General features: G+C 40.4%; 1 protein-coding gene across 1 annotated transcript; it reads left to right on the top strand.

The window, feature by feature from the left end:
• The first annotated feature begins 3,133 nt into the window (after positions 1-3,133).
• Positions 3,134-42,201, top strand: CDC42EP3 (CDC42 effector protein 3). The gene is made up of 2 exons (XM_036748119.1): positions 3,134-3,833; positions 40,120-42,201. The coding sequence occupies exon 2, from the start codon at positions 40,380-40,382 to the stop codon at positions 41,145-41,147; it is 768 nt and encodes a 255-aa protein (XP_036604014.1). The 5' UTR covers positions 3,134-3,833; positions 40,120-40,379; the 3' UTR covers positions 41,148-42,201.
• Positions 42,202-72,089: the final 29,888 nt, after the last annotated feature.

The raw sequence follows: 72,089 nt of genomic DNA on the forward strand, positions 1-72,089 counted from the left end.
AAAACTAGAAAAAGCATAGCAGAAACTAGGCATAGACCAACATCTCACACCATATATCAAGATAAAGTCAAAATGGGTATATGATTTAGACATAAAGGGTGATACCATAAGCAAATTAGGAGAGCAAGAAATAGTCAGATCTATGGAGAAAGAAAGAATTTATGACCAAACAAGGGATGGAGGACATTAAGAAATGCAAAATGGATGGTTTTGATTACATTAAATTAAAAAGGTTTTGCACAAATAAAGCCAATGCAACCAAGGTTAGAAGTAAAGCAGAAAGATGGAAAACAATTTTTACAGCAAGTATTTCTGATAAAGGCCTCATTTCTCAAATATATAGAGAACTGAGTCAAATTTACATGAATACCAGTCATTCCCCAATAGATAAATGGTCAAAGGAAGTGAACAGGCAGTTTTCAGATAAAGAAATTAAAGCTATCTATGGTCATATGAAAAAATGCTCTAAATCATCATTGATTAGAGAAATGAAAATTAAAACAACTCTGAGGTACCACCTCATACCTATCAAACTGGCTAATATAACAGAAAAGGAAAATGCTAAATGTTGAAGATGTGGGAAAGTTGGAACACGAAGATATTGTTGGTAGAGTTGTGAACTGATCCAAGCATTTTGGATAGCAATTTGGAACTATGCCCAAAAAGCAATCAAACTGTGTATACCCTTTGATCCAGCAATACCACTACTAGGTATGTATCCCAAAGAGAAAATGACCTACATGTACAAAAATATTTATAGCAGCTCTTTTTGTGGTGACAAAGAATTGGAGATTGAAGGGATGCACATCAATTGGGGGATGGCTGAACAAGTTGTGGTATTATGAATGTAATGGAATATTATTGTGGTGTAAGAAATGATGATCAGGCAGATTTCAGAAAAACCTAGAAAGACTTACATGAACTGATGCTGAATGAAATGAGCAGAACCAGGAGAACATTGTGCACAGTAACAGCAACATTGTGAGATGATTTACTATGATTGACTTAGCTCTTCTCAGCAATACAGTGATCCAAGACAATTCCAAAAGACTTGTGATGGAAAATGTTATCCACATCAGAGAAAGAACTATGGAGTCTGAATACAAATCAAAGAATACTATTTTCATTTTTTTTCATGGTTTTTGCTTTTTGTTCTCCTTTCACAACATGACTAATGTGGCAATATGTTTATATGACTGCACATGTATAACCTATGTGCTTGCTGTCTTGGGGAGGGGGAATTAGAGGGAGAAAAATTTAGAACTCCAAATTTTATAAAAAATGAATGTTAAAAACTATCTTTACATGTAACTGGAAAAAATAAAATACTATTTCCAAGAAAAAAAAGCAAAGAAAAAAGAAAAATCAATGTGGAGCAAACCTGTCAGGAGCCTGGTGTTAAATTCAGGTATCTGTCAAAGGAAACTTTGAAGCAGTTGTCATTTACAGAGGGGAAACACCACTGGAGTCTTATCTTCATTAGCTGTTTTCCTTGCAAAATTTCTAGCATGAACTCAGCATAGTTTCTCACTTGACTTTCAACCTCATGGCCCTTTGCCTTGCCAACTATTATTTTCTTTGAGGCCTTTCACACTCCACCCACAAAAAAATTTTTTTTTCAGAACAGTTTACTCATGCTGCTTCTCATCACTTTTAGTTTGCAACTCTGGTGTTTTATTTTTAAAGGTCAATAGGCTTCAGAAGTACCTAGAAGACTACAGTGAGGTTTCAGTAATAGGAAGCTAACCAGGCTGCTGCTGCCCAGATTCCCCTGTGGATGTTTTCCCATACAATCTTCTAGGACAGGATGTCAGTCCAGTCTTAATGTTGAGGGCAGGAATTACCTTTTGCATCTTTTTGTATCCCCATTGCTTAGTACAGTGCCTGGTACAATGCTAGGCATTTACTAAATGTTTGATTGAATGTCCCAGGGCTCAAAGGTTACACTATACCAACTCCCTTCTCTGCTCTCGCTTGCTCCCAAGTGCAGCCCCCAAAGAATCACTACTCATCACAATCTAATTTGGCAGACACAGATAAGGACTGAAAACCTTTCCCTTTCTTCTCTATTCCTTGTCAGATAAGGAAAGGAGAAAGTCAGCTAAGAGGACTGCTGTTCACGCACCGAGAACGATTATTTCCTCTAGAGGCGGGGATGGGACTGGGGGAAAAAGCAGCAGTTCCCAAGTGATAGGAGAACACAGGTGTTTCTGCCGCAATCGCTCCTCAGACCCATAAAACCACCCACTTCAGACCAGCTGCAAAGCTTCTCCTTCCGGAGTAATCGTTCTCCATCAGCAAGCCCTCTCCCCCACCTTTCCAGCCTAGTGTGCAGGCGAGAGGGAGACTCTTCACGCCTGAGGGTGCTACCTTACTGTGAAGAGAACCTATCGATCGCAGGAGAGCAAATGCTTCCTCTTTGAAACCCACAAACCAAGCAGGACAGAACGTGCTCTTTTCTACCGCCCAGGCTCCACCAGCCCTAACGGTGAGGAATCCATCTCTCCAGGTTTTCGTGGCCTCTCGGAGGGAAAGGCTGGAGAAACTGACAGAACTGGGCTTTTACGCGGGAACTAAACCGGGAAAGGGATGGGGGAGTGTACGGAAGGGAGGGAGGGAAGAAGGATAGGCGCGAAGCCAACGTGGGGCGATGGCTTGGGTCTCCCTGGTCACGCCGTATCCTAGCTGTCCAGCACGCAATTTTCCCTGCTAGGTTCACCCACCTTACTGGGAACCCACATGAAACTAACCGGCAGATTTGGTTTGTTGCGAGACGGGCAACCCGGGACGCTCTAAGAGGTGGCTTTTGTACACAAATGATAGTTTAGCATTTCTTTAGAGATGTAAGGTTTTCAAAGCCATACAGACAGACACACAGATGCCAGCAGGGCACTATATTTGAGGGTAATCATTGCATGCATTGGGGACAGTCAGACCAACTCCCTGGGGACCACTCTTTAAACAAAGGTATCTCTAAGACGATTCTTTGTGATTAGAGAGGAAACTCGAGGGCGGGGGGGGGGGGGGGGGGGGGGCGGGGAAGGGACAATTGTAGCTTTCCCTCCCTGCTAGGTGCTTACGTTCTAAAGGAATTCTCTGGCGTGGGATTACAACTGCACCGCTAGGGACTAACAATGGAGCCCCATTGTTCTCCTGGAGTGTTCCCTATACGGTATAAATGAATCCCCTCCAGCTCGGGGACAAAACTTGCTGGCTCCCCCCCTTCTCCTCACCTAGGGCTCAGGGGGGCGACCACTTGACCCTGGTAACTGCGGGACGTAGCCCAGGTGAAGTGTGCTTGGCTCTGAGGCTGCTTTCCCCAACGCTCCTCCCATCTTCTTCCTGGTCCCTCCCCTTCTCCGCGCTGCCTCCACCCATTTCAGGTTCTGTCCCCTGTGTTGGAGGCGAAGCTCCCTCAGTCTCCCTCCCACCTTTTCCCTCTTGGCCTCGGCAATAACTACTAGAGGGCTGTGCTGTCTCTCGTCCGCGCGGCTTGTGGGAGTGGGCGAGCCCCGGCAGCTTTGGAGGACGACGCGATAAACTCGGTGCCAACTGCCACCATCCTATACCTCCACCTTCCGCTCGGTGCCTGTCTCTCAGAGGGTGAAAGCAAGCGAGACAGTGGCACTGGTTCTCTATAGCAATTGCGGCTACAGGGGAGGTAGCGACCTCCGCAGCCAAGCCGGGAGTGAGCTTGGGGGCTGCGGGGCTGCTGGCTGGGGGCTGCCGGCTGCCAGTCCCAAGGGGCCGCGGCAGCTGGGCGGGGTAGCCAGATTCAGAAGCCGAGACCGGGAGCTCAGCCGGTGGCTGTGGATCACCAGGACAGACAGCTCGTAAGTTGCTTCCAAGCTCACCACCCTTTTTTCCTTAACGTCCACAGGGATCCGAAGCTGCGGTGTCGGGTTCCGGCTGCTGCTTGGCTTGCCTGGGGGTGGGGAGGGTGGGAGTGGGATTCTCTTTGCATGAGAGGGTTGTAAAGCTCAGATCTTAGGGAGGAGAGCTGAAAAAATAACGTTACCAAAGGGATCACAGTCTCCAGTGGTCCTGGAAGGACGCAAGGGGGCATAAAGCAGCTTGGCCGGGTAGGTTTGAAGGCGTTAAGCCAGAGAGCTATATGATTTGTGCCCACCAGTTTTCAGGGTGCGGCTGCCTGGTACAATGCACTCTCGTCGGGCTGGGGACAGAACCATTCTTGGATGCCCATTGTGTTTTCTGGTTTGGTAACAGCACCACACATGACTGTGAGGTTCTCTCTGGGCCAAGGGCACTGGGTAGAAAACTGCAGACTCCCACTGTGCCCTGTGATCTAGAGTTGGCATTGCAGCTATTGTATCCTCCCCGAGAGAGAGGGAATTCAGCCTGGTGCTCTAACCTGCTGGCTAGAGAGCTGAATTGTGCTTTTGAAAACTGGTTTCTGAACAGCTGAAGCAATTTGAAAGACTCCCCCTCCCCCCGAAACTTCTAAGTGGCTTGTCTTAGAGGACCATCACTCAGATGGAGAGTCGAGTTGATCTAATTAGAGCCATTTACTGAGGAGGGATTATTATACCGGCTCTCTTCTCCTCCATACACTCCCCCTTCCTGCTTTGAGAGGCATGTGTTTCATCATAAAAATAGAAAGGAGCATATTTTTTTGGCAGGACGTCCTTCTTACTGCTCGGTACGGAAGGGGTCAGTTTAAAAATAAATACATACTTGAATGTTACATTACCTAACCAGACTGAGATTGTGACTTTAGGCTACAGTGTAAAGGAAGATCAAAGCCAAGAATACAGCTGTGTTGAAAAGCGCAAAACCCCCATACTCCAGGGCTCTGCTGACAGCCAAGCCGTTCCATTTGACTTTAAGACAAAGCAAAACAAGAAACAGTAAGCTAATGGATTAAAATGCCGCTCCAGCAGCAGCAACAGCGCTGTTTAGAATCATGAAACCGCTAGGTCCTGATATATTGAGGTGAACAGGGTGCTTTGTGTGCACCCAATGGAGGAAGATTCTAGGAGGAAGGAGCTAGGCGAATGTTAGCTAAGCAGGCGCACAAAGCTCAGAGGTCTCCTAAGTCAGTGAAGAATTTTCTTTTGGGTGCTATCTATAAAGCAATCAGTGAGAGATCTCCTCCCTTTTAATAAGAGGAAGTCCTAACACCACAGGAAGACAAAGGCAGCTGCTGAAGGTTCTGTAGTAAAGAATCGATGACAGATTTCTTGGTGTCTCAGAGGTCCAGAGTAATGACTTGAAAGAAATAGACGTCTAACATTTTTTTTGTGAAAGTGCTTTCACTCAGCAGTCAGAGAAAAGGTACTTCTCTTCCTCCTTCATTTTTGGAGGGGTTGGTCAATTAGTTAGCAAGTAAGCATTGCTTAAGTATCTGCTAGATGTTCAGGATTCCAAGACAAAAACAACAAAAGAAATCCAACTTAGTACCTCCCCTCAGGGAACTTATGTTCCATGATGAAAAACATGGGGTGCTAGAGAGAATTTTTTCTTGAGAACTTAAGCAAAAAGAATTTATTCAATTCCTGTATTTCAGGCACAGTGCTAGGCATCGGGAAAGGTCTTTCATGGAAGGAGGTACTTAAGGTGATCTTTGAAGAGAGCTAGGGATTTCAAGCAGCAGAAGTGAGGAAGGCCCTACTGAACTCTGATTCCACTGGTAATTGTGATAGATTATCACTCCTGATTAAAAAAAAAAAAAGAGGCCATGCAGGCTTTTATTCAAATGTGTAGATAATAAACTTTCTGAATACATTTTAAAAACCTAAAGCTAAGATAGGGAAGCTACGTAATTTTTGGAGCTGATACATTTTTAGAAAATGATAGAGAACTTTGTATTCATATACTCTATATTAGTAGTTTCTTCATTATGTATCCTGGCAAATGTAGGTTTCCCAACAGGTCCCAACACCTGCTGAATCTACTACTCAATTCCAGGTTAACATCTATCCTAGGTGCAGAGATTTCACAACAAATGTCGGAATGGATGAGTTTCTATCATTCTTGGGGTACAATCAACTTATTAATTTAAAAAGTAAGATGTCATATTCTACGTACAACAGTCAGGAGAGAAGATCAATTCTGTTCCCTCCCCCCCAAAAAAATCCCTGATGATTGAAATAGTATTTTATATCCTAGTTCAATTCAGAGAGAGTCAGCCAGAGTGCTATTTAGGGGTTTTTCAAGGTCTTTTTATAATAAATTTACATGTGATACAAGATGAATAAACATTCAGTCTTTAAAAATCCTGCAGAAGGGCCTCACGTAAGTTGAATCGCCTATCTGCAATGCAGTCTTTTCTTTAATGTGGTATTTGGTTTTACATCCAGTATATTCCTAAAAGCAACTCTTCTTGCTGACGAAGCCCATGGTGTTAGCCAGCTTTGCCGATAGAGTTGTTTTAACTTTTCCTCCAGAAGTTTTTACCAGACCACAGAACTTTCACAAGCTCATCTGACACTTGTCAGCCATAGCAGTGATGCAGCAGATGGCAATGTGAAGGAGGACGAGGGAAGTACAGGACCACTGTTCTGGATTGTATCTTCCATTGTAACTTAAATTGTGGCTTGAGTCTGGTTTCATTTAGGCCTAGCCCAATTTCTTTCTGGCCATCACTCAGTGGGCCTGTTCCTGTTTTTTCAAGGAAGGAACAAGAACTTAAAACTATATTTAACTGTATTACTTTAAAAAAAAATACAACCTCTGTTAGATCAGCCACTAAATCTTCTTGCCAAGTATTGAATTCTTGGAATTCTCCAAAAATGTCCTAGCATAAGAATCTAGTCTAGCATTAATGGTGGGGGGATATTTTAGACATAGTTTAAATGGAATTACAACATTGTTCTGACAGCAGTATTACAAGTACACCAATTTTTATAGGAAGCAAAGTGAGATGGTGGAAAAGGTCAGAGGGCTGGGTTCAAATCCCATCTTTGCTATAATCTTGACAGTGGAAAAGGTCAGAGGGCTGGGTTCAAATCCTATCTTTGCTATAATCTTGGTCATGTTTACCTTTCTTGGCCCTAGTTTCTTAGTCTATAGAACAAAGGAAGTTGGACCTCTTATGGTTCCTTCTATCTCTAAATCTATTCTAATACTATTATCTCTTTTGGTTTTCAAAAGATAGCTTATAAGCTTAGTCAACAAGAGTTTATTAAATGCTTAGTAAGTGGCTCAGTGGATTGAGTGCTAGGACTGGAGTCTTGAAGACCTGAGTTCAAATCTGAATTCTGATACTTGCTTAGCTGTATGACCCTGGGCAAGTCACTTAAATTCTGTTTGCCTTAATCTACTGAAGAAGGAAATGACAAATAGATTGGGTATCTTTGCCTAGAAAACCCAACAGACAGCATTGGTATGTTATGGTCACGAAGAGTTGGACATGAACAACAACAACAATATGCCAAGCTCTGACCTAAACTCTGGAGTTATAAAGAAAGTTTCTGCCCTCAAGGAGCTTAATTAGAGCAAAGCTACTGCTCAGTCCTTTTTGTCTTGCCTGACTCTCAGTGACCTCAATTTGGCGTTTTCTTGACAAAGAATTGTCGTGACGTGATTTGCCATTTCCTCCTCCAGCTTATTTTACAGATGAGGAACTGAGGCAAACAGGGTTAAGTGACTTGCCCAGGGTCACACAGCTAGTAAGTTTCTGAGGCCAGATTTGAACACATGAAGATGAGTCTTCCCTGATTTCAAGCTCCATGCTCTATTCAATGTACCACCTACCAACCCACACAGGGTAAGCAATAAAACTAGAGGGAAGTAAGGGAGACCTGTTAGTGCTGAGATAGACTTCCCCAGTGCAGGCACAGTAATCTGTGGTAAAGGTATAGAAAAGGATTGTAGTTATGGACCACTGAATAAGAGATCTAGTTATGCCACCCACTCGTATTATTTAAGCTTCTGGCTATGAACCTATCGCTCTCCTCCATTACCTTGTGCTAAATGAGAGTAATAGTTACCAGTCTTAGGCAACGTGGTATGGATTGGTTAGTTAGTAACTGTAAAATACCATGTAAATGTCTTTCTTGTGGATGTGGGAAGCTTACAGTATGATGAGATGGATCAGGACAATAGAGAAAATGAAGAGCAGTAGAAATGATGGATTTGGAAAGGGTACCATGCTGTGACTAAGAACAAGGACACTTAGGGGAATTCTATCAGAGACAGCATCTTAGATCTCAGGGACAAGGCTGACTCCTTTTCAAAACCAAGAAAGCAAGGGGAAGTAGTTTTCTTGGAATTAAACAAACAAGTCTGTAAAAAGAGCTAGAAATAGCTGTTCTGCAGATGTTTCTGTCAGATATTTGACTCCCAAGATAAGATGCTGTATGAGGAAGAATGGAGAGCAACTCACTGACACACCATCCTTTAGATATTACAATAGATAAATGCCACAAAACTGGCTAGATAAGAGGCTGGTGTGAAAGATACAGCAAGAAGTCCTTTGAAACTCGGAGAATTAGACTGGATAACCCTAGTGGTCTGTAAAAAGAGCTAGAAATAACTCTTCTGCAGATGTTTCTGTCAGATGTTTGACTCCCAAGATAAGATGCTGTATGAGGAAGAATGGAGAGCAACTCACTGACACATCATCCTTTAGATATTACAATAGATAAATGCCACAAAACTGGCTAGATAAGAGGCTGGTGTGAAAGATACAGCGAGAAGTCCTTTGAAACTCAGAGAACTAGACTGTGATTAGCAGTGGGACTCTACAAAAGCAGGCCATGGTTATATAGTAGAGTAACAATTTAAAAGCAGCTATGCTGCCTTTGGAAAGGAATGGAAAAAGTCAATGGAGCTGTCCAGCCCTATTTGGATACTTTAGTTCTTTCTATTCCAATAAGAGAGAGAGACACAGAGGGAGAGAGAGAGAGAGAGAGAGAGAGAGAGAGAGAGAGAGAGAGAGAGAGAGAGAGAGAGAGAGAGAGAGAGTTACCTAATGTAATTAGTTCAATAGTATTCTAAGAGGTATTCTTTCCCTTTAAGAATGCCTTGATGTGTCTGCCTTCAATGAACTCCAACAACAACTAAGATTTCACTATATACCGTGTACCAAGTGCCATATATTTGGTACTTCTGGGTGAATTTGGGTAAGGCTTACAAGCTTTTCCATTTTTCAAAACACAGATTACAGAGATTAAATGGAAAAGTTGACTTTCAGAAATAAAGCAAATGGTTTTCACTAGAGAGAACGGATGGTGTTTACTAATACCTAGTATTTGCTGTTATTGGGTATATATGAGTTCCAAAGAAAGCCACAGATCTTAGGTTTAAGTGAAAAAGAAAGGGATTTTTAAGTTTATTGTTGTTTAATACATGTGTTTAAATTTTCTTTGGGATTGGCTGTCATCTGGTTTTGGAGTCTTCATTTAACAATGGTGCCCAGGAGCAATGATCTGGTACATTAATATATTAATAGGAATCTACAAATATTTTAGCAACTAATTACTACAAGATGTACAATAGGGAGCCACACGATAGATTCTGGTCAATACCCAGAAATATTTGTATTCAACAAAGCTAGCAAGTGGCTCAAAGGTGGTAGGGGCCCTGGAGTCCTAAAACTTAGGGTCTAGTCTCAGATTTGTTGTAGGGCCAAGGCACTTAATTTCTTGGAGGCTCAGTTTCTCACCTGGTAAATAAGTAGTTGCATTAGATTTCTAAGATCCATATAATTTTAAAATCCTCTGATTTCCAGTTTCAGGAAAACTTAGGCCTGTTGAGATTTCATATAGTAAGATTAAATAAAGATTAAGTAGCATGTAGACACTTGTGTGGACAAATAAACATATATAGCTTTTGTAAAAGCTAAATAAAGTAAATGCGGACAATAACAGTGTAAAGTGGCTATTTGGATAGCCTATAGTGCTATTAAAATGCACTTTGAAGCTTATTTGAATCATAAAAAAAAACAATAAATACTTGAATGCTTCAACTGGTCTATTACTTAAGCACTGGGCATGTTCTATCCATCGGTATGTCTCAGAACTTATCTGTGCCTCTTTTTTTCCCCTGTCTCCTGCAATTCTTGGTCATTGCCTTTTGGTTAGTGTGCTGTGGGCTTTCTTGAGGCCTTTATACATTCCTTGGGTATGAGGGTAACCCTTGGTCTGTCAGTCTGTTGATTCTCTCTTTTGCTACATGCCCAGCTCCAGTTATAATCATCCATTTCCTCATATTTTTATGTCAATTATTGTGCATTTTTAGAAACATGCGTCACTCATGTGTGCCCACTGTGCATCTCTCCATCACTCCTTGAGTCATCCATAACTCTGATTCTTTGGAGAATTCCAAGTTTTGCAATCATCCAACAACATTTGCATTTTTTTTTAAAAAAAGGATGGACTTTTTAAAAAATTTTATTTCAATTTTATTGCTAGCTTTTGCTTTTGCATCACATTCATTAACAAATAAAATCCTCCCCACTTCTCTGTCCTAAAAGGATGGACTTTTGTGCTGGAAAACAGTTTTGTTGTGGTGGTGGTGATAGTTCAGCTGAGGCTGACTCTCTGTGAGCCCATTTGGGGTTTGCTTGGCAAAGATACTTCAGTGGTTTGCCATTTCCTTCAACTCATTATCACAGATGAGGAACTGAGGCAAACAGGGCTAAGTGACTTGCCCAGGGTGTTCACAGTTAGTAAGTGTATGAGGCCAGATTTGAACTCAGGAGGATGAGTCTTCCTGACTTCAGGCCAGGCATTCTCTCTTCTTTGCCATCTAGCTACTCCTGTAAACAGCTTAGCATCTTTGAAAATGCTGTACAGTTTTCCCAAATTAAACTCTGCCTACTCTTAACCTTCTAAATTCTGGACCTAACTTATTTTCCATATACAGGACCTGTCCCACATATTTATAGATGAACTAATGCACTGGAATGTCCATGCTATGGCATGTGAATAATCTAGAAAAGAGGAATTTTTAATTCATTTGTTTATTCCCATAATGATGGTGCATAATCGTGGCTCTCCTTGAGAACACCTAATAAGCAGGAGACTTGATGTACCACTACAGTATCATCTGAATATAGTAGCATCTGGAGGGTTGGCTGCACCATTCAAAGGGAATCCTTCCACTTGGACTGTTCTTCATGCAATGGCAAACACCTCCTGTTTCATTTCTCCCTCAGCATTATTAATCAGACTAACATTGAATAGTTTTTTCTGTGGTTACATTTATCAGTGAACATTTTAAGAATTTACCATATATCTGAGAGATTCTTTGTTGGAAGGGAAGGCTTTCAGACTTTGTTTGACTCTTTTATTTTACTTTATATTGACTTCTAAGTCAAAAGTTTTTTTAAAAAATATAATAAACACAAGGGATATCTGTGTTCTCTATACTATTCATTGGTTGTGTGAGCATAAAAGATATGGTCTGCTGCCAAAAAACATTTGTAACCCTTCTCATCTTTTCCTCAAAGGTGCTCATGGTACATGTATAGGACATTCTTGTTATAAAATGATGAGAAAGCTAGTGGCATTGTGGGTAGATTGTTGGAATCAGGAAGACTTGAGATCAAATGTTGACTCAGACATTTACTAGCTATGTGACCCTAGGCAAATCACTTAACCTCATCTATAACATCAGGGTGGGTTGGACTCAGTGGTTTCTGAGGTCCCTTACAGCTCTAACCTATAATCCTATGAAAATCTTTGTGAGAAAGTGGGCTTAAGGATGCCCTCTGAATCAAAATTTTTGTGTTGTAATATCATCCATGTGTTTTTTTTCTGTTCTTTTTCTGTCTTCCCTTTTCGAATAAATCTTACAAAACAGCCCCCCAGAGCTATCAAAATATTGCCTTCCAAGCTGGATGTTTTCAGTGTCTGCAGTAGTCCAGCTGTTCTTCTGAATTTCATCTCCTACACATCTGGAACTAAGGTGTCAGGGTCCAAATGGGGGTAGACCCATTGTCACTGATAAAAACAGATGTTATAAAAATGTTGATGGGTGTATTTTCTTTCCACTTTGCTGTTTTCCTGACAATTGGTTTCATCTTTGAATGTTCTTGCGATGATGTGGCTTATTGGGCCTCCCATTGGGTCTTTTGTAGACTTGTTAATTCCACTGCTTTCCACTGTCTTTTAGCTCCCACCCTTTTGCTCCACAGGTTTTTTGTCAATGTTCAGTTGTTTCACTTGTGTCCAATGGAGTAGTTTGTCATTTCCTTCTCCAACTCATTTTACAGTTGAGGAAACTAAGGCAATCAGGGTTAAGTGATTTACCCAGAGGGATCACACAGCTAGTAAGTGTTTGAGGCCAGATTTGAACTCGGGAAGATGGGTCTTCCTGATTCCAGGCCCTGGTGCTTTACCCTCTGTATCACCTAGCTGCCTCTAAACTGGTACTTCTCATAACTACCATCTACTATTATACATCTAGTATATATAGTATATGTTTATACATATCTAGTATACTGTAATAATAGTATACATATTATTACAACATGTAAAATGTATATTATGATAGATGCATAATATTATACATCTATTTCCACTTGGCAAGATCAACATTTACAGACTATAGCAGTTTCTTTTCTCTTTTGGTATCCTTGTTATGACTACATTTCATCACTCAGACTTTCAGGAAATGATGATAAAGTTAATATATATTGGAATTTTTTCCCCCATTTTCCACTTTTTAGCATCAACAGCTCCCTTGAACAGATCTGGTTGAAGGTCCTGCAATTGTACTAAGTAGCTGGACATATTTATCCCTTATATTTTGTTGATGATTTTGACCTTTGTTCCAACTAGTTCATAGTCTGACCGCTTTCCTCCATCCTGCTTCCACAGACACAGTTGATTTTGCTAGGACTCACTTCAGCAACCAGTCATTGTTCAGTGAAAGCTGGGCCTTCTGAGTCTCTACCAAAAGCCCTTATGATAGATGAAGGTTCTGAACAGTTCACCACTCTTTGACCTCTTATGTCTCATGCCTGAGTCATCATTTCCCAGCATACTTTTCCCCATCTTCCACTGCACCCACTTTCACATTAAAGTCACCGACATTAATAGCTACATTGACCTGCTTTGAAGGATGTTGTCAGGTTAGTTGTAGAATTTCTATCTCTTCAGATAAGCTACAATTACCCTTATGGTTGTCTTTTTGCTCATACTTATTGTGAGCAGAGCAAGATGAGATAATTAAGAACCTTCATGAAAATGTTTCTTATTGATTTTGGGAACAGGATGAAATCAATTCCTTTGTCTCTGTAAGAGAACTCATATTTTATCTTCCCATTTAGCTTCAACTGCCTTCTGTTTCTGGATTTTAATTATGAGAATATCAACATTAACAGGGTTCACTTTTCATACAGTGTGCAAACCAATATGCCAACAGTGGACATAATCTCACATTTAGACTACCCACAGTTAGGTTAGGGCAGTGTGATTATTTTTACCATTTCTCCCCTTTTACTCTGCTATTCATTATGAAAGGGGGTTCACAAAGGACTGGGGACCACTCGTCTTATTTCTTTATTTCATGAGAGTTGCCATCTCCAAAGAATCCCATTGGTTTTATTGGTGATGGTCCCCATGCTTAGCTGGTATATAATCCTTGTACAGCAGAATCTGTCTTGAAACACTTGGAGCATCGTAGAACTTGACAGAACTTCCCTGTCAAGCCCATTAGCATTGCCTTCAAGACACCGCAGTCATTCCTACATTAGTGAGGAAGTGGAGCAGGACTTTGTGGAGGAATATAATAGCTAATAATAAAATTTATGAAATTTGTCTACCAAATAGAACTATTATTTTGAAATCTTTTTTTTCATTTTTGGTTTTGCCAAGGACCAATCTGAATTTCAAAGTTAAATTCATAGGAGACAAGTTTCTGTGTAGAATCAATGTAGTATATAATAGAACCTCAAATTGGTGAGTCAACAGATCTGGCCCTTGTCTCATTTCTCCCACTATGTAAATGTGAGCAAGTCACATTCACCTCTCCCAGCCTTAGTTTCTTAGTCCGTAAAATGATGAAGTTGGACTGTGTACTTTCTAAGGCCCTTAGCAGAAGTAATATTATAATATTCAACTATTTTATGTCAAGGCCTATAAGCCAACCAGAGCGGATGCATTATCTGTTTCTTCCATTGAAATAGTCTTCTTTGAAGTTGTTATCTGGTGAGAACATGTCCCTGTCATTTATCAGGTTTCATGTAAGTATTGGACATCATTCATTTTAAATGCAGAAAAAGCAAAAACCTTTTCTGCCCTGGCCAGGCTATGGGACATTCAATTCCACTGAGACCACCAAGAGTTGATGTAGTCCTCATGATAATGTCTAAAGGAGGCGGGGGGGTACTCTCTCTAGCCAGCCGTCAGAACACTAACCCCAGCGAGCAGGATTTGGACCCACTGGAGTATTGTGCTGAAGAAGATAAGCATTGCTGGCTTTCTTGGTCACAGATGGTACCCCATACCTGAGCCAGTTATTTCAAATATGTTTGGCATTTTGATCATAAGGTGGGTTGGATTATCATTTGTCCGAGGATCTGTACAAATCTAACCCTAACTTCCCCTCTCCCCACCCCTTACTGGAAAAAACCGCCACCTCAAAGTGAGAGGCAACATAGAATAAATAATAATAGAAAACATTTACATAGCACTTACTAGGTGCCAGGCTCTGCTCTAAGCACTTTATTTGATCCTCACAACAATCCACTTACAGATGAGGAAATTGAGGCAAACAGAGGTTTGAGTGACTTAAGGTCATATCATATCATAAGAACATTAGTGCCTTCTTATCTACGTGAAGAGAAGGAATTAAGCATTTATCTAGCACTTACTGTGTGTGGAGCATGGCACTAAACACTTGTTATGAATATTATCTCATTTGATCATCACAACCACCCTGAATTTCAGTGATAATAAGACTCATAGCCTAAGGTTAGTCACCAAAAAAGTGTTAGAAAAGGTGCCTTAGACACAAAAATCTTTGAAGAAGTATTTTCTGTGGTAGCAAAGACCTAGAAGCAAAATAGATGCTCATCAACTAAGGAAGGACTAAGCAGAGTGTGGTACATGAGAGTAATGGAATACTAACTGTTCTGTGAGAAACTATGAATATAAATACAGAAAAGCATGGAAAGATTTATATGAACTGAGGCAAAGTGAGGCAGAGCCAAGACACAAAGACAATGACAACATAAACGGAAATAACAACCAACATAAAACAATGTAAACTGAATGTCACAAAATTATAAAGATCCAAGCTTGGTCCCTGAAAAGCTATGAGAAGACATCCCGCTGTTCTCCTCCCCTCCCCCTGTCCAGAGGTGAGTGTATCCATGTGTGTGGGACACTGCAAATAAGGTTGTGACCAAGGTCACAAAGCTACTAAGTGTCTCAGGCTGGATTTGAAATCAGGTCTTCCCAACTCCAGGTCCAGGGCTCTATCTACTGCATCATCCAGCTGCTGAAAACCCTGGACAGAGGGCCAGTTTATACTTACTACATCTGTGACTCTGAGCCTCAGTTCCCTCAACCGTAAGATGAAGGGACAGGAATAGATGGCCTTGTAAGATTTCTTCCAGCTCTAAAAGAAATAAATGATCCTATGAAATTGTGATGAGGGAAGTAGGTGGCATCTCTGTAACCATTTCCATGTCTTAGAAAGGACTCCAAGGTTAAGTGCATTCCAGAGTAGGTGGGAAGAAATAGAACTCCAGTTTAAGATGCTGCTTTATGGTCTTAATTTGTCTTTACTTTCTATTGTAACCTCATTTTTATGGAGGAGGAAAAGGGAGAGATCACTCTAGTGGTTAGTTAACTGGCAAAAACTGTCCTGGGCTTGGGTCTAGGTCTCCAAGTATTCTTACCGCTTTAAAGGCCTTAATCTATTCAGATCATTTGAACTAACACTGTTAAGTTACCACTTAGTTCCAAGTGTTGATATTTCTAGAAGACAAATAGAAACAGACTTTATGCTCAGTGAGCTTACTTGACTTTAAGTCTAAATAAAACTGTTCACGTGATAAAGGGAGAGAGGGAGAGTGTTTCCATTTGGGGGTTGGATCCCCAAGATGAGAAAGATTAAACCCAATTCTATCCTACAACTGTATTACCTGACTTGTTTTTAAATCTGTCTTGGGGAATAATCAATCAACTTTGACCTAAGACTCTAGAATCTTGGAGCTGGAAGGAACCTTACCAGTCACCACCCTAGTCCAATATCCTTCTCTGCAGAAATCTCATCCTCAACATGTCTGACTCTTGAAATTTTTCTCCATTGGCAAGTACCTTACTTTTGAAGATGATTCCATCATTGTATAGGGTTGGCTGTAAGGAAGTCCTTCCTTGGAAAGAAGGAAGGGAATAACCATTTATGAATTAAGTGCCTACTGTGTGTCAGGCTCATTTGAGATTCACAACAACCCTTTGAAGTAAATGCCATCATTATCCCCATTTTACAGTTGAGGAAACTGAGAAAGACAGGAGGTTGTGACTTGCCCAGGGTCACACAGCTAATGAGTGTCTAAGGTAAATTTGAACTCAGGTCTTCCATTCTTCAAGTCAAGTGCCCTGTCTACTGCACCACCTCATGGTAATACTAAATCTACCCTGTCCAGAACCCCCAGAGAAATAGAATCCTTCTTGGATGCGAAAATCCTTTGTATATTTGAATCATGGAATTAAAAAGTCTGAAGGGACTTCTGAGGCATCTAGTCTAATTTGTACTTGAAAAATACTTGAGAGCAGAGACTATTTTTGCCTTTCTTTGTATCTTCCTTTAGCCCACTGTGCGGCTCATTGTGTTTGTTCTTCGTTTTCGAAGAGGACAATGGCATCAGAGAAATGGTGACATGACTTGCAGTTGACTTTGATTTGAGTGAGGGAGGGCTGTGCAAGATTCCCAGTCTCACTTCCTCCTCCAGAGCCATCTGGGTCCAGTGACCAGATATTCATCAGGATGGCTGGAGATGACCCAGGATGCAATAGGGGACCCTGGCCCTTTTAGGTTTAGACCTTTTTGTGTACTCACTTAGAGTGAGGTAAGGCCCATTTAGTGAATAGGCCTCTTTAAGAGGTGAGTCAAAGGATGGCCCCTTTAATTAGAAAAGAGAAAAAAAAAATCAAGCTGGGAGGGGAAGACCCTCAGAGTTGCTGTTCCAAAGAGAAACAGTTACCATTGATATTCACTCAAAGGCTGGAGGGCCCAAAATACATCCCTTAAGTGGAGCTTGGGCAGGGACCTATTGTGTTCCAATCTCTGAGCTTCAGAGTGAAGTGGGCTTAAGGTTTTGAGAAAGAAAGAAAGAAAGGAAAAAAGAAATAAAGAAAGGGAGGAAGGGAGGAAAGAATGAAAAGAAGAGAGAAATCTAGCCAGTAAACCCCAAGTTAAGTGGGCAGCTTCTGGCCATCAAAACTTACCATGCTCTGGCGAGAAGAAAGAGGACAGGGAGAGGGAGAAGACGAGCTAAGTTACCCAACTAGCTGGGTCCCCTTTCAGGCAGCTTGGTCTACTCACAGGTTGTGTTTGTCCTTCGTTTTCGAAGAGGACCATGACATCAGGAAAATGATGGCATTACTTGGCAGTTGACTTTGATTTGAGTGAGGGAGGGCCGTGCAAGGTCACCAGCCTCACTTTCTCCTCCAGAGCCTAGTGATCTAGTGACCAGATAGTCATCAGGATGACTGGAGATGACCCAGGATGATAGGGGAGACCCTGGGCCTTATTATACTCATTGACTATTGGAACAAGAATCATTTCTATAGCATCTGTAGCATCTGTAGCAAGCACCCAATCTGTCACCCAGCTCAAAGAACTAAAATGAAGGGGGGAAAAAGCAGCACATTCTTTCAGGTAACTAATTGTTAGGATGTTTTAACTTTCATTAAACTTAATTGGCTTCTCAGCAGCTAATACTCATTTCTCCTAATTTAGTCCCCTAGAGAAAGGAGAGGAAGCCTTCCTCCACCTAACAGCCCTAAAGATGGTTTTCATACTTGACTCTCGGTAGACTTTTCCCTGTGCTAACCATCTCAGATTTAATAATAAGAAATTATGCTATGCTGCCTATTTTCTTTCTTCAGCTAGACTTCATCGCAAATCTAGTACATATAAGAGAGAATATTTACTTGGCTTTCCCTCTCTTCTCTATCCCAGCTCTATAATGGAGTAGTCATTTACCCCCAAGGTTCTTGTCATGTCTTCTCCCACATCTCATTCCTCCTTGTGGGTTCCAATCAGGTTCAGAATAGCAGTTCCATTTGCTGTTTGCTTCACCTTTCTAAGAATGACAGCACGTTGTTTAGTGATTCTGATTTTGGCAGAGGGAGCTTCAGCAGATGTCCCCTATCACCATAGTCTCATAATTCCATGCCAGGTTTGTGATCTGTTTCTAGAACTCTGATTCCAGTTCCTCCTTCTGTCTTGGTCATCTGTAGTATGTCCCCATGACCGAATTGCTTCTGTTAGTCTCGACATTAACACATTCTGGCTGTGTGACCCTGGGCAAGTTATCCACCCTCTTAGGGCTCCTGGCAACTCTCTTTAGACTCTCATCCAGAGGAACAGTTTTCTCCCTCCCCTTCCTTTGTTTGCTTTAAAGCCTTCCTGATCAAGTTTACAAGAGTCCAGCCAGGCTTGTCTCCCTAACCTTTTTTGTGAGCAATCCATCCCTGGCCAGGAAACTTGGGTTATGATATTTTAAGTCGGGGTCTTGAAACCCAAATGCTGTTCTCAGACACCTTTTTGGTCATCTGTTCATTTTCCAAATCCTTTTCTCTTTTGAATCCCCTATGTTCAAATGGCTGTGTGTTTAAAAACACACATGCCCATAATGTCTTAAGTTTTTTGTCTTGGTAGGATTTTCATAATACTTAGCGATGCTTTCTAGGTTATTTATAGTAGCATTTTCACCACCTCAAAAAATAACCAGAAATGAATAATCATTACGTTTAATGAGTTTAGAGGAAATGTTGCCCTGGCTAGGGTAAGTATTACAGGAAGACAGACTTTCCTATTGTTTAGTTCCAGTTGACAAATAGCCGCCTCAATGCCCTTAGGAAGTTCCCATCACCATTATTCACCCTTCTTCTGGTGATTCCTGGTTGAGCTCTCCACTGATGACACCTGTGCATCCTGTCATCATTTATCAGAGCCCTGGAAGCTGTTTCCTCTTCAGGTGTTCCAGCTCCTTCTGCTCCTAGAGCCACATCTCTATTGTTTAGCTCCAAATGAAGCCTGTGGATCTCTTCCCTGGTGGGCTCCCCCCCACCCCACCCCCATCCTCCTTAGACTTCTTGGAGTAGTGTCGGACTTAGAATCAGGAAAACCAGATTTTAAATACTGCTGTGGCCATTTATTAACTGGCCCTGTTAAGTCACTTGACCTCCCCAGCCTCAGTTTCTTCATTTGTAAAATGAAGATCGTAGTAGAATCTGTTTCACAGGGCTGTTGCGAGGATCATATGAGAAAATACATAAACCTCTTTACAAAGTCAAAGATGTATAAATGCTAGCTATCATCATCATTGTCTATATCACATTCCTCTATCCTCCAAACTCCTTATACAGGTTATAGAATGCCTCTTTTCATATCCTTTTAATTCTCTTTAGTTTCCTTGAAGTCTTTTTTTCATTCTTTCAAAGAGCACGTCATTCCTGCTGATCACCCAGATAATAGAAAGACGTTCCTCCTGCCTGTCCACTTTCTGCTCTAGGATTATGCTTTTCAGTATTACGTGAGTTATGATAATTTAATATATATAATGCTTGAAAAATTGCAGAACACTTTCCTGTGTGTATATATATATGTATGTGTGTATTTTATGTATATGTTTGTGTATATGTAGCATATGTGTGTGTGTGTGTGTGTGTGTGTGTGTGTGTGTCGAGTATGATATCTGTTTCGTGGGTGAAGAAACTAGGTTCTGAATTAAGTCATTTGCCCATGGTCATATAACTAGAATGAGGCTTCTTAATCTGGGGTTTGTGAACATACATGGGGTGGGGGTAGAGTCAAAATTACATATTGATTTTCACTAACCTCATGGACCCCTTGAGCAATCCAATGAAGACTCTGGACCTCTTCTCAGAAAAAACATTTTTAAATGCAGAAAATAACATACATAGGATTGCAAAGGAAACCAAGTATATTAAAAATGTTCATCAAAATATTTTTTAAAATTAATGTACCCCAAGTTAAGAACCCCTGCTCTAATCGAAATTTTAGGATTTCCTTTAATTATGAATTTTTTTAAAAAATGATTCTTTTGAGAAGGAGTCTACAAGCTTTACCAGACTACTCAAGGGGTCCATGACAAAAAATAAAAAGGTAAGAACCAATGAATTTGAGGACACAGAGGTGAATTTGGATATAGATCTTCTGACTCTAATCCAATGTAACTTCCCCCTTTCACCCTATTGCTTCATCTATGTATACATTGTATATATACGTGTGTACATATGTATGCATATGTGTGGACACATGTATAATGCATTACTTGATACTGACCAAGACACCCGTCTTTCTCATCTCTATTGTTACTAGTACATAGTTATTTTTTGGGGGGGTGTGTGTGTCTATATGTCTGTGTGAAGGGCTTAATTTCTCCTGTGTTCTCAGGTTTATAAAATGACCAAGAGATGCTTGTGTCAGAACTAGGCCTTTGATTGCTAGGGAGTGTACGAAGGTATGAAGTATTTTTCGGGTGCTGTCCAGGGGCAACAAAGAAAACTGGCAACAAGCACTGCCAGAAGGGCCCAAGGGTTTAGGGAGATAACAGGAGGGCAACGACAAAATGGCAGGAGGAGTCGGAGGTCCAGAACAGGGAGATCCCAGAGGCTGGGAAAAGAGCATCAGCTAAGCTTTTCCTGGAGCAGAAAGCAGGCCTAGAGAAGAGCAACAGAAGACCCAGCACTGACTGGAGCAGCCGGTGTGTGGGTGTTCTCTTTTACATGTTTGTATAAAAACTGGGACTATAAGGGGCAGATGGATTTCTAGAGGTAGAGGAAGTCTTCAGAGCTTTGCTATGGGGGTTTCTAAGAAATGTAGCAATTTTAGGAGGTTTTTTTTTTTTTTTGAGTTGTTTTCAGTCCTTGGTAACTGCATTTGGTATTTTCTTGGCAAAGATATTGCAGTGGTTCACCATTTCCTTCTGCAGTTCATTTTACAGATGAGGAAACTGAGGCAATCAGGGCTAAGTGACTTGTCTAAGGTCACACAGCTAGTAGAAGTCTGAGGCCAGACTTCAACTCAGGAAGATGATTCTTCCTGACCCCAGGCTTAGCACTCTATCCACTACACCACCTAAATTTTAGGAAATAGCACTTTTCCTCCCACCTTGGGAGGGACTGAGAATATAGTGAGGCTCCAGCCAGGTGTAGGTGCAGGAGTGTGATTAGTGGAATGATGTTCTACCACGCCAGAAGTATGTGGACTAATAGTTGAAACAGCAACAGGCAAAACTGATTATGGTACCATTGGTGGCAAAAGCTTACCCTATTCCATAAAATTACTTTTATAATTTCTGTTCCAGTAGTTGGAATATAATTTTGCCAGCTGGGTAAACCCAATTGATCTAACTGGTGTTGATCTGTGTGTTGCCTTATTTTTAAAAAGGAGGATGCAGTTGGGAGGAACAGTGTGTGGATATTGATGTACAGAGGTACAGAAAGGACCATGGTTTGAGCCCCAATCTCCAAAAGTTCCAGGCTTTCTCCTGGTCCTGGTTTAAAGGCTAAACAAACTAAGAAAGAATCTCAGTTTTGATTCACAGACTTGGGATATACCTCCCAAAAGGCTGAACTAAGCTGAATCTAGGATTTTCCTTTTAGCTCCTCAGGCCAAACTGAGTCACAGCATTATTTTGATACCTGGAACAGGGCTGAGTATCAGGTCTTGGGGCCTCAGTCATCCTCTCTCCTCCCTCAAGCATAGGTACAGTCATTGGTGACTAGAGATTAGAAACTATTTGGTGAGAGAAAAAAAAGTATGGCTGAACCTGGCTAGCAATGTCCATGTTCCAAAGGTGGGAGCCACAGGAGGGAAGGAGTTTCTTTTTTCTTTTTAGCTATCCATCTTACCTCAAGCATATACCCAGAGAGAGACAGCTTCCCAGGTCAAATTTTCTTTGGATTCTGGGTAGAGCCAAAAGCAGACACTTCTCCACTTAACACGACCTTGTGATGCTTTAAGGGGCCCAGGCATAAGGTTCCATTTTGGGGTTTGAGTCATGACAGTAAGAATATTTTCAATGTATTTCCAGAGATTTTGACACTACTGACCACTCTGTCCTTCTTTGGTCTCAGTAACACTCCTCTTTTGGTTCTCCTCCTTCCTAGCATTCCTCTTCAGTCTTTTTTTTTGTCTGTATCATCATCCATATGCCGACCCTAAAGCTCTGTCTTGGATCCTTTTCTTGTATCTTTTCCCCCATGCCTAAAAGCTCTACCTCCTCCAATATTACCCATCCTTTAGAGTTCAGCTCAATCCTTCTTCCATGAAGCCTATCCTGATAGTTCTAGTCAGGAATGGCCTTTGTCTATTCTAACTTCCTATAACACTTTGTACTTTTTTCTACATGTGTTATGTCTTATTACTAGACTCCTCTCCAAGCACTCAACAATCCAGTGACACTGGCCTTGCTGTTCCTTCAGACAAGATACTGAATTTCCCAACTCTAGGCCTTTTCCTGGATATCCCCAGTGCCTGGAATTCTCTTTCTCATTGTCTTCACTTCCTGGCTTCCTTCAAGTCTCAGCTAAAATACCACCTTTAAATGAAGCTATTCCCCATCCTCCTTAATGCTACTCCCTTCCCTCTGAGATTACCTCTAATTTATTCTGTTATCTTGCTTGTAGAAATATTCACAGTTTGCATGTTGTCTCCACCATTAAAAGTTAAGTGTTCTAAGGGCAAGGGTTGGGTTTTTTTTGTTTGTTTGTTTGTTTTTTTGCCTTTCTTTGTATGCTGAGCTTAACACTGTACTGACACATTGCTAGTGATCAGTAAACGCTTGTTGACTGAACCTGACTGAAAGCTTTATGAAGGCAGAAGCTGTTTCTTAGTTAAACTTTGTATCTTCCCTCAAGTTAGTGTGAGTAGTAAAAGTAAGGTTCTGCAAGGTGCGATCCCAGTGCTTTTAAGATTATAGGTGCATTTAATTGAATTGCTGGAGATGGGGGAGGAAAGGAGTGGAGGGAATATTTGTGAATTAAAATACTATTAATCCTTACTCAAAAAAAGGTTATTATGGTCTAGTCTGATGAGAAATTAGAATTGGGCAGCTAGGTGGCCCCGTGGGTAGAGCACTGGGCTTGGAGTCAGGAACATTCATCTTCCTGAGTTCAAATCTGTCCTTAGACACTATCTGTGTGACCCTGGGCAAGTCACTCAACCCTATTTGCCTTAGTTTCCTCATCTGTAAAATGAACTAGACAAGGAAACGGCAAACCACTTCAGTATCTTTGCCAAGAAAACCCCAGATGGGATCACAGAGTCAAGTACAACTGAAAAACAACAGCGAGAAATTCCCAAAGAGGAATGGGCAGAATAAATGACCTGTTGGCATTACGTTGCCGCTGTTTCAAGATATTCACAGTGTCAGTTACAGCAGAGGTTTTTAGCCTGGGGGCCCTGAACTTGCTTTTAAAAAATATTTTGTTAACCGTATTTCAAAAGAATTGGTTTTCTGTGTAATCCCATGTGTTTTATGTATTTAAAAAATTCTAAGGGCTCCATGGATTTCCCCAGACTGCCAAAGAGGTCTGACACACACAAAAAGGTTTAAACCCCTAATCTACCATTTGACAGTCCAGACCAGAGCCATTAATTATGGAAATCATTTAGGTCAGTGGTGTCAGACTCAAAAAGAAACAGCTGAATATTGACTTAACCACAAATTAACATGATTTATGTTTTATTGTATTTTATTTTATTAAACATTTCCCAATTACCTTTTTAATCTGGTTCCGGTTTAGCCTTACTTTGAAGCCTCTGTCCTACATCACTTTCTTCATTTAACAGATAAAGAAACTGAGGTTGAGAGGTTAAGTGGCTTTTCCCAAGGTCACACAAGTTGTTGTTGTTGTGTTTAATAAACCTAGGTTTAGTAACCTACTGTCTGAATCTGCAAATCCATCACCCTTATATTGGGCATCATGCTGATTCCCTTGAGACAGTTGACCTGTATCATCAGTATACATGGGTATGGAGAGAAGATAACGTTTCTTTTAATGGCATTTTCCTATCTGCTCCCCCGCTCCAGCCTAAAGCAGAATAACCAAAAGTATGAAAGCCATTCCATCAGAATGCCGTTTATTGAGTATTGGGCAATGGCTACATTTATTTATTCATCTTGACTTGCCCTTGAATTCCCGTGTTGGATTTTTCTTTTAGTCTTAATATTTTTAAAATTTAAGGAGGCATCGTGTCGATCCCCTTGACAAACCACACCGCCCCCCGCCCCACCAATAAACTCCAGGTAACTCCAGGATCAAATATAAAATCCTATTTAGCAACCCTATCCACTTTTCCCCTCCTTTCCAGCCTTCTTACACCTTACTCCCTACCATCTACACTTCAGTCCTGTGATACTGACCTCCTCGCTATTCCATGAACAAGATGCTCCATCTTTCAGCTCCTGGCATTTTATTTGACTGTCCGCCATGCCTAGAATGCTCTCCCTCCACATCTCTGTATCCTGGTTTCACTGGTTCCTTTCAAGTCCCAACTAAAATCCCACCTTCTATAGGAAGCCTTTTCTAATCCCCCTTGATTCTATTGCCTTCCTTCTGTTAATTATTTCCTACTTATCCCCAACATGTCTTGTTCATACAAATACTTGTTTCCTGTTGTCTCCCCCATTGAGGGCAGAGACTATCTTTGGCCTCTTTTTTTCTATCCCCATAGTGCTTACCAGTGCCTGGCACATAGTAAGCACTTAATAAATGCTTTCCTTGCCAGGGTCAGGGACAAGGGATGTGAAACACTGCATATGATATTCAGACTGTTTCGATGTGTTGGTTAGTTTTGCTGCCTTTTCCCTCTCCCCTTTATTCTTTATTAGAAGGGGTGGTTTTCTGGGAAGAGGAGAGAGATGGAATGCTATGGGAAATGTAGGGGATGTTGAAACAAAAGGTATCAATTTTGACAAACTGGATCAGATAGAGGTTTGTGAGGATGAAATCTGAAGGACCTTGGAGTTCACAGTGAAGGCAGAATAAGAAAGTGATTAAAGCCCCAAGACTTTTGGGACACTGTCTATATGGATACAAAGCAGTGTCCATAAGAGGAGGTGAGGATGGATCCGGAGAGTTAAGAGCCACAAGAAAGTAAATGCTGATCATGGTGCAAGTACAAAAGTTGGGCGGTGGGGGGTCAGGGACAGAACAAAACTACTACTCTCTACAACAGCACCCTTCCCACCTGCCTTCTCCCTCTCCCTCCCTCTGTCTTTCTGTCTTTGTCTCTCTCTCTGTCTCTCTCCCTTTCTCCCTCCCCCTTCCTCCCTCCTCATGTGTGTTTTAAATTAACATTTCAACCTATTTTGTAAGATGGAAGAAATACTTTTTCTTCTCTCTCCACAGAGAATAAATTTTTTTTTAACTTGAAAGACAGAACAAACATGCCTTTCTTAAAATAAGTGGAATCTTTGAATACCAGCATCTTTCTCCCAACCTTTATAAGTTGCCAATATAGCCAACTTTCAATTACTCAGTGACTGATTTATCCAGCCTGGCAGTAATCCATACTCTTTGCTTCTCCTCCTTCTTCCTTCTGTTGGTCTTTTCGGTGTTCCTCCTCCCCTTTTACCAGAGGGAAGACAGGAAAGAGGAAATAAAATGGACCAACATTTGGACCATTTGCTACCTGCTGTGTTGCCGTTGAAATCCCCACTGTTGTTCATGACTATAGCCTCTGTTCAGCCACAGATTGGAAGGAGTATGGTCCAGTCCACTTTGCTATGTCTCATCACTGTCTCCCTTTGGCTGTGATCATGCACTGGCCTTCTCCCTTCCCCGTTCAGAAGTTGGCTCAGTGTTTTTTCCCGAGATGCCCTCAGTGCCTTTGCTTTCCACCCTTCTACCATAATGCTTTCCAGGGGACCCTGTGCATTTCAGCTGGGGGACCTGCCCTAGAGCAAAGCTAGCCACTTCTTTTTGACCTTGACTGAAGCAGAAAAAGGACTTAGCTGAGACTTGAATCTCTTTGTTGACAAGGTCTTTCTACCCCTAGGTAGAAAGGCCCAGGACGTTTGGTAGGCATCTGTTTTCAAAGGAATCTAATTTCCAGGATGAATATTATCTAGGGTGTCATCTAGAGGAGGGAAGAAAGAAAAGAGCAAACATGTTCCCAAGCACTGTGAGAGAGGCATTAGAGATTGTGACGAGTTCAGATTTCAGGGTCAAGAGGAGAGTTTGAGAGAGCAGAGGAGACATAAGAAGATTTTAAAGATTGGGGGAAGATAGCTGAGGCGAAGGAATGATAGTAATGTGAAAGAGCTGAGGGGAAGGATAAGAACAGAAAGGGACAAAGGAAAAGAGTCCTTAGTGCCTCAAGTGATGCCAACAACTGGGAAAAAAAACTACCGAAACCCCAAATATTTGTATTCTGCAGGCAGGGTCTAACACATTTTGGTAGTTCAATAAATGGAAAGTGATCATAGATCCATAGCTTGAGAACTAGAACAGATCTCAGGCTGTCTGTTCCAAGTTCCTTATTTTACAAATGAGGAAACTGAAGCCCAAGAAAGTTTATGACTCACTCAAGTTCGCACAAGAAACGAGCCCAGGTCCACTGACTTTGGAGCCAGTAGTCTTCACATTGTACCATGCTAATGCTGTTGAATAATTTATTTTTTATAGTATGACTGCACAATAAATGTGATCCTTGGAATATTACAGGAGGAAACAAGAAAGAAAGTAAATTAGGGTAGGAGCAGTGGTACTAGAGAGGGGTGGCTGAGCTAGGCAGCTCATAGTTGAGTGGATAGAGCATTAGACTTGGAGTCAGGAAGATTTGAGTTTGAATCCTACCTCTGATACTATCTCTGTGACCCTGGGCGAGTGGCTTAATCTCTGTCAGCCTCAGTTTTCTCATCTGTAAAATGGGGATAATAAATGGCTCCTATCAAATGAGTTAATATTTCCAAAGCACTTAGCACTGCTTCTGGCACACAGGGGTTTATCCCTTTTCCTTTCCCCTATCTCACCAGGTTGTCATGAAATAACATGTAAAGCATGATAGAAATACTATTATCATTGTTGGGAATGTTGAAATTTGTTTTTTTTTAAATTTTATATTTAATTTATGGAATAAAACAAGCATTTCCATAACACAGTATAGTAAAAAGATGATGGCATATGATCCAAAAAAATAATTTTGTTAAATTAGAAAAAATGATAACATTCATTTGGAAGAACAAAAAGTCAAGAATATCAAAGGAATGAACAAATTCCAATTCCGACTTCATGACCCCCTTTGAGGCTTTCTTGGCAAAGATATTGGAGGAGTTCACCATTTCCTTCTCCAGCTTATTTAACAGATGAGGAAACTGAGACAAACAGGATTAAGTGACTTGCCCAGGGTCACATAGTTAATGTCTGAGGCCAGATTTGAATTTAGGAAGAGGAGTCTTCCTGACTCCAAGCCTGGCACTCTATCTACTACACCTAACTACCTATAATCTTCCATAGACTACCCACAAAACTTTTTCCCTCTGATTCTTTTTGTGCCTTGAGAATAACAACTTATCTCTGACTGCGGGTGGGACTTTTTCTCAGGTATGACATAAGATCTCTCAAATACCCTTCCAATGCTGTAAATTCTATGATTCTGCATCTCAGCCCTAGGGACTCAAAAACCTTCCTGGCCCCGCGTTGTTCATTGAATCAAATCTGGCTTCCTTAGCTTGTCATTCCAGGTTCTCTACAGCCAACAGTTCTCACTATGCTATTCACAAACCCTAGGTTCTAGTCAGACTAGTTTGACAAAGTTTAATTCAGTACTGTTTTTCCCCCTCCCCCTTCCCTGCCCTCATTCTGGGATTCCATCTGTCTCATTTTTGCTGATTTGAATCCTACCTATTACTCTTGGCCCAGCTCCCTTGATCCTAACAATATTATCAGCCTTTACCTGGCTCTTCTGTCTATCTTATTAATTGATCCTTCCCCAGGTGTTCCAGGGGAGTATCCTCAAATTCTTCTCTTGGTTCCCTTCTACCTATCCTTTGGCAATCTTACCATGACTACAACTCTCACTTCTATGTTATGTCTCCCAAGTCTATATCTCTAAACTTTTTCTCCCTCCCAAACTCCAGATCCCCATTTCCTTCTATCTATACAACACTTTCATTTCAAACGTAAAACCTCTAAATCCAAGCTTAGTATCTTTTCCTCTAAACATTTTAATGATAAATGTTTTGCAGATGTAATGAGTATTGTATTTCTTTCCTTCTCAATGGATAGAGGAGGAGGTAGAGGGAGAGAGAGAATTTGGAACTGAAAATAAAATATTTTAAAAGGAACACATTCTAATCAGAAGAGCTAATTAATTTATCATCCCATTCCTTCTCCCACCCAATCCATAGACCTCCAGAAAGCTGCCCCAGATTGGAGGCACTTTGTGGTTCAACATCCATTCAGAACCACAGGTCGCTAGTCTCCATCTTTGTTTATACTTAGTAAGCCAAAGAGAAGATGTTCAAAGCAAAAGATGAGGACTCACACAGCACAGTATATCAAATGACAAAAGACTTTCCCATACCCACAGGGATACATTCTTCCAAAACTTACTGCACCATCAGTTAGGGAAATGTTTGTATGAAGGGTGTGTGTGCGTGTGTGTTTGTGGCACACACACACACATATACAAACAGTCTGAGAGACCAGATATGCAGAGGTATGTGTGTAGGGAATACATGTATGCAGCCTGGGCACAGTTAGGATGGGGCTGGGATAGTTCACACCTGACACCATCTTGTGGTGCTTTTTATGCTTCTGTTTCTTCTGTTAAGTATTTATTGCCTCTCTTCTCTCTACTACCTGTCATGTTATATCTCTGCCAGTCTCCATGACTTGTTGATCTTTAGCATAAAGGGCCTCTGTGGGCCATTAGCTGCTCTCTCCTATCATCAGCAGGTGATCAGTGATTAGTAAACCTCACCTTTTCAAGGGAGGGCTAAAATTCTCTTGCTCTACCTAACATAAGATCAATATGGCTACACACACCCAGATGGCTAGCATGAGCCTGCAGATAGGGTCTGGTTAAGGTTTTCCCTCCTTTTATCTGTTCTGGCACATTCATGCAAAATTTCTGGGCCCAGCCAACCACGTGAGTTGGAGTTAGAAAACATCTTCATTCATGTCAAATCTGATTGTCCGTTTTCTTTTAAGGGACAGCGTCCAAGAAAACCACAAAGACTATTTGGGGCCAGTGAGGTGTCCTTGCCCCCTTAATGCTTCTTTTTACCATGCAAATGAATCTGGGACCAGCAAGAACAGCAGGTCTTTTTCTAGGTGAAATTACATGGCCTGTTGACCTTGGCTTTAGAGCCTTTAAAGAAAAATTCCTGCCCTTATGTCTATCACCCAGAGACAGTTGTTCTCTGTTTAGCATTCCCGCCAACCACCATCTTGGATGATCTCTCCATGCTAAGTATGGCAAAAATGACACGTAGACATACATGGCTATACAACACACACATATGTATACACATAGATACATGCACACACATATATCCACACATATGTGTGTAGATAGACACAGTTGAGTGATAAGAGGAAGAATGACAATGGGAGTAGAGCTTCTGTTCAGAGTAGATGAGTTAATGATAACTGAAGACTGAAGGCAAAACTACTCTACCCCTATTTTGCTTCTGTTTTTCTCTGTTGGAGACAGGCTAAAAGTCCAAGGATTTCTGGACTAGGAAAGAAATGGACTAGGGAAAATGGTTAACCAAAGCAGTATTAAGTAGCAGGAAGAGGAGTGTTCTTGGAATCAGAAGGTCTGTGTTGGAGTCACAGCTCTCATGTTTTTTAGCTGGATAAACTTGGCCCAGGCATCTGACTTCTCCAGGGTCTTTGTCTCTTCATCTGTAAAATGACAAGGTTGGGCCTGATCTCTGAACCCTCCTCCAGCTCCAAGTCCTAAGACCTAAAACTGAAGATAAGGAGGGACATGATAGGGAAAGCAAGTCACTGGGATCACACTCTACATCCCCCAAGTCCTAAAAGAATTGGCAGGTGTGATTGCTGCAGTTATCAACAAAGTCAGAAAAATCGTAGAGAATGTAAGATGGACAAAGGTCCCTATTTTCAGAAGAAAAGAGTGGGATCTTGAAACTGTTGGACAGTGAAATTGACTTGAATTCCTGAAATAATTTTAAAATCTTTTATTTGAAAGGGGAAGGGAATAAGCATTTCTACATCACCTACTATATGCCAGGCACTTTATAAATATTATCTCATTTGGTCCTCAGAGCAGCCCTGAAAGGTGGGTGCCATTATGGTCCCCATTTTACAGTTGAGGAAATTGAGGCAAAGAGAAGTTGAGTGGCTTGCCCAGAGTCACACAGCTGATCAATGTCTAAGGCCAGATTTAAACTCAGATCTTTCTGACTGTAGGGCAGCTGGATGGCACAGTAGATAGAGAGCTGGGCCTTGACTCAGACTCATCTTCATGAGTTCAAATCCAGCCTCACACACTTACTAGCTGTATGATCTTGGGCAAGGCACTTAACCCTGTCTGCCTCAGTTTACTCATCTATTAAGGAGGAGGAAATGTCAAATCACTTCAGCATCTTTGTCAAGAAAACTCTAAACAGGGTCATGAAAAGTTGGATAAGACTGAATGACAGCAGTGACTTCCTGATTCCAGGCCCAATTCTCTGTCCAGTGTGCCATATAGTTGACTCCATTTAAAAGATAGCTTGTGAACGTTTAGAAACAGAATCAACATTTACTAAGAGCCAACATAGCTTTATCAGGAACAGGTCATGTATATACTAAACTTCTTGTTTTTTGACAATTACTTCTAAACTATTTAATCAGGGAAATGTGATAGACTTGGATTTCAGCAAAGCATTTGACAGTCACACCTGCTGCGTATATAGATGCAAAGGAGAGAAGCTGTTGGTAGAATGACTACATCCAAAGAACAATCCTTAGTGTATTGATGACAATGCAATAGGAAGTCTTTAGTGGAATGTCCAAAGGCTCTGTCCTTCACCTTGTGCTACTGGGTATTTTGTTGTGGTTGTTTTGTCACAAAGAAAAAGCACCTAATATCATTCTTCTAATAGTAGAGGCATGATGTCCAAGAATGAGGGAGATAGTGTAGACCCTGTGCATTCTTCCCTAGTCAGGCCCACCCCCACCCCACCCCCCCCAGTTAAGTCTTCTCTTTCTGACCAGCTAAGTTCAAGTCACTAGGGTACTGCAAGCAGTTCTGGAAGCCACATTTAAGGAAAAATATTAACAGAATTGATCAAGCCCAAAGGAAAGTAACCAGAATGGTGAAAGAATTGGAGAATACAACATTTGAGAATCAACTCAAGTGTTTGAAGGCCTGTCATGTGGACAGCTAGGTGGCACAGTGGATAGAGTTGCCAGGGCTTGGAGTCAGGAAGATCTGAGTTCAAATCCAGACTTTGACACATACTAGCTGTGTGACCCTGGGCAAGTCACTTAACATTGTTTGCTTCAGTTTCCTCATCTGTAAAGTAAGCTGGAGAAGGAAATGGCAAAGCACTCCAGTGTCTTTGCCAAGAAAATCCCAAATGGGGTCACAGAGAGTCAGACATAACTGAAAAGACTGAACAACAACAACATGTGGGAAAGAGATTAGATGTGTTCTTTTTTTATTGGCCCTAGGGGTTTTAAAAAAATTCATTATTATGATTTTTTTTTAAATCAAAGAAATTCTGCCTTTCCTTCCTACCTCTTTCCACCAACATTGAGAAAACAAGAAAAATGAAAGTATTGCAAACACACAAAGTCAAGTAAAACAAATAACTATGTGGGCCATGTCCAAAAAGCAAATGTTTTGGTCTTCGTGCACTCTTGAGTCCATCTCCTCTCTGTCTAGAAATAGATAACTTATGTCATTATAATTCCCTGGGAACTGAGGTTTATTATTACCTTGATCAGATTTGTTTAGTCTTTCAAACCTGTTTGTCTTTACGGTATTGTCATTGTAGAGACTGTGCTCCTGGTTCTGCTCATTTTACTGTGCATCAGTTCATACAAGTCTTCTTTGAAACCATGCCTTTCATCATTTCTCACAGCTTAATACTATTTCCTCACATTCGTATGCCATAACTTGTTTGATTATTCCCCAAATGACAGGCATCCCTTCATTTTTAAATTCTTGGCCACTAACAAAAGAGCTGCTATAAATACATCTATACATATATGTATTTTTCCTTTCTCTTTGATTTTTATGCAGCATAGACCTAGTAGTGGTATCACTGGACCAAAGGGTATGTATAGCTTAATAGCTTTTTGGGCATAGTTCCAAATTGTTTTCCATAATGGAAGGATCAGTTCACAGATTCAACAACAGAACATTAAAGTACCAGTTTTCCCAAAACCCCTCTAGCATTTGTCCTTCTCTTCCTTCTTCTTTTTCTTCTCTTCCTCTTTCTCCTTTGTAGGTAAAGGTTCTGAATCTGGGGTCCTGAATTCAGGGAATTTTTGAACTCAGATGGGGGTGGGGTGGGAAAAAAGCATCTTTATTTTCATTAACTTCTAATTTAAATTTATAATTTCTTTCAATTATTTATAAAACATTATTTTGAGAAGGAATTCATAGGTTTAGATTTGGGATCCTTGTAAGGAGCTTCCTACCAAGTAGGGCTATCCAGAAGCAGAATAGGGTGCATCTGCTGAGCGAAGAATGCTCCCTATTCTAAAGTGGTGGTTTAGTGACCACTAGTCAGGGCTATATAGGAGGCATTCCTGTTTTGGAGCAGTTTGGCCTCTGAGGTCCCTTCCAATGCAGCTGTTCTGTAGTCCGGTTCTATGCCTATTCCAACTTGACCATCTCCATGAATGGGACCACCATTCACCCAGTCCTCTGTGTACAAAACCTTGATCTTTACTTGGACCTCACCTCTAATATCTCACTGGATACCAGTATTTGGTTGATTCTCCCATTGCAATAGCACTTATGTATGACCCTCCTTGATATTCCTATTGCCTCCACCCCAATACCAGGCCTTCATTACTTAGACTGTTGTAGTAGCCTAGTATTAGATCTTCCTGCTCTTGGCTTCTTCCCACTCTAATCCAGTCTTCATACTTCTGCTAGACTAAGCAAAAATCTTCTTTGGCTCTCTGTTACCCACCATCTAAAGTTCAGGCATATAGACTATCCTATTTTCCTTGGAAACCATTGAAATGTCTCAAATACCAACATTTTGCCAAATAGCAACTGAACAAATAATTGACATTTGCATAGCGCTTTCAAGTTGGCAAAGCATTTTGCAAACATCTCATTTAAATGAATCAAATCAGTGGGCATTATAACAAAAATGTCACAAAAGTTTGAGTGCCACAAGAGATGAAGAATCTCATTCTCGCCCTTATCCTCTTCAGCTAGAGCACGTTCACCATGTTTATGTATGCGTTGGGTGCAGTGCGCATAACTTGGTACAGCAGTGATATGCCTTATGCTCTGATTTGCAATTCATAAAATATGGTCTCGAAATATATATGACTATATATGTAGATATTTGCATGCCTCTCTTATCTCCTCTGTTTAAAATAGACTCTCCTTGAGGACAAAGAACCTTGTCTTCTTGCATCTTTGTATTCCCAACAAAGCTCATTCAGCCTACTTACTGCCTATGGGACTTCAGGCAAGTACCCTCCTGGGCCTCGATTTCCTCATCTGTAAAATGTCAGGATTGTAACAAAAGACTTCTCAGGTCTCTTCCAACTCTAGAGCTAAGATCTGTGAATGGGCCTTAGTAGATGCTCATAACATTTACTAAATGAAAGTTTCTTGTTGCTCTATAGGGGCCAAACATCCAAAGGGAGATTTTCTTTTGGCTTTACTTGGTAAGCTGAACATCAGTGGTTATAAGAAATGCCTAAACAGATAAAGCTATAGAGATCCCCCAAATAACCAAGTACTATTTATCCTATATAACAAATGGAAGCAGCCATCTGGCATAGGGGATCAGAAACATCTGGACTCAATGCCTCACCCTGCAACACCCTGGGTAAGCCTCTTAACCTCTCGGAGATCTGGGAAACTCTAGTTGCAGAGAAAGTATTGACCTGCATAGGTACAGGGAGTTTTTGAATGAAATCACAGGTCCTATCCTCATCCAAATGGGAGGAAGGCTGAGACTATAAAAAGTGTGCTTCTGTCCTGGATGCTTTTGTATTTTGACTTTCTGGTGTTCAAGAGAATATATCCCCAAAGAACTAAGCCTTGGACAGCATGAAAGCAGAAATAATTTTTAACTATTCTTTTCCAAATATTCAAATGCTTTCTTCCTAGGACTCACCTATCACCCAGTCTCATCCTCATCCTCTTTTATGCTACATATATATATATATATATATTATGCTATACAAATGCTGTTATTATTATCATAATTATTTAATAGAGCATAGACCCTTTGGCAGTCTGGTGAAGACTATGGACCCTTTCTCGGAATAATGTTTTTAAACTCATAAAATAAAATATACAGGATTACAAAGGAAACCAAGTATATTAAATACTGTCTGTAAACAGAAATAACGCAGTCCCACATGAGCTAGTGACGGGCCTGAAAACTATAGTCATTTTGAAGGAGGGAGGAATGTAAATAATATTTCAAGAGAGTTACAACGACTATAATGTGATATGAAAATACCTGACTTCTGCTGGTGACAAAGGCACAGTTAGTGCTAATGCTGATGCGATTTGTCACTTATATTCATAATTAAAGGAAATGACAAATTTCAGTTGGGAAGTTAGTGAAAATAAAGATGTCATTTTTTTCCCATTGAAGTTTAGCGATAGACCTTATGGGGACCATGGATCCCAGGTTAAGATCTTTTCCAACCCACTTAGATTACAGGTGAAAAAAATGGGTCCAAGGGAGGGGTTAAACATTAGAAGTGGAATTTGAACCCAAGTCTAGTGACTCCAAAGTTTGTACTCTTTCCATTCTACCATGCCCCCTCCTCTCTATGGGCAGCTAAGTAGTGGATAGAGTGCTGGGCTTGGAATCAGAAAGACCTGAGTTCAAATTCAGCCTCAGGCACTTACTAGCTATGTGACCCTAGGCAAGTCACTTAATTTCTGTTTGTTTAGGAGTGTAACAACAATGCTACTTGCTGCTACTGTGGCTGTGTAAGGCCAATAACACCAGCGCACAGGAGGGCTGTCAGCACAGGTTCTTTGATCTATTTTTCTAAGGAAAGCAACTTTAAGGGGTTAACAATCTTAATTTAATCAAACATATATAAATCATTCACTTAGTTCAAGGGGAAAAGCCAGCACCCTGAACTTCAGAGAAAACACAAACAGAAATTACAAGCAGAAATTATATAAACAGAGCAAAATAACACAAATCAGCAGACAGGCTTCTAGCTGTCTGTCCAAGACATTACATACATAGTTACCAGAAGCACCAACATCTGGGTTTTTCAAAGCTGGGGGGCTCCTTAATGGCTACCCAGAGTCTCATCTGGTCAAATCACACCACACTCTTCCAGTGAGTGAGCCCCAAGCAAAATGCTAATCTCACAGTATATAAACACTTCTTCAGGTTCAGAGGGCATCACAACCATGCAACTCAAACCCATGTGACCTAGGCGTTCCAGTAGCAGGTCATCAAAGACTCCTGATTCAAAGACTCTTGGCTGAAATAAAGGCAAGACTCAAAAACACTTAATTGCCAAGAAGCACTCCAAAACAAAAGACAACAAACGAAAGTCCCCCTTTTCTTGCCATTACAAGGAGGCAGCTAGGTGGCTCAGTGGATTGAATACTGGGTTTGGAGTCAGGAAGACCTGCATTCAAATTCAACCTCAGACACTTACTAGCTGTGTGACCCTGGGCAAGTCACTTAATCTGTTTGTCTCAGTTTCCTCAATTATCAAACAGGGAATGATAGTAGCACCTACCTCTCAGGGTTGTTGTGAGAATCAAATGAGATAGTAATTGCAAAGCACTTAACACGGTGCCTGGCACAAAGTAGATGCTGTATAAATGTGTATCTCCTCTGATTCCATTATCTATCTGTGTAGCCATCTATCCATTTACAGAGTAATAGTGCCTACCTCACAAAATTGTTAGAATCAAGTGAAATCATTTGTAAAGCATTTAGCACAGTGCCTGACACATAGCAAGGATTTAATAAATGCTAACTAATTTCTACCCCATCATATTTTCTTCTCAGGTTTCAGGGCCAAGTTAACTTGGTCATTATCCATATAAAAAAATGACTCAACCAAAAGTAAGGCCCTACTGTGTGCAGGGCACTGTGCACTAAGGGTTTTTATCCTTTCTTTGGCCTTTTCCCTTTCTTCTGTGCCTCTTTGCTTTTTCCCCATCCATCATTCACTAATGCACTGCCAAAGATCAGGCCTTCTCATTGTGGCTCCCTTGAGAATCCTTCTGTAAATGATTCAGTTCGTAGAATTATTAAACAATGCGCTACCACAAGATTGGTGCTGCTACCTCTTCCTCCGCTTTTGGATTTGCTTGTAAACTTGGTTTGGCACCATTCTCTGTCCCCATGTAACGCACACTCCACAAGTCAACCACAGATGGGCCTTGTACTGAGATGGGGAGAACACATGCATGGTCTCTTTTCTATGGCTGCCATACAAGGGACTTCACCTCCCTGGGGGGATGTTAATCAGGGATCTCCCACAACCTTTTATAGAGATTGGCTCACAGTTGCTGTTGTCTGAGCTTCAGCCACTAATCATGTTAACAGCTTTATGTTTGATGGCAGAAACAGAAATACCACCCATGGAAGCTCTGCCTTAATAGAGAGAGGAGTACAGAGAGGGTCTCTTCTGAAGATTTACTTATGTGGCAGTTAGTAAAGACCCGGGAGTTTTTTATGGCATTGTTTCCAGGGCTGGAGGTGGGATTTAAATATGTTTCTGCTCCACAGGTCAAAAGAAAAACAGTCAAGAACTTCATGACTAATATAGCCCAGAAGCATGGCTTTACACACTTTTCTTTCTTAACTAGACCTGTAAATTCATTGGTATAGAGTAATCCCAAGGAAGAAACTCAACTAATGTAGATGGGCCCCCTTTTCCTCTGTAATGTAAAGTCTTAGAGAGTTGCCTGGGGTCGTGAGGGATTAAGAAACTTCCCCTGGGTCACATAACTAGCATGTGTCAGAGGCAAGACTTGAGTTTGAGTCTTCATCCTGCCTCTTAAAAGAATATTGTTAAAACTTGATAATGGTCCTTCAAGTCTTTTGTCATACCCTAAGAGAAGAAGAGGAACTTTAGGCTTTCTACTGACTCTAGTCTGGCAAGATGATTTTGAGAAACAGTCAAGTATCACCTTCATAAAATACACATTCATTAAGCACCTGCTGTGTGCACAGCACTGATCCCTAGCACAGAGCATGCAAAATGAAACTGGAAGCATTCCCTCCGTGAGCTTACGTGTTTCCAAAAGGATACAAAATTTACATAAGCAAATGAATGCAAAGTAATTTCTAGAGGGAGAGAATGCTAATAAGTGGATGAGGACTGGGTAGAGATGGAGATCAAGAAAGACCTTCTTTTAGGATGTAGCATATGAGCTGCCTAGAAGGAAGCTAGGGTTTCTGGTGGAATACATTCTAGGCATGGGGTATCTCATGTGCAAAGTCAGGAAAGTGCAATGTTACATACAGGGACTAGCGAGCAAGATAATTTGTGTGGAAAAGAAGAATTTTAGGCTTTGAGTCAGAAATGACTTAAAAGTTATTCATTTACCAATAAAAAAAAAGCTGAGGCCCAGAAAGATTCTACAACTTGTCCAAAGATACACAGCTAAGAAACGGAAGAGCTGGGATTCGAACCCAGGATGTGCTGACTCCAAATACATAGTGCTTTCTACTCAAATTCCTATGAAACAAGAATGGTGAAGTATATGGGCAGCACGAGATTTTGGAAGACCTTAACAATGCTCCCTTTGCCCAGTGCTAGGTCAAGGATTCTGTATTTTATCCTAGACAATAGGGAGCCATTTGAAGTTTAAATAAAACTTAAATAAAAATAATTTTTTTTAGAAGGGGAGGGCACAGCATAGTTCTACTTTTGAAAATATATGTTTGGCAGCCACATGGAAGATGGTTTGGCAAGAGAAAAGATTGTAGAAAAGGACCCCAAATAGGCTATTGCCATAGTCAAGGTGAGAAATTATGAGGGACTGAACTAAGGGTAGAGACTGTGAGCAGAGAAGGGACCAGATGTGAAGTAGATAGATGTAAAGTTGATAAGATTTTGCAAGTGTTGGATATTGGGGATGGAGGAATTTCTCCTGGGGTGCATTTGTTTGATCTAAATTTCATTGTATAGAGGGGAAGACCTTACCAAAAGAGACTTTACAAGTAATGGGATGTTGGGATGGGGTGGAGAATTTCTTAAGAAACAAATTTGTCTGATCCAGATTTTGAGATATGGAGGGGAGCGACTAGAGAAGATCTTTGGAGAAAAGATCTAAGCTGGGACTAGAGAAGGATGTCAATAGTGATGATGATGATGATGGTGATGATGAAGATAGCTAACATCTGCATGGATGCTTTAAGATTTGCAAAGTGCCTCTCCTATTTTAACAGGCAGAAAGGTAGAAAAAGTGTCCTAGCCATGTGTAAATACATATAATACGGGACAAGATTGGGGAACAAATTGTCCATTTGGTTAAAGCATAGAATGTATAAAAGAGTAATGTGAAATAAGGCTAGACCTTAGGCAGACCACTAACCTCCCAGTGTTCTAGTATAACTCTTTAAGACTATAAGCAGAACATGGCTAATATGTAAATATGTTTAGCATGACTTCGTGTATAATTATTCTGTTGCTTACCTTCTCAATAGGTACAAGAGGGAGGGGGAAAATCTGGAACTCAAATTTTAAAAAATGAATGTCAAAAATAAGTGAAGAAATCATTTTTTAGACTCTAAGCATTGTGAGAGGGAGCTTCCTCATCTAGGAGCTTCTTATGCCAGCTGAATTCACAGGCATAGTCCCTATCTCTTGTAAGAGAAGGAGGAAATCATTTTTATTCCATCAATAACTGATTCTTTCTGACTCACCGCATCATGCAGACTCTAAGTCCTGAAAAGCTTTTTTTTTTTTCCTTTTTGCTACTCAATAAATGTCTTTAGTAGTTCTTACACATTCAGTTCCCATCTAGGACAGACAGCAAAGATATGGTATGCCTAGGACACAGCATGGTATTTTTGAAGAACTGTTTACTCATTCACCACCTTCCCCCAACTAAAAGCTCATTAACTTTTACATCTAGAAGTTTTAGTTTTTTTTTTTTTGTTTGTTTGTTTTGGAGGCAATGAAGGTTAACTCTCTTGCCCAGGGTCATACAGCTAATAAGTGTCTGAGGTCAGATTTGAACTCAGGTCCTCCTGACTCCAGGGCCTGTGCTCTGTCTGCTTCACAACCTAGCTGCCCCAGACATCTAAGAAGTTTTAAAACCAGCAGCTGAGATTTCTGGAGAAAGTTATTAACCAACCAGGGAAAAGGAGCAGAATCTTGGGTTTTGCCCAGGAAATTGTGTTTACTGAATGAATGAAAAAGCATTTGTGAACTGCTTTGCTTAGGTTAAGAGGGTAGCAAAGAGTACAATATACTTTTTGCTAAGATCCTAGGTCTTTTTGAGGATATTGACTTAAGGAAACTGGAAAGTTACCCACTCTTTCTTGCTTGGGTTAGAAATAGAAAAGAGAACAGTCCCTACTCCCAAAGAAGTCATACTCTATTTGAAGGAGACAACACCGAGGGGAACATTCAGCTATTTGGAGGAGACAACACCAAGGGGAAGGCTCAGCCAACAGTAGATGGAAAAGCCCAGAGATTTTAAGGGTGGGCCTATGGAAAGGCCCATGTTCTGACTACTGGAGATTTAACAAAACAATGTAGCACAAGGCTGAGTGAACCATTGTGAGTCAGTTAATGATACCTGTTTTGGTTTTCTACACAGGTTTCCTCATCTCCTGGGATCTCCTTGACCACACTCTGTGGCTGATTGACCTGGCACCTGGACCCACCCACCTAGAACCTCAGGAAAGTCTCCTTTGTGGACTGGTCTCACATCAGAGGCTTTATTTGTAGTCTGAGCCATTGGAGAAAATGATGTGATAGAGTCCATACTGAAGCTCTTTTTGGAAAAGTGCCCACTTATCCTGAAAAGAAAGTGGCTTTTTTTCTTGCCTTGCAGAACAGACAGTTTCCAATTCAAAGATGCCGGCCAAGACACCGATTTACCTGAAAGCGGCCAATAACAAAAAGGGAAAGAAATTTAAACTGAGGGACATTTTGTCTCCAGATATGATCAGTCCTCCACTAGGGGATTTTCGACACACAATTCACATTGGAAAAGAGGGACAGCATGATGTGTTTGGGGATATTTCATTTCTTCAAGGGAATTATGAGCTGTTACCTGGGAACCAGGAGAAAATGAGGATTGGGCAGCTCCCTGGGCATAGCGAGTTCCTAAGGGCAAACAGCACCTCTGACTCCATGTTTTCAGAGACACCTTCTCCAGTGCTCAAAAATGCCATCTCACTTCCTGCCATTGGTGGTTCCCAAGCTCTTATGTTGCCGTTATTATCCCCTGTGACATTTAATACCAAACAGGATTCCTTTGGGCCCTCGAAGCTCCCAAGGCTTAGTTGTGAGCCAGTCATTGAAGAAAAAACTCAGGAGAAAACCAACCACTTGGAGAATGGGACTGTGCACCCTGAGGACGCCCCGTGGAAAGGCAATGGTACAGCATCCCACTACAGTAATGGAAGAGACAGCCACTCATCCAGTCTCTCCGAACAGTATAGTGACTGGCAAACAGAAGAAATGTTGGACAGTTCTGTTCCATGTGAACTCATCAAGGAGAAGACAAACTCAGAAGAATCCCTCTCTGAGCTCACGGGCTCCCTGCTCTCCTTGCAGCTGGACCTTGGACCTTCACTTTTAGATGAGGTTCTTAATGTCATGGATAAAAATAAGTTATAGGACCGCAGGCACATTGTTGATGGTACTGAGAAGCCAAAACCAACCCCAGCTGAAGGAAATGTACTAAGAGCTTCACTAGTTGTATTTGGAGTTATGCAACAGGTTTTCTAAAAATAAGTGTTCCAAAAAAATATTTTTTTACCTGTTATATTGTTTACTGTTTGATATGCTCAGAGCTCTCCTTGCAAAACAGAGGAAATGAGTCAGAATCAGTTTTCTGCAGGCATTCTTGATGAGCAGATCAAGAGTTTGCTCGTCAATACGCAGGGAATCTGGTTGGGGATGGCATTTGGGAAGACTGCCTGCCTCCATCATCAGAAGGAACTTTGCAATATTCTGAAGTTCTCCGAATGTTATCAGAGAAGTGGCATAGGGAGGGAAGAAGGAAGATTAATTCTTTCCCTCTTATTTAACATCTAAACCTTTTTCTCAGTATAAACAGTTTTCTAAGAATTATATCTGTTTGGGCTGCACCACACTGTAGCTAGGCCTTCAGTGTTAAACTATTTGTATGGTTTCATATTTGAACAACTTTATGGGGTTGGGATTTTTTTTTCTTTGCAGTTCATATATCCCTATATATTCTATATCTCAAATTTTTGGACCGTCAAATACATGTTGGGAAGATGACTCAAGCAAAGTATTAATGTAACTAAATTATTTTTAAATTTAAAATATATTTTTATGTGCCTTTGGCTTTTTATTGCAGAGTCTACATTTTATAGGAATTGCATCCAAAAGTCATTGCTTGCCTCATTTCTGTTGGGGGAGGGGGGGTCCATTGTAAACTGTGTATGTGTGTGCGTGTGTGTTTTGAGAAGATATATTAATACTTAGCATTATTTTTGTTTCTTCATCTATTATCACATAAGCGCATAGCACTGCAAGCAGCAGGATTGTAAAGTTAAAAAAGGCACTGGTTATATTCACTGATGCTTCTACGGAGACTGAGCTGCCCCACTGAATGTCTGGGGAAATGTGGCTCTTGATACAATACTTGCATTAATTACATAGGTATTTCATGCAACACAATAAAAAGTAAATGTTCAAATGAGCCTGCCTGCCTTTTGACTGTCCTGTAGAGGTGGGGCAAGGGTATGGGAGAGAGGAGGGTAGGGAGGGAAGCACATGATAAAATGGTTGCTTAAAATCCAGGGTAGAAGTATTTTACAAAAGCAGGCCAACAGATAAACACTTTACATTTGTTTGTGTTTAAAGATATATAAGTTTTATTATTACTTGGATTCCTGAGGCTCCAGAAATTAGTCTTATTAACCTCAGGAGAATCTACCAGGCAAACAGAAACCCCATTTATGGCCAACGTGGGCTAATAAAATTTCATTGCCACTACCAGATTCTAGATTCTTGCCTCTCTGTCATCACTTCCTTCTTTCCCAGACATGTAAATATGGCCTCGTCATGAGCTACCATGGTTTCCCTTTGCAAGAAATGCTCTTCTGAGCCGAATGGACTGAGATAACAAAGTGTCTATTTCACAGGCAAGCATTTAATAAGTAGCTTTCTATGTTGGGCAATGTGTTAGGTTCTGAAGATACAAAGACAAAAGTGTATCTTCCTGCCCTCAAGGGGTTTACATTCTACTAAGGTGAGACATATACAAAGCAGATACAAGGCAATATTGGTGGGGAGGGGAAGGCGTGAACAGCAGGGAGTCCAGGAAAGACTTCATGCAGAAGACCTTGATTCCTTGAACAGACTAAGAGGCTAACAAAGGGTACAATCCATTTTTTTGCTGGGATCCCCAGACACTTTGAGAATATTGACTAGAGCAAACTAAAAAGGTGAACACCCATTCTTGCTAAATTTGGGACTATACTATCACCACCAAGGGGGAAATATTTGCAATGTGAAAGTTGATAACCTTGTACTACCTGGCCCTGCCACCCATTCATTTCAACCAACCTTTGGTGAAATGGAGAGACTGGCCAAAGAGACCCCAGACAATATCCATCTAAGAGCTTCATGAGGCTGCTTCCAGAAAATCTTGGTGGAGGGGCCCTTTCCCTCCTCATTTCAGAGAATATCTGTTGGCTAATTACTAGGTGAAAAAAAGGTTTTTAAATGGCTACTTACCTGTAATTGAATATGAATACAAAAAAAAGCAGGAACAGAAGAACAGTAGTTCTAGTGGTGAGCAGGCAAAAAGAGCTGTGAGCCTCTGGGTGGGGGTAAAGGTAGCAATTTGGCAGTACAACTTTGTCTCACCTGGCCTCCATGTATGCATAGTTGTATGCATGGCTATCTCTATTTCTTATGTATTGTATTTATTCTTACCTAATCTTAGATGGATGAGTATCAGAAACAGAATGGAACAGCTTGTGAATTTCTGAGTTTCTAAAGTCAGAAAAACCATCAAAAGTCCCTTTACCAACCAGAACTCGTCTCAGCAGTAACTGAGTCATGAGGAGCTACTTCCTTGACCCAGCCCAGCAGTGAGCTGATCTGGCAGCTGAGACGCGGTATCTTATAAACAAGGGAGCAAATAGTATGTTGGCTGTGTCTCCACATTGAGCTTGGTAGAGACTCAGCAAAGGGAGAACAGAACTCTCAGGGCCAGGAAGTACACCACACCCATACCCCTCTACTCAGTTTGGGCAGCACAGGACTGGTTGTTTCATAACAACCACTTTAGACTTGAGTCTATGTCTCTGAAACTCATCTTCGAAGATCAGGAAAGAAGAAACCCAAGACAGAAGAAATGGGGGAAGTCATGAGTTCATGGGCACATGGCAGCAGTGTGGGAAGCTAAGGCAGATCCTTCCTCTGTTCTACTCACCTCACTGTTACCAGTGAGATGTTCTCCCATACCTATCTACTCTACCTCCACCCCAGCTGCCTTGAACCCTTGTGGATGACTCCATCCTGGGGCCTACTGGATCAATGCCTGAACAAAACTGACATATTGGGAGGAGCCCCAGCCTCCTTACTGCTCATTTCACTTCCAGTTCATTTTCTAGCATGTTCTACCTGCACATCAGCTACCTTGAATGTAATCTTCTGGAGAGTAGAGACTGTCCTGTCTCCTTGTTCTTATAACCCCAGTGCTTTGCATAGTAATTACTTAATAAGTACTTTGATCCATCTACTCACACCCAGAAATATAGCATTCTTTTAACCTCATTTTCAGTCAGAGAAGGGAGTTTGAATTTTCATGTCTTTTATATGCACACTCGATTCCAGCTTAGCCAGTTAAAAAGCTTTTCCCCACCACTCAGTAAGCCACTGATTATCTCCATCTGCTCTAAAGCAGGGAAAGAAAGGGCTCCTCCATGAAGAATTTTTGGAAGCAGGCTTACCAAGCCTCCCGGTCTGTATTGGGGGTGCTCATTGGCCAGCCTCTCCATTAGACTTAAATTGCTTCCTCTTCCTTTTCCCCTTTGGGAGTCCCCACAGAAATAATTTAACAACCACTCCCAGTTACATTGTGCTTAATCATGATAAGCAGCAACTCCATGTGGCAGATAATATGAATATTTCATGAATGAGTGAGCTGAGGTTTAGGGGCAAAGTGATTAGGCTAAGGTCAAACAGGAAACAAATGGCGAAGCTCAACCTTCCAGTCCAGGTCCTCTGGTTCTAAGTTCAGTGTTCTCTCTGTGACACCGAAGATCTCATTTTTACCTTCTTTTGAGTCTATATGCAGGGATATAGGATCTAGCCCTTTCATGATAACACGGACAACTAAATGAAATAGAACAATTAACCTTTCAACAGAACTCTACAGTATTTTCAGTATTCCCCAACATGAAAATACCAGACAACCCTCTGTCTTTTGCTTTGTAAGAGCCATCCACTTAGTATTTCTCTCTAGAGAATTCTACCATCTTTGAGTGCAAGAGTCAACCCTCAATCACATAAGTGATAATTGTCCAATTTATGTATTATCCAGACACTGAGCTTTCCCTCTTCTTGGTTACTTTCACACTGTTTTTTCCTACTTCATTGTTGCAGAAAATTAAAATAGAATTAAACTCAGAACATTTTCAGTCATTTTTTTTTTTTTTGCTCAACATTATTATTAAACACCTAGTATGTGCAGACCTTTAGGGAAGATATAAAGAGAAAACAACAGGATCCCTGCTGGCAAGAAGTTTATAATCTATTGGGCATGGTAATACAACAATATAGCTATTAATACAAATTAGATTATAATAATTGAGCAAGAGATATGAGATCACCATAGGAAGGATCATTTTGAGCTTCCTGATCAAGGTTTGTTTTTGTTTTTTTACAGACTTTTACAGATTTAGGAAATTTTACAGATTTTACAGAATAGGAAATTTTAGGAAGATATTGAATAATGGATGAATGAGGTTTTTGTTCTACAATATATTTTAATTTGTGCATGCATTCACTGCTCCTTTTAAGGAGAGATGAAAGAGTTGGCTGTCAGATTCTTGGCTTGTGTTAAATTTGACAAACATCTATTAAGTTCCTACTATGCAAGTTATCCTGCTAGATTCTGTGCATGCAAAGACAAAAAGAAAACAGTCTCTGTGCTCAAGCAACTTACCTTCTACTGAAGAGATATGACGCAGATAACAATAAATGCATACAAGTTAAATTGGGAAGGAAGAGAGAAGTAGCAACTGGACGGGTGGGTGAGGTGGGGGAGAGGTGATCAGGGAAGGCTTCCTAGAGGAAGCAGCACCTGAAAGAAAATAAGGATTTTGAATTGGGGGGAGGGAGGAATGCAGTGTATGCTTGGGCAAATGCCCAGAGGCCAGAAAAGAAATGTCAAACTCAGGAAACAACTAGTAGTGTAATTTATTTGGAATAGAGAGTCTGTGAAGGGAGGTAATGAGAATAATAATGAAAAGGCTGGTTGGAGCCAGGTTGTGGAGGGCCTGCAACACCAAGCTGGCAAGTTGGTATTTTATACTGGATATAATAGGGAGCCAGCGATGGTTTTTGAGGCTTGACATGATCAGATGTGTCCGAGACAGATTGTCTTGCCACCTATTGTTGTTGGTTGGAAAGGGGAGAGACTAGAAGCGATAGATCCATTAGAAGGCCATTGCTATAACACAAGTGAAATGAAATGAGGCCTGAACTTTGATGGTGATTGTGTGAATGGAAAGGAAGGGCATAGTTACTTATGAGAAATGTTGAGGTAGATTAGGTTAGACTTGGCAACTGAGAAGATGTGTGAGTGGGTTTGTTGCTGACTCTCAACTGAAAATGATATACAATATTGAATGCTTTTTACATTTTTGAGTCTTGGACGATAGCTTTGGTATTTTTTTTAAGCATCATCGATTAGGGAGGGAGATTGTTATAGCAGAAAGTGCTAGGGTCAAGTCTTGCCAGAGCTGATAATAGCTTTGTAATGGAGGTCACCAAACGTCTCTCAGCTTCAGTTTCATCATCTTTGAAAAATGTTAATAATATTTTATATAGCTGACGGAGTTGAAGATCACATGAGCTAATATATTAATTATCACCATGTCTCAGTGAAGTCAGTGGGAAATGATACAAATCACCATTTCACAGATAGAGAAACAGATTCACAGATACTATATCAGAGTAGAACAAGAGAAACAAATTATTTCTCTAGTCTATCACTCTCCCTAGCATCGTGCAATAAAATAGGAAGTAGGAACTGGATTCAGGGCTAGAAAACCTAGGTTGGAGCCCCAAATTCAACTGTAGCTAGAGTTAATAAATGCACAGCTAGAGTCATTATATATAATTACTTATGTATATGTAATATACATAACATAATCTATATTATCTATATAATATAAACTATTAAACTAGTCAATAGTTTTACTGATAAAAATTTAAACTAGTCAATAGTAAAATAGTTAAACTGGTCAAAAAAATTAAACTAGCCAATAGTTTTATTGATAAAAATTTACTTTACTCAGGTTTTTTCCCTTTTGCAAATAGAGGATAGATCTTTTAAAAATAGTCATAAAACCTGAAAGGAACCCTAGATATCATGCCCTACCCTACATTTATAGGTGAAGAAACTGAGACTTGAGGCATTAAAATAGTTGCCTAACGTCATCAGTGGCCAAGCTAGGACTAGGTCTTATGTATCCATTCAATTTCCAGTCCTCCATCGATCAACATGGGAGGGCACAACTGGTTTGAATTTGCATCATTGAAGACATCAGGAGATCAGGTCAAAGTAGTTTGCCATTACCAAAATAGGTTTAGCTATGCAGATCTAACTTAATTAACATTTATTCACAGCAATATCACTTCTGCTGGATGGTGTGGCAATGCCATTATTCTCTTTTTAAAAAAATAAGTTTCTATTAATTTCTTGTTTGGTTGGTTTTTTTTTTAATATCACCACTATCTCTCCCGAAAGAGCTATCCCATATAACAAGTTGTATTTTTAAAAACAAAAAAGAATAAAAATTTTAAAAATCAACATAACTGGTATATTACTTGTAGACTTTCCATCTCTGCAAAGGGATGTGATGGGAATGTTTTCTCATACCTCTTCTCTGAAGCCATGCTTTTCTTTATAATTTTGCAACATTCACTTTGGGGTGGTGTATGTGTGTGGGTATGGGTGTGGGTGCACATGCGCATTTCTTTTTCTTTCCGTTGTAGTCAGAATATATATTATTCTCTTGGCTCTACTTACTTCACTCTCAATTCAAGTCAAATCAATTTCCATGTTTCTCTGTATTCATATTTGCCATTTCTTACAGCACGGTAATATATCATTATAATTTGTTTTACACAATTTGTTTAGCTACAATTTGTTTAGCCATTCCCCAATTGATGGGTATCTACCTTGTTTCTGATTCTTTACCATTGCAAAAAGTGCTGCTGTAAATATTTTGGTGTATAGGGGGACTTTTTTTTTCTTATCAATGTCCTTTTTGGAGTGTAAGCCTGGTAGTGGAATCTCTGGGTCAGAGGTTATGAACATTTTAGTCACTTCATTCTCATGATTCCAAATTGTTTCCCAAAATGGTTGTACTAATTCACACACAGCTCCACCAACTATGCACCATGGTGTCCCACAACCCTTCCAACATTGAATCTTTGCAAAATTGCAGGGAGGGTGTGACTTTTAATTTCTAAAGAAAGAGGAGCCCTGGTCTGAGGAAGGAGAGACCACCATGCCTAATCTAGCAATTGTTTCCCTCCCCTTTGTTTGAAGCACAGGCTGTCGATGACTGGAGGCACATTCTCTTGTGTAGTATGTTCACCATCTGTAACTATTTAATTTTCACCTTATTCACAAAAGAAATATTCGGAAAATAGATGTAAAATGTTCTTTGCTTGACTCGTCACAGTGTTATCCTTTTGCAATCACGATTGGATAGAGATTGACATGTTGGAAGGATGAGAACAAGGTTTTCTTGATGAGGGGCCATGTAACAAGACAGCAGAGGTTTTACAACTACTGTGCTGCATTCAATTATCTCCCATTTGGACTTGAAAGACAGACCCTACTGTCACATCTGTTTGCTTCCAACAGGGATCAATAACCGTCATCCTTTGAACATCAGCCAGATTTTGTTCTTGGAAAATGGACTGTCACCATTGACGGATAAAAACATATGCATGAGCTCAGGCCGCTGGGTAGAGTGGGAGTTTGATACCCCAGTGCCATGACGTGCAAACGGAGAAGTCAGCAATAAGTCAAAGTGAGACCAGGCCAAGTAAATGAAACAAACATTAAGCTCACCGTAAAATAGCCTTGGGGCTACATCACAAGACATATGTGTGGTTAACTTACAAATAAGTCAGCTAGAAAATGAATAGCATCAGTTCAGAGGAAGAAGAGAGAGACCACCATGGACTGGAGTGAGCTGAGACAGTTCCATAAGAGATTTGGTCTAGGTCTTAAATAATGGGCTGGTTTGGCCAAGTTGAGGGGAAGTAGAACAGGGTTCCAGCACAAGTAAACACAAAGTAGGGGGAGGGTACAAATCTGTTCCACCAGGGATTCTTGGGTGACCAACTAAGAAGACAGAAATGTGTTGCTTGGAGAAGTTCCCTTTCATTGAAGGATTTCAAGCTAAAACTACATGACCACTTTCAGGATCCATCATAGAGAGGATTCCTGTCCAGGCACAGATTGGATTAAATGATCACTGCAATACCTTCATACTCTGATATTTTGTGATTCTGAGATGCTCCTAGTGATCACTCTCACGGGCACATCTTTAATTGTCCTCACCATCATCTTAGTGTCCTTTCATTTTCCTTTGAGAGAGACAGAGAGACAAACAGACAGAGACACACAGAGAGACAGAGACAGAGAGAGAGAGGAAAAGAGAGAGAGAATTTATGAAGTGGTAACTATGTACTAGGCATTGTGCAAAATGTTGGGAATATAAACATAAGCACACAAAAAATAGGCCCTGGCCTCAAGAAGCTTACAATCTAAATGAACAATCAATTTACAAAAGGGAGCTACAAAACTTGGCGGAGGGAATCAATTAGAGGTGAGCTTGGCTGGCATGAGTACTTCATATAGAGGTTCTGAGAGGGGACTTACCAATAGGAAGCATAAGCCACAAGAATGCCAATGTCTACAGCATGAGAAGTCCACCGAGTCAGAGATGGAAAAGTAGTACGGAGGGCTGAGATGCTGTTCCATGCATCTTAAAGCTACCAAGAATAAAAATTGCCTCCATCTCAGGACTGGAATGCAAATTTTCTCAAGATCCAGGTTGTGGTGGTGGTGCATAGTGTGGAACTGGTTCTAGAGGAGTTTCAGCTGAGAAGTCCCCTCTGAGTGATGCATGAGGAGCCAGGTGCCCTGGGGGAGGGGTCCCAAGGTGGGGATGGAGAAGGATTGTCGTTACAAAAGCAACAGACTGCTAAGGATGATTATTCAAGATCTATAGAATCCTGTTGATTGCTCACAAATCAGAATGGCCAACACAATTATCAGATCTGTTTTCCAATGCTACACTTCACTTGAATCTTTCAGCAGCCAAAAGATAGATCTTTAGTTTTTTCATCTTTAAAATAAAGGGGTTAAACTAGATCCAGAGCTTTTAACTTAGAATCCATGCACTTCCCCATGCCCATCCCTAAAAGGTTCATGGATAGATTTCAGGGGACTTGTGAACTTGTATGAGAAAAAAAATCGTTATCTTTATTGCAATCTCTAATTGTAATTCAGTATTTCCTTCAATTACGGCTTTTAAAAATATCATTCTGAGCAGGGGTCCATAGGCAGTTGGAGATCTGAGATTGGAGGTCAGGATAGAGAATACGGCTGGAAAAATAGCTCTTAGAACCATTACCATAGAGATAATAATTGAATCCATGGGAGCTGATGAAATTACCAGACAAAATAGCATATGGGGAGAAAAGAAGAAGGCCCAGGACTAAGCCTTGGAGGACGCCCAAAGTTATCTGCTGTGACCTGGATTGGAGATCCAGCAAAGGGAGGACTAAAAAAAAAAAAAAGCTATTTGGTGATTAGAGATTCTCGGTAACTTGGGAGAGAGCAGTTACAGTTGAATGATGAGGTTAGAAGCTAGACTATAGAGAGTGAAAAAGAGGGGGAGAAGAAGAGAAGTGAAGGCACCAGCTGTAGAGAGGAGAAGAGATGTAGGACAATAACAGGGATAAATGGATCATGAGGTTTGGTGGCCCGAGGTCATACTAGTAACAGAACCATAGATCTCTGACTCCAAAACTAGTGCTCCCCTCCCCCTAACAATGGTTCCCTACTTTTTCAAAGCACAAGCACCCTACCCCTACCATCACCACTTTTTAACCTTAAACGTTTTAAAGACCTCTCACAATAGTAGCCATATTGTTTTGTTGCTGCTGAGTCATTTTTCAATCATGTCAGACTTTCTGTGACGCCTTTGGGGGTTTTCTTGGCAAAGATACTGGAGTACATTGTCATATCCTTCTCCAGCTCATTCTGCAGAGGAGAAAACTGAGGCAAACAGGGTTAAGGGACTTGCCCAGGGTCACACAGCTAGTATCTGAGTCTGAATTTGAACTCATGAAGATGAATCTTCCTGATTCCAAGCCCAGTGCTCTATCCACTGAGACACCTAGCTGCCCATGTACTGTTTATAATCACTGGCTAAAATAAATATATGATGCATAAAGATAGTATGAATTCAGTAACACTTTAAAATAAATTTGTATTTTATACATCACAACAGTAACTACATGTAACTGGAAATTTATGTTACTGAAGCCAAATAATGGCAAAGCAGGAGCTTGTGTTACAGCCACTAAATAAAATCCAAATGGTGATGCTTGAATTTTAATGCATGCAATAATTTAGATTCTCAGGCCCTTTGAAATAACCAGAGCCCCACAGGGTTCACAGCCTGACTGTTGGGACCACTGCACTTCCCCCATTTCTGTTATTTGCTATTATGATTTTCTTTTATCCTGTAAGCATCACTGTACATTTCTAGCATTCACTTCTGCCTGATCCCTTTGAAATCCCTCCAAAGCTTTCCTTGAAGTCAGCTGTCTCCCTGTGGGAATTCCTTCGGTGACTCAGGAACCACCAAGGATTAGACACCAAAAATGCTTAATGATGGTTCTTCATAGGCAGAGCTGACTTTAGATGCAGGCAGAATAGACAGCAGCCTAAGCAAAATGATTTGAAGTGTAACATGGGTAAAGTAGCCTAGAGTGGCTATCTAATTTTATATAACCTTAGGTCATCCATTCTTCTGACTGAGCAGACCGTGAGAGAATGCCATCATCAGAGTGCAAGTCCCAGCTGGAAGTGGATCCTCCTCCCATCCACCGCACCCCAATAGGTGCTCTGGGGGCAGACATGGATCAGCCTCATGTGCTCCAAGGACTGGCCCTCTTGAGTCTGAGTCCCCCACATGACAGAAAAGTTGGCAGACAGTCCTCACCGATCAAAATATCTCTCTCATGCAGCTGCCTTGGTGGGTGAAATTACACCCTCAGAAATTCATTCCTTTCTCCATATGCTGGTGTGGCAGAGTAGAAAGAACACTAGATTTGGAGTCACTTCTCACCTTCTACCATCACTTCCCTCATTTACAGGAATTCAGGTGTCAGTTCTGCTAATTACTACCTGTGTGTAACATCGGGAAGGTCACATCACCTAGTTTTATTCACCTGTAAAATGATAGAGTCGCCCTCAACGATCTCTAAGTTTCTTTTCACCTCAAGGTCACATAGCCAATAACTAAGGTGAAGTAACTGGGGCTTTTCCCCAAAGCACAAACATTCAGGAAGTACCCTTCCTCCCCAGGGGATTTGCTTCTTCCCTTGTTCCTAATGCCTTGCAGTCAGTTTCCTGTCGGCCTGTGCCATGTGGATCTCTCTCACCCTCTACCACCACTAGGTCACCTCACTTCAGGGCTCAGGGATCTATCACTGTGGTACTCCTATCCTGGGGCCTCTCTTCTCCCCCAAATTCCTGTGGGGAGCTAGGACATGCTCTTTGGGTTACAGGCCGTGTCATTTTCTAGTATACCCACAAATAGAAATATTCTCTCTGATCATGATGACTTCCTCTCAGATTATCTTTTCTGTGTTGATGCTACCATCCAGGTTGCCCTGTACCCCACCCCACTCCACTGCACCCCACGTAAAACAATCCCTACTGATCCTATTGTCCTCTTAAAATGGGAGGAATGATAGGGGTTAGCATACTGAGGGTACTATCTGGGAATTGTTTTATCAAATCTTTTTCCTTAATGACTGGAGCAACTTGTGGCAGAATGAGGGTGCTGGGTACTTAAATGTCGGAACATTGGGGAGAGGAAACAAGCTGACGTAGAGAAGAAACTCCCCCAGAGCATGGAGCTAAAGGTGATGAAGGACCTCCTCTGTCCACCTCATGGTTCTACCTGGGCAGGAACAACAAAGGGGCAGAATGCTTCAATGTCCCTCATCACATCTTCTGCAGCGGCATGGGGATAGAGCTTGCTAGTGCTTAGCCAATGCCTTCTGACTTTCTTTAATATATACATGTGTGTGTATAAAATTGATGTCCTTGGTTTTTAACTCATATGTACATATGTGTGTATATATGTGTGTCTGTATATAATATATGTATAATATACATACATATATATATACTATATACACAGATGTGTAGTATATATATGTATTGGTGTGTATATATATATTGCATGTGTGTATAATGTGCATATCCATACTATATAAACATATGTGTATATCTCTGTATATGTGTGTGCATGTATATTATACATGCAAGCATATGTAACTATAGATTTCCATACCTCTCTTCTTCCACTCAGAAAGCCATTCCTTAAAGCAAAAAATAAAAAAGACACAAAATTTAGCTCCACAAAACTCCACCAAAAACACCCGTCAAGACTGACATTATATGAAGTATGCCACAACCACAATCCTTCATTCCTACAAAAAACATTTCCACCTCTTTTCTTTGGGGTCAGGCTTGGTTATTTTTATATTATTGTTATTTATTCTTGGTTTTATTTTTAACTCAAGAATCATTTATTCATTACTAATGTTCTAGACACAGAGAAGACTACAAAGATTAATGAGACCCTGCCCTCAGGGAACTTACCGTCTATAAGGAGAATCTGACAAAATGTTATTTTGAATAGACAAAAAGTAGATAGGACAGAGATAGGGGATTTAGTAAACTTAGGTTGGAGACTCAGCTTCAACACTTAGCAGCAGTTGTGTGGGTAAATAACTTTTCTGAATCTCAGGCTTCTCAGCTGTAGAAAGAAGTTATTTGTACCCTCTACCTCATAGGGTGGTTAGGGCAAAAGCATTTTCTAAGTCGTCAAGTGTTGTACGAAGAAGAAGCATTCCTATTCTAAATTCTCGTTGACCTGGCTCTGTGAATAGTTACATAAACCTTTATACCAAATATTAGCATTTCTAAACATGAACTAACATTCTGTGTATATGTGCGTCTCTGTTTCTCTGTCTCTTTGTCATTCTCTACTTCTTTCTGTCTCTGTTTTTTCCTGTCTCTGTTCTCTCTCCACCAGAATTTAAGTGACTTGTATATAAGTTATATATGTAGATAATGTATAAAAATATATATGTATATAAAATATATATGCATACACACATATAAAATACATACGTATATATAATACACACACAGACACACACAGACATACACACGCAAATTCTACCAGCTCTTTTTCAGTTGAATTTTCTGTATTCTAAGGCAAACCATTAGCAATTCCCCAGAAACTCATGAAGGCTCTGGAAAGAGAGAAACACTAACACTAAAAATTATATATTGACTTTTTCATCATAAGCAAGAATGTTCAAGTAATATTGAAAAGTAAACACGAGCAGGGTTGAAAGTGTGTTTAGGGAGTAGGGAATGACTGTTTTCTGGCCCTTATTCCCAGTGCATGAAAAATAATGGAAGAATAATGCTAATGATAACCCAGAAACAGCATTTATGGTGCTCGCATAACTGTTTGCTCATAAATGACAAGAAGTGAGGGTAGATGAACTTGATCTTAGATATTAGATTAAAAAGATAAAGGTTCTCCCATCCTGGTAGGAGGGACATGATGACTACAGTGACCAAATAAAGCAGGATATTGGGAGAAGAACAATGCAATACCCTTTTAAAATTAATAACCATGAACAAACAAAGCTGGTGCTCACTCAAGTTCACAATGTACTTAGATCACATAGGTTTCTGGACTTCAAAGCACAGTAAAGGCCCACGGCCCTTGAAATTCAATAGAGACTCATAAATGTCTCCAATTTAAGCTTCATTGTTTTGCCTTAAGACCTTCCCATAAACAGGCCAAATGAAAGGATCTATTGCTTTCAGTATTGACTGTCTTGTCAAATTCTCTCTCAAAGCCCAGTTAGTCCAAGCATCAGAGCCCCCTGATGAGAAGCTCCATGAATCAGGTAGGGAGCTAAGGTAGATGGCCTCTGGGCCCCTTTGAATGTAAGAATCTATGATTACCCACATTCCTGTGCTTTCTTGATTTCTTCTTGTCTGCATTTTATAGTTTTCTCATTTTCACTCATGCTCTTGTGTCAGCTGTGTTGTTGCTGCTGTCTGTCTGTCTGCCTGCCTTGTTTGTCTATGGGGCTATATAATCTGATGTAGCACCTAGGAGTAGATGATTCAGAGCTGGCCCTGGAATCAGGACCATCTAGGTCCAATGTAGACCTCTGACAAAGTGTCTAGGTGACTCTGGGAAAGCCATTTAAATTCTCAAGACCAAAAAAAAAATTCTCAGAACCTCTCACAAGTCTCTAAAAATATAAGTGGCAGCACTGTTGCTGATCTAATGATAAAAGGTCTTTCCTCACCAAGAGTTCCCTAAATCAGTGTTATCTCTGGTCCAGACCCTTTTCTCTTCCTCTGCCTGAAAAAAAAAGGATTAGATATAGGCTAGGAAATTGGATCATAAAGCTTCTTCTTGTTTTTCAGTCATTTCAGTCACATCTAATTCTTCGTGACCCCATTTGGGGTTTTCTTGGCAAAGATACTAGAGTGGTTTGCCATTTCCTTCTCTAGCTCATTTTACAATGAGGAAATTGAGGCAAACAAGGTTAAATGACTTACACAAGGTCACACAGCTAGTAAGTGTCTGAGGCCAAATTTAAATTCAGGTCTGCCTGACTTCAAGCTGGATGCTTTATCTACTCCATCACCTAGCTGCCCATAAAGTTTGCTAGCATCGTATCTAAAATAAGAATAAATAGGCTCTGAGTCAGGAGTTGAGACTCTACCAATAAAGTATTAATACACAGACTTTTTGAAATGTCCATTTTGGTTGTTGAGAGACCTAGATTCTTTTTTGTTTGCAGCTGTATGGAAAATTGAGGTTGTCAGGTAAATGATTCCCAGATAAATGAACTATGACTCCAGAAACTGGCTTTTGTGTGTCTGGCACTCTCATTTATATGGTGAGCATCCTATGGACAATGATTGTGTTTTGATTTATTTTATATCATCCATAGTCCTTAGTATAGAGCTGGGCACATAGCTGTTTCTCCAAAAATGTTTCTCAAATATACACTATCAGCTGGACAGGAGGTCACAAGTGAAGTGCTCCAAGGACTTCTGCTTTGTTCTTTATTGCTTAATATGCTTTTTCAATAGCTAACATATTAGATGGACCAGTCAGAATCAAAAAAGATAGTGACAAGATAGAGCACTGGGCTGTTTCTACTGAGATAAAATTGAACTGCAATACATTGGATGTAATCATGTAGGGAAGAGCCCCTTTCAGACAATCATCTTACTTCCTGTATCTTTTTCCTCACCTACTCATGTCCTTGGAGAAGTGAGAGAAATTCAGAAGTAAAAAGGAGTTGCGTGATTATTGGAGAAATGACCTGGCTTGGCCTACAGAGATGGAAATTTAGGAAGCATATTGATTGGTCATCATAAGTACCCAGCCAAGTACCAGGAAAAGGGGTGTATGTGTGTGTGTGTGTGTGTGTGTGTGTGGTTGGAGAGAAGGGGAAGAGGCGGGGTGGGGTGGGAGGAAAGATAGCTTGTGGGACAATCCTGCTTTTTAAAGACTTGGCATCTAGGCCTGGAAATATGCTCAGGAGAGAGGAAGCTTCCGGGGAGGGTGTCAGAGGAAGGAAACATTTGAGAAACTTGTGCTGGTCCTATGGTAACAGTATTTGGTTTTTCTAAAAGGGCAGAGCAATGTCTTAGACAAAGATTTAGGCAAAGTGGCATCCTGGAGGGTAGGATCCCATACGGAGGTGTCCAGTACAATGACATTCAGCATAAGACAGTATCCAAAGGAACTGGGCCTGGCAGTGCCCAACAGGAATTTTGAGACCAAGGTCAACTGGAATAGCTTTTCAATTAATTAATTAATAGTCAATAAATTAATCAATAAACATTTAAGTGCTTTCTCTGTGCCCAGCACTATGCTAAATGCCAGGAATATAAAGAAAAAACAGAAATCAGTCCCTGCCCTGAGGGTGCTAACATTCTAATGGAGGAGACAGCACGTATATAAATAGGTACATTCCAAGATCTCTTATGAGGGGAGGTGCTAGCAGCAGAGTGCAACACTGGGGTGGAATCTTGAAGGAAGCCAGGAATTCTGTGAGTCAGTGGTAAGGAAGGGGGAGAGCCTTCTAGACATGGGAGATAGCCAGTACAGAGGTACCAGCATGGGGGATGAGCATTGAGTGTGCAGAAGAGTAATAGGTCTGTATGTCTGGACTATAGATTGCATTGAAGAGAGTAATGGTTATGCAAATGGAAAAGACAGCAAGAGGATAGGTTGTTTCAGAGCTTTGAATGCCAAACAAAGGAATTTATATTTGATCCTAGGAGTAATGGGGAGACACCTGAGCTTGTTGAATGAAGGTAGGAGACAACATACTCAAACCTGCCTTACAAAAGTCACTTTGGGTAGATGAGACAAAGAAAGAAGCAAATCACAAGGTTATTGCAATGGTCCAGGTAAGAGTTGATGAGGGCCTGAACCAGGCTGTTAACTGTGTGAAGAGAATAAAGAGAACATATCGAAGGAATGTTTCAGGGTAGAAATGACAAGATTTGGCAACTGATTGGATATGTCAGTTAAGTGGGAGTGAAGGGTTGAAGATGATGCTGTGGTTGTAAACTTTGGTAATTGAGAGGGTGGTGGTACCCATGATAGTAATAGGAGAATTCAGAAGAGCTTCCTTAACTTCTTCATGTAACCTCCCTCTCCACTGATGCTATATGTGTTTCTAAGAGAGTACACCCTAAGATAATATGGAAGATGTTATATTTCTTACTAGATCATTTTAGTAAATGCCTTTTCTTTGAATTAATTGCATCCTTTTTCTAACTACTGAAAGGGGATCACATTGGTGGGGGTCTACGGACTTTAATTTGAGAAGCGTGGACCCACAGACTACTTTGAACTTAGGTTGTTATATAACTCATAGGCACAAATTGAAGGAAGTAGCCCAGAAAGGGGGAGAGGGTGTGCTATATAAAATCATACATTTGGGTTACAAAAGTTAAGTTCACAGGTGGAAGGAGCATGGTTAGAAGTGGTATGTCTGAAAAAGACTTGCATATTTTAGCAAAACAAAAGCTTAGAACGAATCAGTACCATGATACAGTAGCCTCAAAGCAAATGTGATTTGGGGCTTCATTAAGAGGCCTAAGTCTGTTCAGTTCTGGGCACCACAGTTTAAGGAGAATATCGTAAAGCTGGAGAGTATCCAGAAGAAAGCCCCAGAATGGCAAAGGGCCTTGAATCCCTGTCATGGAGATAGGTTCAAGGAAGGGGATATGTTTAGCTTGGAGAAGATAAGACTCAAAGTAGATATGATAACTATCTTCAAGCATTTAAAGGTCTGTGGAATGGAAGAAAAGTTGGACTTGCCTATTTGGTCCCAGAGAACAGAACCAGAAGCAATGGATACAAGTTGCCAATGCTGGGGTGAAGAAAAGGCCTAACAATGAGAACTATTCATAAGTGGAATGCATACTTTTCTCTTAATTAGAGGAAGCACTTAACATCTCTGGGGTGTCCCCTTCCTCATCTATAAAATGAAAAGGTTGGATTCATGACTGACTTTGTCCCTTCCATCTCAAAATCTGTGATCCCTTGAGGTCTTCAAGCATACACTGGATGCCCATTTGTCAGATATATCATAGTAGGGATCCGTCTCTGGTGTACATTGAAATAAATGGTCACTGAGGTACCTTCAAGCCCTAAAATTCTATAATTCAGTGATAAATCTATTTCTCTTAAAATCTGCCATGAATTGCTTCTCCAAATATCCCCTCTCAGTCTCTTCACTTGAAAAGAAAGACTTAACTAGTTCACAAGACTATACAACAGTGAACAGTATTTAGGCCAGTCTAAATGAGGCAAGTATATCCAAATACACTGAATTATTTGGTCTAAGACATGTTTTCTCCCTGCAAAGTATGTGTCTACAGGCAATGAGGGATGACAAGCCATGTGTTGGTCCTAATGGGAAGGGATATTCCCATTGTCTGGACCAGGAGTAGACAGATTTGCTCCCTGACTTAAAACTCCCATCTTTAACTTCTTCACTCAGCCCAAATTACCATAATAACAATAGGCAATATTTATAAATCACATGAGATGAAATCTGTAAGGTACTTAGCACACAGTGGGTGCTTAATAGATGCGTGTTTCCTCTTCCCTCCTACCTCCATATAGTACTTTAAAGTTTACACAAAGTTTTACATGTATTATCTCATTTAGTCTTTACAACAACCTCTGGAGATAGGTACAATCATTATCTTTATAGATGAGGAAACTGAAGCTGTTACAGATTAAGCTATTTGCCCAGGTCAAATAGCTAGAAGTGTCAGAGGCAGGATTTGAACTCAGGTCATCCTGACTATGAGTACAGTGCTCTCTTCACTACGCATCAAATGTGAGGGTTGGACTAGGACTCTTAGGCCTCTTGTAGCTCTAAATCTGTGATTCTCTCAATAAGTGTATCACAAATTCACCTTGTCCCAAACTGAACTTGCCATCTTCTTTCCTAAGCATACCCTTCCTTCTTAAAAAGCCCAAGGTCCCCCACTGCATCCTGGGCCATCTCCAGTTGTCCTGATCCATATCAGCCACTGGACCCAGATGGCTCTGGAGAAGAAAGCGAGGCTGGTGAATTTGTCATACTTGGAAGCATGGGCTGGAGGAAGATAGTCAGTCACTATGCATTTATTAAATATATGCTATGTGCCAGGTGCAGGTAGTTAAATGGATTAGTGGTTAGAGGGCTGGGCCTAGAGGTAGGACGACCTGAATTCAAATCAGGCTTCAGACACTTACTAGCTTCGTGACCCTGGGCAAATCACTTAACCTCTGTTTGCCTTAATTCACTGGAGAAGGAAATGACAAACCACTCCAGCATCATGGACAGCATTGGCATGCTATGGTCCATGGGGTCATGAAGAGTGACCGAATGCCTGGACAACAAATGTGCCAGCCACTGTGCTGAGCAGTGGGGATATAAAGAAAGGCAAAAGACAGTCCCTGACTTCCAGGAGTTCACAATCTATGGCTCTCACCTTTTTTTTCTATTCATTGCCTGAAAGATAGAAACTCCTAGAGCTCACCTGAAGAAGCCTTGTAGATTCCAGGCTTAGGGTTTCTATTTTTATATTAGACTACCCCAGCATTCCAAAAGAGAGGAGTCAGTGGATAAGCAAGAATTTCCTAACAATAGATTGTTGTGTAGACCATTCATGAGAGAGACAAGGATATTTGGGGTTTTCTTGGCAAAAATACTGGAGCAGTTTGTCCTTTCCTTCTCCAGCTCATTTTACAGATGAGAAAACGGAGGCAAACAGGGTTAAATGACTTGCCCAGGGTCACACAGCTAGTAAGTATCTGAGGGCAGATTTGAACTCAGGTCTTCCTTACTCCAGGCCCAGCTCTATCTATTGTGCCACCTAGCTGCCCTAGGTATGGGCACCTATCCAACCTGAATAGGTGCTGAAATCTAAGGCACCAGAATTTTAGGATTAAGCCCATAGGAGTGTTACTGAGGGAAACCCACTATGAGGGTAAGTTGAGGTCTATGAATCAGACAAGCTTTGAGTCTCCGCCAAAAAAGGAAAGGGGTAGCTGTAGAGGAGTGTGAACTTTGTAGAAGAAAGGGGAGCAGAGAGGGCACTAGAACTCACCAATGATTGAAAGGAATTTATACAATCACAGTATCTGAAAGATGGCAGAATCATTACTTTTTGCAAACCACTTCAACCCCCAAAACCTCAAAGGAAAAGAATTACATTCCAGATGTAAATCAGTGACAACTGACTCCACAAAATAAAAAAGACTCCCTCCCTATAAGGAAAACCTTTTTGAGTTAACACCGGAGAACTTTAATACTTAGAAGTCTCACTCAGCATCCCTCCCCCCAACAAACATCATGCTCTTAATACAGTGAGCACAAGTAATTTCTCAGGCTTGGGACTGAGATCCCCCATAGTAATGGCATTTCCCAAACCCCACCCTAGACCTCACAAGAAATGGCAGACACTGTGTCCAGCCACTTGAAGGAGAGGAAAAGTGAAAATAGAGGAACTGGCTAGGGCTTAAAAGCATACAATACTGTATGTGTATACTGTTTGTAATATCAAAGCCTAAGGGAAATCCTGGGAGGTTAGTGAAATGAAAAGTTTCCTTGGGGTAGCTTTTTTCCCAATGCATAGAATAATTCAACTAAAAAAAAAAACTCAACAAAATTAGTGGAGTGTTCAGAGTTCAGATTAGAAGGGAGCAGAACATCTGGCCTCATGGAAAGGGGGCTGGAAAACCAGCTAAGGTCAGTTCTCTTCCCCTGACATTACCCTGGAAGGGGTCCAGTCTAAGGCAACTCTTATATCCCTTGACTTGAAGAAGATGAGGCTGCTCAGAAGCCCTGCCATTGGGATGTCTCCACCATTGGAAAGGTTCTTAGAGGATGATGACTGAAGATCCAGCAACAGGGAATATAAAAGAAAAGCTAAAGCATCAACATATAAAAAAGAACCAACAGAAGAAATCCTAAAATAAAAAACAAAACAAACCATACAGAAGAATGAGTAAAATATCAAAGACAAACCAAAGCATGTTGAACAAACATAATAGGAAGGAAAGTGAACAAGTATTGCCTGGTGAATGACAGAATCCTGTGGATTCCCAGATTCTAGAATGATTCCAATGAGAAACACTAGATTTATATAAATATACCTAAAGAATGCTTGACCAAAATAAGGGGAGACAAACAACTAAATCAATGTATACTAATTATGATTGTGCTGTGCCGATATAATAATAAAAATAACAATACGATCTAAATCAATTTATAGTCTTAAGAAATAACCAAGAGAACAGAGCTAAACCTAAAATAATGAAACTCATTTAGAGTTTAGAGCAAGAAATCTAAAATATCAAGAGAAATAATGAGAAAAACTTCAATTTAGAATTTCAAGACAATATTAAATTCTAAAGCAATATTCACCAAAACTATTGGGCAATGATTTAAAAATTCAAAAAAATAGATCAGTGGAATAGATTATATAAGCAAGAAACAGAAGGAAATGAAAACAGTAGCTCAGTGTTTGAAAAACCAAAGAACATATATTACTGAAGGAATTCCCTTTTGACAAGAACTTCTGGGAAAATTGGAGTTTGGGATCAGACCAACCTATTATATCATATACCACAATAAGGTCAAAATGGATATCTAAACTGAATATAAAAGGTCATGTCACTTAAAAAAATAGAAAAGAACAGGTTAGGGGGAGAACTTGATTCAACAAGGAATGGAGATCATTAAAGATTTATAAAAAAAGACAATTTTGACTACATAAAATAAAAAGCTTTTACACATATAAAATCAGTGAAGATAGAATCAGAAGAGAAGTAGTAGAATGGGAAAATATTTGTATTTAATATCTGAAATTCAAAATATAGAGGGAATTGACACAAATACAGATTGTTCCATGAGTCTTAGAATAATTTTAGGTTCAAATAGTTCTGCACAAATGGAGCTTCCTCTTGGATCACTGCCTTGTTATGGTGTAGGGGCTTGTGTATCTCAATGAAACTGTGAACTATGCTGTGTAGGGTTACCCAAGATGAACAGATTATAGCGAAGAATTCTGACAAAAGATGATCCGAAGGGAGAAGGAAATGGCAAACCATTCCATCATCTTTACCAAGAAAACTCCATGGACAGTATGAAAATGACAAAAGAAATGACACTGGAAAATGAGCCCTTTAGGTCTGAAAGTGTCCAATACACTAATAGGGAAGAGTGGAGGACAACTACAAGTAACTCCAGTATTCATGAAGAGATTGGACCAAGATAAAAGGAAGTTCAGATGTATGCATGTGGTAATGAAAGTCCAATGTTGTAAAGATCACTATTGCGTAGGAGCCTGGAATGTAATATCTATGAGCCAAGGTAAGCTGGATGTAGTCAAACAGGAGATGGAAAGATTAATCATTTGGATATCCATTCTTGGGTGTCAGTAAACTTAGACAGGAATGGGTGAATTTAATTGAGATGATCACTACCTATACTACAGTGGGTGAGAATTCCTTAGAAGAAATGGAGGAGCCCTCATAGTCAATAAAAAGGTGAGAAAAGCAGAACTGGGATATCTCAAAAATGACAGAATGATATCTGTTTGAATCCAAGGCAACTCATCCAACGTCACAATAATACAAGTCTATGCTCCAACTATGCTACGTATGTTGAGTCTTCAAAAAAAACAGAAGTAGCAGATCATCTTACTTGTCTCCTGAGGAGCATGTACCAAACATGGAGCAACCGATTGGCCTAAGATTGAGAAAGAATTATGACAAGGCTGTGTGTTGTCACCTTATTTATTTAATTTGTATGCTGAGTACATCATGAGAAATGCCAAGCTGGATGAATCAAAAGCTGGAATTAAGGTTGCTGGGAGAAATATCAACAATCTCAGATATGCAGATGATACCACTCTGATTGCAGAAACTGAAGAAGAATTAAGAAGCCTCTTGATGTGGGTGAAAGAGGAAAGTGTAAAAGCTGACTTGAAGCTTAACGTTTAACAAAAAACAAGCTAAAATCTTGGCAACTGGTCCCATCAACATAGAGGGTCCTGATACATAGAGGGAGAAGAAATGGTGGCAATGTCAGGTTTTATATTCCTGGGCTCAAAGATCACTGCAAATGGCAAGTGCAGCCATGCAATTAAAAGGCACTTGCTCTTCGGAAGGAAGGCTATGGGAAATCTGGACAGCATACTAAAAAGCAGAGATATCACCTTGCTGACAGATCTCCATATAGGCAAGGCTATGGTTATTCTAGTAGCAATGTATAGCTGTGAGAGTTGGAAAGCTAAGAAAGATGGAAAGATAAGGAAAGCTGAGCACCACAGAATTGATGCTTTTGAACTATGGTGCTGGAGAAGACTTTTGAGAGTCCCTTGGACAGCAAGGAAGCCAAATCAGTCAATACTTAAGGAAATTACTTCAGACTATTCACTGGAAAGTAAAATAGTGAAGTTGAACTTAAATGCTTTGGCTACATAATGAGAAGACAGGACTCATTGGAAAAGATCCTAATGTTGGGAAAGATTGAAGGCAAAAGGAAAAGAGGATGACAGAGGATGAGATGGATAGATAGTGTAATGGAAACAATGAACATGAGCTTGAACAGACTTCAGGAGATAGTGGAGGATAGAAAAACCTGGACTGCTATAGTCCATGGGTTACAAAGAGTCAGAAATGAGTGAACAACAGCGACAATAATTTATATTACCAAGAGCCATTCCCAATAGCAAATGGTCAAAGTATATAAACAAATAATTTTCAAAAGATTTGCAGACTACAAAGGACCACATAAGAACATGATTCAAATCATTAATAGATAAAAGAGATGCAAATTAAAACAACTTTGAGGTTTTACTTTATTCCATGCAAATTGACAGAGATGAAAAAAAGATGGCAAATGTCAGTGCTGGAGGGGCTGTGGGAAGACAGGTACACTCACACTTTATTTGTGAATCTTCTATAGTAGTGTAGCTGTTTGGGATTTCAGTTTCTAATTATGCAAATATAGTGACTAAGTTGTTACTACCCCATGACCCAGTAATTCTACTTTTAACTATGGTATCCCATTGAAGTCAAAGTCCAATATATTCCAAAATATTCATAATGACACTCTTTGTGGTAGCAAAGAACCAGAAATAAATTGGTCTCTCATTCATTGGGAAATGGCTAAATAAAATGCAGTTTATAAATGTAATTAAATATGGTTGCTCAGTAAGCAATGGAGTACAAGGAGTTCTCAGAAATATGGGAAGGTGTCTATGAAGTGAAATAAGCAGAACCATGAGAATTATATGTGTGTATGTATACACATACACACATACCTATATATATATATATATATATATACATATATGTATATATATATATATGAGAAATAACTACAGCAATACAAATGAACAGATCACCAAAAGGAGCAATGAAAAGCCACTGATGATCCTGAGAAAGAGATAACCACACATACCTTCTTTCTCACACGAGAGTGTGTGTATTGGGGACACTACTAGAAAAGAATTCTGTATACATTGTTAGACAAGATTTCTGCTTCAGATATTTTTACTTAATTGCTTTCCTTTGTCACAAGGAAACGTTCAGATGTGTGGGTGGAGGGAGGATAATTTTGATAAAAACAAAAAGAATTAATAAAAGATTTTTCCAAACCTTAAAATACCATATAATCTGTTATTGTGAAATACTAACATAGTTTCAATATTGCTTGAATTCTTTTCAGAGTAAAGGCAGAAAAATGAGTACCAATTATAAAAAAGATCTTTCAGCAGGCCAGAGCAAATGACTTATTAGATATCTAACTGAATGCTACAAATGTCATAAATTCTGGCATGGAAATTTTTGAAGAAAGACAGAGAAAGATACCCTGCATTTCTCAAACTTAAAAAAAAAAACAAAAAAATGACAAGTTTGACTGATATGTTTAACAATATATTTTTAGAACTTTTCAAAGGAGATTTTGGTGGATTTGTAAATTCTTTCCTTCCTTCCTTCCTTCCTTCCTTCCTTCCTTCCTTCCTTCCTTCCTTCCTTCCTTCCTTCCTTTCTTCCTTCCTTCCTTCCCCCATCTCTCTCTTCCTTCCTTTCCTGCTTCCCTTTTTCCTCCCTCCCTCCCTCCCTTCCTTTTTTTCATGTACAAGTACATATAAAAAGCATTTAATAAATTCTTGTTTGCTGATTGACTGTAAAAGGAACTAGTCCTATATGAAATCATTACCCTGTATTATTAAAATATGAAGATTTTACAGCAGTTTTTTTAAAAATGTATGCTTGTTTAAAGTAGGGCAGGAACATAATTTTTACCTTTTCGGCCCTTAGATTCTAGCACAAGCCTAAACAAATATTTCTAAGCAATGCTAACACTCAAGGATTGTTTTTGTCTACCCACGGAAACACTGTTATGTTTAAGTTGGGCAAGAATTATGTTTATACATGTGCATATGCATAATATACATACTTATATACACATACCTAAATGTGTCTATACACATATGATATACATATGTGCCGTGCACATGCATATATGTATATATACTTACACATGGATATAGACACCAACATGCATAGACACATTGTCTTCCTATCCCAGAGATGATCAGTGCCATCAGACCATAAGAGCAGCATATCTATATGTACATGCATTATATACATACATATATAATACATGTGGGCAGCTAGGTGGCACAGGGAACAGAGTGCTGTGCCTGGAGTCAGAAAGACTCATCTTCCTGAGTTCAAATCTGGCCTCAGACATTTACTAACTGAGTGACCCTGGGCAAGTCACTTAGCTCTGTTTGCCTCAGTTTCCTCATCTGTAAAATGAGCTGGAGAAGGAAATGGCAAATCACTCTGGTATCTTTGCCAAGAAAACCCCAAATGGAGTCACGAAGAGTCAGACATGACTGAAACAACTGAGCAACCAAAAAAATATAACATAGCCACATCTACCTATCTATGGCACAGTCCTAGACTTAGCACTAATTAGCTTCAATTAACTCTGATCTTAGACACGTCCATTCACTTTTCTAGGAGTCAGTTTATTCCTTTGCAAAATTAGGGGCTCAGCCTTTTTCTTGTTGTTGTTTAGTCAATTAGTCATGCCCAACTCTCTATGACCCTATTTGAGATTTTCTTGGCAAAAATACTAGAGTGGTTTGCCATTTCCTTCTCCAGCCCATTTTACAGATGAGGAAACTGAGGCAAACAGAGTTAAGTGACTCTTCCACGTTCACATAGCTGGTAAGTGTCTGAAGCTGAATTTGAACTCAGGAAGATGAGTCTTCCCTCTTCCAGGTCTGGCACAATGCACTATGGCACCACCTACCTGCCCTTCTTGCCACCTAGCTGGGTCAGCCAGGATGACCTTTATGATGTCTTTAAGACTTTGGATTTGGCAGAGGTTAATCTTCTGTCCTAAAGGATGACACTGATTCTCTCCAAGACAGTAAACTGTTGTTATAGGCAGAGAAATGTGAATCACTTGCAGGAAGAAGAAGCAATGGTGGTGAGGTGGAGCTCCCTTTTTTAAACACCCCTACAAAACAGGACCGAGGAGGGTCTCTGACAGCTCTCCTGCTGGGATTTACAAGCTGGGTCTTGAACCAGTTGGATTTTCTGCAAGTTTGTGTGATCTCAAGTACGATGAACTTTAAGATCAGAATGGAGACTGTCTCTAGCCACATATTAGACCCAACACCTCATGAGCTCATCCAGGGTTGCAGCTGTCACAAGCTACAGGACACTTGATCATCTGAGAAGCCAGAATGGGAGGGCCTCAGTTCTAACCTCAGATCTCAAAGGGCACATTTCTGGGCACCTAGAAGAATTTCCATTTGTGCAGTCATGGGCATCTTGGCATTCTCTGCATACTGAGGCCTAAAATTCAGGAACATAGGGGCTGGGAATATTATTTATTATTATTAATTAAATTATAATTATAATTAAATATTATTATAAACAGTAATATTGCAAATGAAATCATGGGCCTTAATTACTACGATCTCACTATCTGCAGGTGTCCCCACCTCTCAGATAGCCATCCTACCTACATTCGTCCCTTGGTAACTTGTTGTTACTACTTCTTTCTAACTGCGCCTCACCAATCTTGAATTTTTGAAGTTAATTATTCAAAAACCTCCAAATGAGTTTTTAATTATTCCTATGAAATGTTATCTTTGTACCTGCGCCCCAGCATTCTAGCCTATCAAGTTCTTGGAATCCTGTCTGCACCATCCAACATGTCAGCTAGCCCTCTGCACCTTGTGTCATCTGCAAATGGGACAGGCTTTCCACCTGTGCCTTTATCCAAGTCATAGATAAGAAAAAATATATATTAAATAACGCCGAGCCAACCACAAGCTTACTCTACCAGAGACCAAGTTGCCATTAAACCACTAAGAACTCTATTTTGGGTTTGGTCATTTATCCAAATCCTCCCCATTGTACTAATGACTATTCTACTCCTCTCCATCTTGTCAAAGAGAGGAACATTTTGTCAAATTCTCTGCTAAAATCTAGGTAAGCCCTGGTCCATAGATTTCCCCATCCACCCCCCCCATGTCCCCCCACCATCTACTAATCCAGTGATTCTTTCAAATTAGAAAATGGGGCTAGTTAGGCATGATTTGTTTTCGGTGTAGACACGCCAGTTCTTTGTGGTCAACTCTTCCTTTTCTAAAGAGATTAAGGGCATAGGTTCCAAACCCTTTGAATAATAGTTTGGAATTTTGCCAGGAATTGAAATCAAGCTCCGTGGCCCATGTTTTGCAGACTCTATTTTCATCTCTATTTTTTAACATTAGAACATTTGCCCTCATTTGGTCCTGCAGCACCCCTCCCATTCCTCACAGTCTTAAAAAAAAAGAATGGTTCAGCATTCCTAACCGCTAGTTCTACAAACTTTGGGTTGAAGTTGCCTGAGTGTGGTGATCTCAATAGCAGGTAATCATCTAAGTAGGGGTTGCCTTGTTATTTGTGTGCCCAGAGTCTAACACATTGCCTGGCACATAACAGGAGGCGAGGGGAGGGGAAAGGAAGAGCTGAGTTACAGAACTGGAACTGGCCAGCTGGGTCCACCTTGATATCATGGATTGGACAACAATAGATCCCTGCCCAAGCACCACTTAATGGTTATTTTTTGGGCCTTCCTGGCTCAGAGTGAATGTAAATAGTAACTGTTTCTCTTTTGGCCAGCAACCCTGGCCTTCCAGGGTTTCTTCCAGGTTTCTTCCCCTCCCAGTTTGATTTTTTTTTTTTAATTAAAGGAGCAATTCCTTGACTTACTCCCTAAGGAGGCGTATTCACTGAATGGATGTTGCCTCAAAGCGAGAACCCGAAAAGACTTTAGCTTAAAAGGGCCAAGATCTCCCACTGCATCCTGGGTCATCTCCAGTCATCCTGATCTATATCTGGCCACTGGACCCCAATGGCTCTGGAGGAGAAAGTGAGGCCGGTGACCTTGCACAGCCCTCCCTCTCTCAAATCAAAGTCGACTGCAAGTCATGTCACCATTTCCCTGATGTCACAGTCCTCTTCAAGGACGAAGGACAAACCACACATAAGGTCACCTGTCAACCAGCCCAGACATGTTTCTGGATCAAGGACACTGCATATGCTATATATAGCAAAAGACAGTTTGTGAGCTTGGTTAAAAACCTTGCAAGTCACAGGGCAAAGCAGATTTCAGAGATAGGAAAAGCAGAAGCGTTAGGAAAACAGACATGAACTGATTCAAAATAAAGTAAGGAGAATCAGGAAAATAATACATACAATGACTACAGCAATGTAAATAGAAAGAAAAACAAGAACAAAAACGGAACATTGTATCATGGGTCCCAAAGCCCCTTGGTATGGGACACTCTCCTTATTAGTGGCAATGAAAGCTCTGCCTTATGTCAGAAATGGGGAAGAATTGGTGAGAGGTGAGGGAGCTCCAGCCTTCACCAGTCTCTGGGGATTCTTCAGGCAAGAATCTTTTTTGAGTGTTGAGTCAGCTTCCAGCTTCAAGAAAGAAGATAGAAGGGGTCAACTCCACTTCTGGTTGCTGGAGAAAAAGAGCCTGAGAAGACCTGAGAAGAGCGGCTAGTCTCCATCATGTGCCTTTTCCCAGCTTACCGCTCCAGAGATGTTAGAGTGTCCCCTTGGATGAGATCAAGGACAATTTCAGTTGGATGAGCTGAGTTGTCTCACTCCCAATGGAGAGCTCCTTCTCTCTGTATTTCCTGGTGCATATTCTCTTTTGTTTACCTTTAGTGATGCCTGTTTTTCTACTATTTGGATGAATAGGTTTCTTTGCTGTTCTCTACTTTTGTTCATTGTGTAACTAGTATTAGGTGGGAAAGGGGTCAAGCTTTGGATATAGAGCTTGGACCACAGCCCTGCCCCCACCTCCTCTGAAATGACAAAATGATCAGAAGTTATATCAAGCCTGACCTTAGCCACTAGACTAATAATAGATATCATTCTAGTCTGGTACCCTCTCTCTTTGAGGAGAGGAGAATGTTGACCAATTCTATGCTTCTTCTCATGGAAGGAATGAAAATCTCTGGGGCAGCTAGATGGTACAGTGGAGAGAACACTGGCTCTGAAGTCAGGAGGACCTGAGTTCAAATCCAGCCTTAGACACTTACTATCTACATGACCCTGGGCAAGTCATAAAACCTCAATTGCCTCAAAAAAAGAGAAAGAAAGAAAAGTCTCCTTTGGAAAAGGGTAGCAAAGGAGAGGCTATCCTGCCTCCCTTTGAGTCACATAAGGACTGTGTCCTTGCTACAAATGGGCCTCTCTACACTTATGGGGCCCGCACCTTGCTATTAGTAATGACAAAGCTTGATCTCGAAGAAGATATAAGAAAATGTGCTTTTCTCCAGTGGTGCGCCGGTAAATGTTTAATGAGTAGCTCTCAAAAAAAAAAAAAAACAAAGGGTGTACGGTGTACTTTTAAGTTTAAACTACATTACTAATATTTCTTCATCACTTTCTTAAATTAGGACATCAATAAGCCCCAATTTGTAACAGTATCTGATTTCCAGGGTGTAAATACTCACCCTGGAAATTTAACCATTGGCTCTCAGGAGCCTTTACAGCTGGCTCCAGCACATCTCTGCCCTCCCCCTTTTTTTGTTTTTGTACCAGTGAAGGATTATGGGTATGGAACATTGAAAACACAGAAATAGACTTTCTCGATGTGTTGGTCAGTTTTGATGAACTGTTTTTTTTTTTCTTTTCCCTTCCCCCCTCTCTATTATGAGGAATAGTTTGCAGGATAGGGGGAAAGGGAAGGAGAGTAATTTTTAAAACTAAAGATATCAACAGAAATTTTTTAATGACTCAATGGGCCACATTGCATCCAACAGCAGTTGTCTGTACTATATGTCAAGGTATAACTGTATGTTCTTTGTCATACTTTCCCAGCTACTCCCTGAAAACATCTATGCCTGAGAGGCTTAAGCGATCACAGTCCTCCTTTCCAGATGAGGAAACTGGAGGAGAGAAATGAAGTGAAACTTCACTAGGGTCAGAGTTGATCAAGTAGCCGAGTGGGGCTCAAGTCCAACACATGTTTTCATTTCACTCTGTCAAAGATGGAACAGGAGCCACTTGGCAGAGAGGGGGGAGGCTCTGGACAATGTGCCTGGGGCTAAGGTCGATTTTTACATTGATCTTTTAAAAGTCAATCCCTTCCCAGAGCCTGACTCCCGTCTAGAGCAAAACACACAGTTCTGCCTTAGAACTATATAAATGTTAGCTATTATTATAACATTTCTATATATATGTATATATATATATGTTCACATATACAATTTATATGTGTGAATATATATATATACATACACATACACATTATATAATTATCATAATTAGTAGGTAGTAGACTTAGAGTTAGGAAAACCCAAGTTCAAATACTATCTCAGTAAAAATAATTTTTAAAATAAATCAAAAAATTAAAAAATAAATTAAAATTAAAAAGAATAAAATAAATCAAATACTCTCTCAGCCCCTACCTGTGTATCTCTGGGAAGATTTTTTAACTTTTCTCATCCTCAGTTTCCTCATCTATAGAATGGAGAAAAAAAATAGCACCTATCTCCCAGGATTGATGTGAACATCAAATGAGATCATAGATATTGAGTGTTTTGCAAATCTCCAAGTGCTGTGTAAAAGCTACCATCCTTGTTGTTTGTTGTTGTTATTTAAGAAGTGTTTGTTGAACAAATGCATAGAACTCAAGCCCATGCCATTAGTCTAAATAAGAGACCAGAGGATCTCCTGTAAGAAATGCTCTCTGTTCCAAGTTTCTCTTCAAACACACATTCCCATGAAAACTGAACAAAACATTCATTGAGTAGGAAGGCAGAGTACATGGGCCGAGCCTGATGTCTGCAGGGCTTGGGCATGTGAGCCTGTGGTAATTGGCACAGCTGAACCACAG

Source organism: Trichosurus vulpecula, chromosome 3 (assembly GCF_011100635.1).
Source record: "Trichosurus vulpecula isolate mTriVul1 chromosome 3, mTriVul1.pri, whole genome shotgun sequence".
In the NCBI taxonomy this organism is placed as follows: domain Eukaryota; kingdom Metazoa; phylum Chordata; class Mammalia; order Diprotodontia; family Phalangeridae; genus Trichosurus; species Trichosurus vulpecula.

Coding starts and splice junctions, on each gene's coding strand:
- CDC42EP3 (XM_036748119.1), top strand. CDS start 40,380: ATGCCGGCCAAGACACCGATTTACCTGAAAGCGGCCAATAACAAAAAG.